At 40.9% G+C, this 72,089-nt stretch overlaps 2 protein-coding genes across 2 annotated transcripts; both read left to right on the top strand.

Annotated features, from left to right (window-relative positions):
- Nucleotides 1-23,261: 23,261 nt before the first annotated feature.
- On the top strand, nt 23,262-28,517 carry LOC110739505 (ADP,ATP carrier protein-like). The gene is made up of 4 exons (XM_021919953.1): nt 23,262-23,413; nt 25,207-25,703; nt 27,391-27,765; nt 27,921-28,517. Exons 2-4 carry the CDS (start codon nt 25,221-25,223, stop codon nt 28,215-28,217), a joined length of 1,155 nt encoding a protein of 384 aa, XP_021775645.1. The 5' UTR covers nt 23,262-23,413; nt 25,207-25,220; the 3' UTR covers nt 28,218-28,517.
- A 1,673-nt stretch (nt 28,518-30,190) lies between these two features.
- LOC110739504 (leucine-rich repeat extensin-like protein 4) lies at nt 30,191-31,556 on the top strand. The gene has a single exon (XM_021919952.1). It carries the CDS (start codon nt 30,234-30,236, stop codon nt 31,377-31,379), a length of 1,146 nt encoding a protein of 381 aa, XP_021775644.1. The 5' UTR covers nt 30,191-30,233; the 3' UTR covers nt 31,380-31,556.
- The last annotated feature ends 40,533 nt before the right edge of the window (nt 31,557-72,089 follow it).

The raw sequence follows: 72,089 nt of genomic DNA, 5'->3' as shown, positions 1-72,089 counted from the left end.
TTTGCAAGCAAAAAAAAGAATAAAAAAACCCCAGATTATTTGAACCCAAAACTCCCCAGTAATATTGAGCAAATTTGAGCCAAAATCGAGCAAATCTGAGCAAAAATTGAGCCAATCTAAGCCAAAATCGAGCACATCCGAGCAGGTGGTGGTGCGTGTGGGTGGTGGTGTTTGGTGGATGGATTTTTTTTAATATTCGACCATGGAGTTCTAGTTTTTTAGGTAAGAATTTAGATCTAATTTTATGTTTTTTCAAATTACATGTTCTATATGAATTTCTGAATGGGATATATGTTTTTATGTTTTTAGATCTGGTTTTATGTTTTTAGATCTATTTTTATGTTATTTCAAATTTCCTGTTCTATTTGCATGAGTAATTTTTTTGAGCTATTTTTTACTATTCCAGATGCGAGGTGGCATCGGTTACGGTGGTGGGCTGGTGGCGTTGGTTGTGGTGGTGGGCTGGTGGCGTCGATTGCGGTGGTGGCAGAATAGGGTGGTGGTGACTTTAGTTGTATTTTTTTTTGGTGTTGAATTATAATGTAGTATTACAACTAATTATTAATGGAAATATATATTTTTATACACATGTTTTATTTTTGTGTATCAATTTCTGTGAAAAAATAATTTTTTTTATTTTTATTTTTTAAAGCCGTAATGGGGAGCGGTTCAGGCATTAAACCGCTTCCTATTCCCTTCAAATGGGAAGCGGTTCAAACCGCTTCCCATTTAAAGTGGCAATGGGAAGCCCCCTAATCGCGAGCGGTTCAAAAACCGCTTCCCATTAGGGTTTTGAACCGCTTCCTATTTACTTTTTTCTACTAGTGATTAATCGTCCAACATTTAAATGACCTTGATTAGGGATAATTTTCGATTGAAATATTCAATGTTCACTTAACAGGTGTTTCTTTATCCAAGACATTGTCTTGATACCTTGTTTTGAATATTCTCAAAAATTGAATGGACTCATTATTTAATTCTAAACCACAATTAAATAGACATGGAGTGATGATAATTTGCAGAAAATTAAATTACTCCAAAAACCGAATGGTTCAACATTTAGTGTTTTACATTAAATCCTCAAAATTTAATTAAAACACATGAACAGGGAAATCAAAACCAATCTCCAACGTGCCTGATTCCCATTGCCTCAACGTGCTAGTTGTGTTTCACTCGAGGCAAAGGTTTAGTTAGTGGATCGGCTACATTGTTGTCTGTTCCAATACAAATTCTGATTTCTCCCTCGGACTTCCATTCCCTTATCATGTGAAATCGCCTCTTGACATGTTTGACCTTATGATGTTCCCTAGCTCCATTGTTATCATAATAGAGGTCTATCGGACCCTTGATTGAGGGTACAACATCAAGTTCACCAATGAACTTACGAATCCAAACTGCTTCCTTAGCTGCTTCTGAAGTTGCCAAGTATTCGGCTTCAGTTGTAGAATCTGCAGTTGTACTTTGCTTAGCACTCTTCCAACTAAACACTGCTCCATTTAGACATAATATGTACCCTGACTGCGACTTGAAGTTGTTTCGGGGTTTTTTGAGGTGTTCTGCGGGAGAGTTACGATTCCAAGACTGAGCTACCGATGCTTGTACCTGCAAGATCACGAAGACTCCGGTTGGTATGAGCTTCACCTCCGACGATCAATTTAGTATACGTACAGGAGGAAAGAATACGGAATAGGTAAAGTATTTCTCGCTGATTGGGAGAATTCCACAATTAATATTGCTCGGTAATAGTGTTTGTATTTATGAATGCCCCATAAATGAGGGTTGTCCCACTATTTATAGTGGAACAGATAAATTACTCATGGAAGACTCCAAGGACACGTGTCAACAGGGGATTGGAGCCCTGTTGACCAATGGCGATATGCCACGTGTCACCAGCCCATTGGGCCACGTGTCTAGGGTATTTTTACCCTAAACATTTGCCCCTCACGGGTGCTGACGTGGCTGTGCCACGTGGCACCTGTGAAGAGGTTTTTTTTTTTTTTTTGAATCTCTTGGATTTTGGCTGCTTGGGTAAAAAGGCGAGAGAAGCAGAAGGTGAAGATTCAGGACTCTTCGCCTTCTGAGGAGGAGCCTATAAATAGCCAAGTCGCTTCCCCGAGCCCTCATTTACAAACTTTGAAAATTTTCTGATTTTCGAGAGCAGCCGGTATTGAGAATATTTATGAGATAGTTTCTGCGTGAGCATCCGGTTTATAACCGTTTAGGGGGTTTGATAGCAAGCCAAATTTGCATGTGTACTTCAAACAACACAGCCGGCTCAAGAGACGCCTGTGTCTTCGCAAGCAAACCCAAGAAATTCTCAGCGACCAAGCGGTTTTCTCCTTCTTTCTTTTAGGTACCGCCTCTATTCTTTCAAGCTCTTCCATGTTTTTACGCTTGAGTCTTTTGTTTATTTTCTCGTTTATTTGTCCCATAGTTAGATGGACCCTTTATACCCCCATCCGGAACATAATAATGAGACCAGCCGGTCTAATAGTACGGCTGAGTCTAGAACTGGAAACACCGACTATAGACTCTGGGATTTGCCTTGTTTGTCTCCCAATCCGACCGTCTCCGTGTCTGTGCAGGACACAATGGCCAGAACCAGGAAGACGGCTGTGGACCCCAATTACGGAGGCGGTGGCTCTGACGAGTTGCCGCCTGATGAGAGGGCCCCTAATGAGGCGGTCGTGGGATCTCCCGGAGGTACTCCTAGTACGCTTAGTGATGGCATTCTAGGCTCTGATCAGGGTGGCGGTGAGGAAGCCACCTCCGTAGAGCGAAAAAACTCATCCTAGGAGGCCTCCTCCTCCGCTTCCGGCTTTGCACTCGACCCTGTGGAGAGTAGCTCTAGGTTTCTAACACCGTCCGTCGATAGTGAGGAGAAGGAGAGACCCTCTTGGCAAACTAAGGGTGATCCTTTGATGATCACCGTCTCTGCCAAAGATAGGGCCATGATGCGGAGTAACTTGGCAGATTTCGTCCTCAAACGGCCCCTTGGGGCGGGATATAAATTGGCGATCCCGCCTGAGAAAGGGACAATTGCATGGGAGGATGACCAGCGCAACGCAAACGGCTGGTTTAGCTGCTACGAGGCGGCATTCTTGGCAGGGCTCCGCTTCCCTCTTCATGACACGATAAAGGCCATACTAAGGGGGTATGGCCTGACATCTGGCAACTCACCCCCAACTCTTGGATGAATATTCTTGGGTACATCGCCGCCTGCGAAATGCAGGATCTGAACCTCGGCTGGGAGATGTTTGCCCATATGCATTACTTGAGTAGGAGCCCAGGCGGCTGGAGAGCCTGGTATACCCTGACCACTTACTCCCAGTACCTCATGACGCTCGACAAACCGTCTAAGTGGTTGGACTGGAAGAGCCGTTTCTACCTGGTCAAGGCTCCAACCAACGAGGAAAACAGAGAGTTCCGAACATACAGCCGGAAACCTGAACTTTTGGGGCAGAAATGACGGATGCCCCCAGTGCCGGAGTGGGATAGGGAAGCAATACTGGACTCCCACTTTTTCGAGCTCGTCCCTTCCACTCTCTCAATCGGAGAGGTAATAAGGGTGCCCCGAAACTGGGTGACTAAACATGAGTTTCTAAGGGACGAGGCCTTTTTGTCCGCCTGCAGGCTTAGCAGCATGTTCGAAAAACGTAGGTTAAAAGCCTCATCCGGCTTATTTACGCCGGATGACAATTTTCTTTTGATTACAATGCCTGTTTGCTATTGTCCTGACCTTGACCGGACGTATTTGATTTGTGTTTTGCAGAAGAAGCAAAGAACATGTTGCCAACAGGGAAAATGCCTGCTAGGAGGGCTTCAGACATCCGTAAGGAGAATCTGGAGAAAAACTTGCTGCTCAGGCGGCTAAGAAGGTTAGACCGTCTGACTTATCTTTGATTCGTTTGCATTACTCCCGTTTTGCTCGTTTTTTCCGCCTGACCGTTTGTTACTTCGTTTCAGGATGGGAGCAAAACTCCTCGCTCCCTACAGAAGCAGATTCGGCCGAGGCCGACTGTAGTGGAGCTTGCATCTAAGGTGCAGAAGTCCACATTCGCCGCCCGACCCTTTACCGGCGGTAAATCAATAAAGACCCCAGGCGAGTCTACTGCTGAAGTGGCCTCAAGAGAGGTCACACCAATAAGGACCTCAACCGATCCTTCTACTGACGGAGGCCAGAGAGGTCTCCAACAACAAGGTACAAATCCCTTCAACCTCGCGCTGCTTGACCTGCCCATGCGGGTTAAGTCTTATTCTCAGTCTCAGCCGGGAGATTCTCCAATCAGTCGGCAATCAATAGGCGGAGCATATGCAGCTTTCTCACCGTCTGTTTCTGGTGCAGATAATTCCCCCCGCTGGCCGGATGCAGCTCAGTATGCCCAAGCCATGCTGAAAGCCGTCCCCCGGGACAAGAAGGAGGCGATCCCTGGGATCAACACCTTCAACGCCGACCGTGTAATGGTCGAGCTAGCTGATGTAAGCTTGAAGTACCCACCCAACATTTTATTTGATGTATGCATATCCGATTTTTCTACTGACGCCGATTGTATTGTTGCAGGCACTACTGCGCGTGGAAGGGCTCAAAAAGGCCTACATACGCAAACAGGAGGAGGTAAGGAGAGCCAAACGTTCTGCGGATGACGCACATAACGTTGCTGAATATTCAATGATTGTGCATGACTTAGAAACTAAATCTATAATCATGCGACAAGCGGACCAGGTCAAGACCCTGCAGAAGGCCCTCAATGAGTCCAAGGTCAAATTGGACAATCTCAAGGTGGCGCTGGACAATGCCGAGAAGGAGCTCAAGGAACATGAGGAGCCCCTCAAACGGCTGGATCAGGCGGAGAAGGCCGGCACCCGCCTGCAACAAGAGAATGACCGCCTGATCAAAGAAGCGGCTGCTGCAAAGGTCAACTTCCAGGCCACCCTTGAAGTAGAATAGAGCCGGCTCATTGAGGAGAATGAGCAAGATTGCGAGAATAGAATGAAGAGGGCGTTCTCCATTATCCATCCGGATACAGACTACAACGTCTAGGAGCTCGCCTACAAATATGCAGATATTGCCATTCTGGCTGAAGAGGAGGGTCAGCCGGGGCCTGAACCCTATGAGAAGTGGGTTGAGGCGGAGTTCAAAAGGATGGAGGAGGAAGCGACTGCTAACGAGGGGGCTATTCAAGATGAAGTTGCTCCTTGCTCCGTCCCCATCGTTGACCCGTCACACCCAGAAGGGACTCAGGCTTCGAGTGACCGGGTAACCGTGCAGATAGAATATCAACGACCTCCCGGACTGCGCGCCGTGCATTATCTTGTAATCGCGCCAGATGAGTCGGCTTATTCCGCCATTGTATTTTATTTCGAATATTAATATGTATATATATTTTCTCACCGGCTGTGCCGATTTTGTTGAATGATTCCTCCTTATTTGCACTTCTTTAAATTTTGCTTAGAAATTTCTTCAAGTACTATTGTCGTGTGGAACAGAGATGGGGTGGGGTTAGGAATATTACCCCCCGGATAGGTGACTGGTAGAGCTGCACTCAGCCAGGCGGCTATCGGTATGCCCCCGGTTAGGGACCGTTAATATTTAAACACGTACAACCCGGGTGAAAACACGGTTTTTAAGTACCGTGTAGATTTTGTTTTGCTTGGTTGCCAGCTGCATTTTTTCGTTAGGTGCCCAAAGCGTAGGGCCTTGCTAACATTGATAGCGAACTGTATGTGGTGCTTTTGCGTAAAATTGGGTTAGCATTAACATATTTATCCTGCGCCTGCCTCTTCAGAAGGGGCAGACAACGGTCTAGATGTACTGGGAGTACCGACTGCCTTTTTCGGGGCTAGCTTTTGTTGGTACTGCTTTTCAAAGAGTAAGCCGGCTATACTTTTGGGAGTGCTAGTCAGCTATTCTTTGATGCAATGGATCATTCAGGCGGAAATAACCGACTTGATTTCCACTTATTATATCCGCCTGAGTTTTGACCACTAGAACAATTTACCACCCAGAAGGGAGATGCTCTCTTCAGTGAATTCACCCGTATGGGCGTCACCGGATGTGCTTTTGTGATAAATGTGCCGCTTGGGTAATGCACAAGACATGGCACATGAAAATTAAATGACAAAAGGCGCTTGTGTTAAGCACAAGACATGGCATAGGTATACAGAAATGTAATGAACCAAACATTTTCCATTAATCATACGGTAATTACAAGAGATTTACAATTCTTAGAAGTAGTACTTTTTCAAGTTGTCTACATTCCAAGTTCTAGGCAACTTCCTACCGTCTGGGGTTTCCAGGCGGTATGTGCCATTTCTAACTTCTTCAAAAATCCGGTAGGGGCCCTCCCAGTTTGGGGTTAGCTTGCCCTGCTCGTTTGTCCTAGCGGTCGCCTCTATTTTGCGGAGTACAAAGTCCCCTACTTTCAAGGGCCGCTTGTGTACCCGTTTGTTATAGGCTCTAGTCATTCTCAGACGGTAGACCTCGTGTCGTAAGGCGGCGTTGCCCCTTCGCTTTGGAAGAGCATCTAGGGCAAGACGCACGGCCTCCCAATTGGCCTCCTCATCATACAACATGATACGGAGAGTTGGTTCATAGTGCTCGATAGGAAGAACAGCCTCAGTGCCGTATGTCATAAGGAACGGGGTTTCACCGGTTGCCCTTTTCTCAGTTGTTCTGACAGCCCAAAGAACATGAGGCAACTCCTCTGCCCATAGACCACCAGCCCTTTCAACTTTCCTCTTAATGTCGTCTGAGATAATCTTAATGAAGGCCTCAACTTGTCCGTTTGCCTAGGGCCTGCCTACAGACGCAAAGCAATGGGAGATACCTTGATCCCCCAACCAGTCCTTGAGCACAGGCGTTTCAAATTGAGGACCATTGTCGAAGACCATAGACATAGGGACCCCAAACCGGGTGATAATGTTTCTCCAAATGAAGGAGATCACATCCTTGGTCTTTATGCCTTTGACTGCCTCTGCTTCAACCCATTTGGTGAAGTAGTCTACGGCTACCAAGATGTAGGGCCGACCGCCTGAAGCAGGCGTGTAAGGTCCCAAGATATCCATCCCCCATTTTGCAAACGGAACCGGACTGTGTATAGCTGTAAGGTCTGTTGCCGGACGATGTATCAACCGGTCAAACCATTGGCACTTATCACACCTTTTTACCAGATCCATGGCGTCTGCCTGAAGAGTGGGCCAAAAATATCCTTGCCGCCTGGTTCTTTTAGCTAGGGATCTGCTGCCTATATCCGAGGCACAAAAACCCGCGTGCAGATCTTCCAAGACTTCCTTTCCCCTTTCTGGGGTCACACACTTCAGAAACGGTTGTAAGTATCCCTTCCGGAGAAGTTCTCCTTGGTGCATAACAAAGCTCAAAGCTCGCTTCTTGAGCGCAGCTGCTTCTGAAGGGACATCCGGCAAAGAGCCGTCTGTCAGATAAGCCCGGATGGGGTCCATTCAGGTGGCACTTCAGTCCAAAATTCCAATGGAATCAAGCTCTATGCTTCTTTTTTCCATGACTTCCCAAAAGACTGTCCTTGGCGCATCGCAGGAGGCGGATGAGGCCAATTTGGAGAGCGCATCCGCCTGATTGTTTTTAGACCGTGGCACTTGACTCAAATGGAATTCATCAAGTGACGCAGCCTCTTCCCTGACCGCCTGCAGATATTTGATCATAGCCGGATGGGTGGCTTCATAGTCACCATGGTATTGGCTAACGATCAATTGAGAGTTTGAGCAGGCATCAACTTTCCTTGCTCCAGCTGCCTTACACATACGCATGCCGGCTAGCAGGGCTTCATATTCTGCCTCGTTATTTGAGGCTTGAAACTTAAACCGTAGTGCATATTCAAACTTATCCCCTTCTGGAGAATGGCAAATAACACCTGCACCACAGCCGTTTGCTGTAGAACTACCGTCTACAAACAGCTTCCAAACTTGATCAGGATTTTCCGGTTGCACCAGCCTAGTCATCTCAACAATGAAGTCGACAGACGCCTGACCTTTCACTGCCCGCCTTGGTTCGAAAGTTATCTCCAGGCTTTGCATTTCAACAGCCCATTTGATCATTCTATTAGATGACTCTATGGTGGTCATTGGGCGCTTGAGTGGCTGATCAATGTATACAGTTACCGGATGAGCCAGGAATTAGGGCTTCAACCGCTTGACTGCTTTGTAAAGGGCCAACCGAAAATTTTCAATCATAGGGGTACCGGATCTCCGCATTTCTAAGGACATGACTGATGAAATACACCGGGAGTTGATTTCCGTCTCTCTCAGCAAGGAGAACAGCACTAAGGGAGTGATCTGAGACGGCTAGGTACATGTAGAGAGCCTCCTGGGGCAGGGGGCTCACTAACCTTGGTAAAGAATGCAGATGCAGCTTGAGCTTCTGAAATGCCGCCTCAGCCTCTTCTCCCCAATCAAACCTTGACCTCTTCCTAATTGCTTGGAAGAAATAAAGGCATTTGTCACCAGACCGGCTGAGGAATCTCCCCAATGTCGCCAGGCAACCGGTGAGTTTCTGGACTTCTCTTACAGTGCGGGGTGACTGCATGTCAATAATCGCCTGTACCTTTTCCGGATTAGCCTCAATCCCCCTTTGGTCAATCAGATATCCGAGGAACTTCCCAGACTCAACACCAAAGACACACTTCTTAGGGTTAAGCATGACCTTGTGCCGCCTGAGTGTGGTGAACGTTTCTCGGAGGTTAGCTAGGTGATCCGTCTGTAGCTTGGATTTGACTATCATGTCATCGATATACCCCTCTACATTCCTGCCTATCTGATTACGGAAAACTGCGTTTATCAATCGCTAAAATGTAGCAGGCGCATTCTTCAACCCAAACGACATCACTGTATAACAGAATAACCCCTGATCAGTGACGAATGCCGTCTTTTCTTGATCTTTTTTCCAGAAGGGGTATCTGATGGAAGCCTGAGTAGGCGTCCATGAAGCTCATCAAAGCATGACCGGCTATAGAGTCGACCAGGCTGTCGATCTGTGGGAGCGGGTAACTGTCTTTTGGACATGCTCTGTTCAGATTCGTGTAGTCTACACATATCCGCCAGGTTCCATTTGGCTTTTTAACCAGGACAACGTTTGCTACCCAATCCGGGTAGTAGCATTGCCGAATGAACCCAGCATCTAACAACTTCTTGACCTCGTCGGCTGCCGCCTGAGATCTAAGATCTTTCCTCGCCATGATTTCTCTTTTTCTGCCTAATCGACTTCTTTTTTGGATCCACGGCAAGTTTGTGGACAGCTAGATCCTGGATTACGCCTGGCATCTCTTCCACTTCGAAGGCAAAAATGTCTTTGAATTCCGTTAGCAGTTGGAGCAAATCTGCCCCCAACACTTTAAAAGCAACCGTCCCAACCTTGACGGTTCTGTCGGGTCGGTTGTCGTCTAGGACGACATCAACGCTCTCACCTGCCGGTTGGGGTCGAAAGTCATCTGACCTTTCTCCGGCAAGTGATTGCTATTGTTTTTATTTTTTGGCGGGTGCCAGTTGGTCCGCCTTTCTTTTCTTACCGGCTGCCCTCAGAGCCGGGACTGCTAGATCGCAGTTATCAACATCTATGGGCTCACCTTGACCGGCTGTACCCATAGTTGGCTTGACATCAGAGAGATAGCACTCCCTAGCCGTCTTCTGGTCCCCGTTTAAGGAGCCGACTACACCATCATCCTTCTCAAATTTGACCAGCATGAGAGACGGGATGATGACAGCTTTGGACTCGTTGAGGGTCGGACGGCCAAATATCATGTTGTAGGCAGTTAGTTCCTCCACAACTAAGAACTTGACGAGCATCTGGCGTCCTTGCCCTTTTTACCAAACCGGATAGGAAGGTCAATGCTTCCTACCGGATGCACTACTCCTCCCCCAAAACCGACTCAAGGGTGAGGCTCCTGTTGCATGCTGGTGGGCTTGTACTTGAGCTTTTCCAAGCACTGATAGCTGATTAGGTCAGACGAGCTCCCGGTATCTATTAAGATCCGGCCAACCTTCTGGTTGGCAACCTTGCATTCGATGACGATGGGGTCATCGTGAGGCCGTGTGACCTTTCCCCGATCCCTTTTAGAAATAAGGACCTCAGGAAAGGTGTCTTTCAACGCCTGACCCTCATCCACTGAATTGACCACCTTCCTGATGTTGTCTTTTGTACCCCGGATGGTTAGGCCTCCATCGGCAAAACCGCCTGCTATTGTGAAAAAAGTCTCTTCATCCGTTTCGGAGTTAGCAGGGCAGGGTTTTGCCGCCTGCCCGTTGTTTGTTTTGGGGTTGCCTTTGGGCTTTGGCGGGTAGGAATTTAGAGCTCCCTCGTCAGCTAGACGATCTAACAGCCGCCTGAGGCTGTAGCAGCCATTAGTGTCATGGCCAACATCCTAATGGTATTGGCAGTACTTGCTCTTATCCCGGCTGCTGGCGTGACTTTTCATAGCGGCCGGTTTCTGGAGGGGACAACCGGTCCTTGATTTCCATGAGAATGGAGGAGCAGTCCTTCGTGAACTCGTACTTCGGGACGTACGGTTTAGATTTTCTTCTTGCCTTCTGAGCCGGCTGACCCGACCATTCTGCCGCCCAAATTCCCTTTCTCTTGTCTTCCTTTTTTGCCGGCTACTGTGGCCGGCTATCTTTTCTGTCGGATTTTTTGAAATCTGACGGTTTCTTTACAGCACAAAGCTCCGTCGCCTGTATATAGGCTTCTGCTTCCATTAATGCCTCTTGGAGGGTGGCTACCCTTTTTCGAACGAGGTCGAACTTGAAGGTCGACCTATCCTTCAGACCCTTGAAGAAGTCTGTGTAAGCAACTTCGTCAGACAGTCCTTGAATCTGAATTCTCATCAGATTGAACCGCCTGACATAGGACCGGAGTCCTTCCTTCCGCCCTGCTGTATTGCCCCAAGATCAAGGCTGGTCTTTTTGGCAGGGATGTTCATTGAGAAGTTTGACGTAAATAGGTACGCAAGAGCTCTGAAGTTGTTTATGCATCCGGCTGGTAGATTACCAAACCACCGCTAGGCAATGCCCTTCAGGGTCGCCGGGAAGCATCAACACCAGGCGGCGTCATCCAACCCTTGTAGATATATGAGGTTGGAGTATGCCATTAGGTGGTCTTCCGGGTTGGAGGTACCATCATAGGCACCTACCAACACATTCTTGATCTTGGGCGGTTGTGCCGCCTAGGTTATATCTGGCGAGAACGCCGTAGGCTGTTCTCTCAAATTAAGCAGACGCAGCTGCCAATCCGTGGGTTGGAACGGCTGCTGCCCATGACCCCCGAAGAGGCCTGGTGCAGAAAAAGGGGATCCACCCGATACATATGGCGGACCATATTGTCCAGGCTGGATCACTTTGGGACTAGATCGCGCGGAGGGTTCGTGAGACTGACCCGCTTGGTCTGTTTCCGAGTGTCTGACGGAGGCACTGCAGAGGCTGTCAGGGAAGGTCGACGTTGAGGCTGACGCAGACAGCTGCTGATTTCTCTTCTCCTAGTGAAACGTCCGGGCATCAGAGAAGGTTTTTTTGGATCCATCCGGCTGTAAGTGCCGGATGGCTTTTCTGTGCTCCATTTGAGGGAAGCGGAGCCTATTTAAGTCGATCTGGGGCCCCTCCCCCAACTTGGGCTTGGGATGAGGAGTGGGCACACGATCCTTCATAGCCTTCTTCCCAGAGGATGAAGGCTTCTTGGCCGGCTGACCCTTCAGGGGGGTGGCTGACCGGATGAGATTCTTTATCTCGCCTTTGAAACTATTCATGAAAGTTATGAGTTCGTTTCTCGTGACGGGAGCAGATCCCGCTGCTAGGGCATCCCCAATCGGCATACCGGTTGTGTTGTTGGGAGCAGCTTGGTTCTCACCTCGTTCCTTCATTTCTTTGGAACGGGTGCGTTTTGTTCTAAATGACCCGTTTGGGGCCACATATCAATTTCATAGTCGTCACCACTTTCATGGTCCGTGTAGACCTCAGACTCGGCCAAGGGCCGTTTGTCCAGATTCGATGGTACGGTATCAGAAGTCATATTGGAAGTACGCTCCCCACAGACGGCGCCAATGTTTCGGGGTTTTTTGAGGTGTCCTGCGGGAGAGTTACGATTCCAAGACTGAGCTGCCGATGCATGTACCTGCAAGATCACGAAGACTCCGGTTGTTAGGAGCTTCGCCTCCGACGATCAAGTTAGTATACGTACAGGAGGAAAGAACACGGAATAGGTAAAGTTCTTCTCACTGATTGGGAGAATTCCGCAATTAATATTGCTCAGTAATAGTGTTTGTATTTATGAATGCCCCAGAAATGAGGGATGTCCCACTATTTATAGTGGGATAGATAAATTACTCATGGAAGACTCCAAGGACACGTGTCAACAGGGGATAGGTGCCCTGTTGACCAATGTCGATATGCCACGTGTCACCAGCCCATTGGGCCACGTGTCTAGGGTATTTTTACCCTAAACAGAAGTCATCTCTATCAGTTTAGAAGCTTGCGTCGGTGTAACCTTCAACAACCAAATCATTACTCCCACCATAGACAAGATATTTATCCGAGTTCCTTTTCAGGTACGTTAGGATATTCTTGGCCGCAGTCCAATGCGCCTCTCCTAGGTCTGATTGGTATCGGCTCATAGCACTCAAGGCATACGATACATCCGGCCTAGTACATATCATGGCATACGTGATCGATCTAATAAGCGAAGCATATGGAATCTGATTCATCCTCTCTCGCTCATCAAGTGTCTGTGGACACTGCTTCTTGCTGAGAGTTATACCATGTCACATGGGTAGGTGCCCTCTCTTGGCCTCCTCCATGTTGAATCGTGCCAGTACCTTATCAATATAAGTACTTTGGCTCAATCCAATCATCCTTTTAGATCTATCCTGATAGATCTTGATGCCCAATATGTACTATGCCTCTCCCAAATCCTTCATTGAAAAGCACTTTCCAAGCTAAGCTTTTACGGACTCTAACATTGGAATGTTGTTTTCAATGAGCAATATGTTGTCGACATATAAGACGAGGAATGCAATGTCACTCCCAATGACCTTCTTGTAAACACAAGACTCATCTGGATTCTTGATAAAACCAAACTTACTAATGGCTTCATCGAATCGCAGATTCCAACTTCTGCTTGCCTAATTTAATCCATAAATGGACTTCTTACGCTTGCATAACTTCCCAGCATTACTTGGATCAACAAAACCTTCCGGCTGTGTCATGTACTCAGTTTCTTCCAAAATCCCATTAAGGAAGGCGGTTTTGATATCCATTGCCATATTTCGTAATCATAATATGCGACAATTGCTAGGATAATCCGGACGGACTTAAGCATGGTGACTGGCAAAAAGGTTTCATCATAATCAACGCTGTGAATTTGCCTATAACCTTTTGCCACCAATATAGCTTTGTATACATATACATTTCCATCTTTGTCGGTTTTCAACTTGAAAATCCATTTGCAACCGATAAGTGTGTAACCTTCGAGCAAATCAACCAAAACCCAAACTTGATTTTCAAACATGAAGTCCATTTCAGATTTCATGGCCTCTTGCCATTTTGCAGAGTCGGGGCTCGTCATAGCTTGTTTGTACGTCGCTGGCTCTTCTCCATCCACAATTAGGATGTCTTGATCTTCGGTTAAGATAACACCGAGGTATCTGTCTTGTTGAGATCTTGGCCGTTGCGACCTACGCAGGGTAATAGGTTGAGCATTTGCATTGGTCGGTTTGACTTTGCACATTGTCGGTTTGACTCTGACCAATGTCAACAGCTGCTTCTAAAGCACTTTGATTGTCAGTTTTGTCAGGTTGACTTTGTTGCTTGTCTTCTCAAAATTCATCAAGTTCGATTTTTCTCCCACTTGTCATTTTGGAAAGGTGCTCCTTCTCCAAAAAGGCACCATCACGAGCAACAAACACTTTGTTCTCGGATTTGGTGTAGAAGTATTACCCCTTAGTTTCTTTTGGGTATCCCACAAAGAAACACTTGTCTGATTTTGGGTGAAGTTTGTTAGAAATTAATTTCTTGACATATGCTTCACAACCCCAAATCTTAAGAAAAGATAACCGTGGAGGTTTCTTCGTCCCGACAGCTTTTGACGGAGCTCGATTCAGTGTTAGTGCCATGGTTAGAAGTGTATTTCCCCAGAAAGAGATAGGAAGATCGCTAAGACCCATCATTGATCGGACCATGTCTAACAAGGTTCGATTCCTCCTCTCGGACACTCCGTTCCATTGTGGAGTTCCGGGGAAGTGTCAACTCTGAAGGAATACCATTTTCTTTTAGATGATCGTCGAATTCAAGGGTCAAATACTCGCCACCTTGATCTGATTAAAGCGCTTTGATTTTCTTGCCTAGCTGATTTTCCACTTCACTCTGAAACTCTTTGAATTTCTCAAAATATTCAGATTTGTGCGACATAAGGTAGACATATCCATATCGACTATAGTCGTCCTTGAAAGTGATAAAATAGCGATAACCATTCCTTACGGGTGTACTCATTGGTCCACAGACATCCGTGTGTATAAGACCCAATAAGTCACTATCTCCCAACTTGGAGAATGCCTGCTTTATCATTTTGCCTAATAAACATCCTTTACAATTTTCAAACGACTCCAACTCGAATGAGTCAAGAATACCTTCTTGTAGAAGTTTCTTGATGCGTTTGATGTTAATGTGGCCAAGACGGCAATGCCATAAGTAGGTTTGATTCGACTCAATGGTCTTAGCTCTTTTGGTGGTATCATTAACATTTCTCTAGTCACATATAAAATGTGTAATCTCATAGAACATATAAGCAAGACATTCAAAAATAACCATTGTTATAGTCTTGTGATCAAATAATTGGCGTCCAACGCCATAAATCAAAATATGTTCAAAAGTAAGCATGATAAACAAGAATTAGTTCATTACAAGCCAAAGACAAATAATGTGCCTACAAGCACGACGGAAAGACCATCTTTATCGTCCACTTGTAGTTGCACATCCACTAGTGAAGCCCTCTCACTTGGTCCCTGAAAATGGGAGCATAAAGTGAGTTATACATGGTATCCAATACCTATGAATAGCTTTGTACACAAGTGTTAATGAAGATACCTGTGGTAGATGAAACATTCCTCTCCTCCCTATCCCTTTGGAAGATCTTGCATGCCCTCTTATAGTGGCCTTGCCCACCACAATAGAAGCATCGCATCTTCGTTTTGTTCTTGAACTCCTTCTTCTTTACTCTCAGGGGCCTTTTGGTTGCTCTATCGGAGTTGGCTTGGCGAAGTAGCTGCACTACAAACCTCTTAAAGAATGTGACTCCTTTCCTGCAGCTATATGCATCCTAAGTGCATCATAGCCCGAGTGGAGTGAGGCAAGCAAGATATGACCCGCCATCTCATCCTCCAATGGGATTTCGAGAAACTCCATGTGCTTGAAGAGCATAGTCATTCTAAGAACATGAGGTTGGAGGGGCATACCGAGTCTCAATTTGGTATTGTAGACCCTTGAACAAAGCCGGTACCTCTCCTTAGCAAGGCAACCCTCTTCCAGTGGTTTTATCTTCATATTTGAGAGTGACCTAGTCACATCAAATACAAGTCCATCATAGTTGCCATTGAGGCTCTTGGTGACTCTCACATTGACAATGTCCTCAAGTTCTTTGAGGAACATGTTTGAAAAAAAGGAGGAGAACTTTTCCTTCCATTCTTCTGGGATGGAATTAGCCATTAGTCGTGAGACTTTCGTACAACTGGAAGACCATGCATCATGAGCTTCATCACTCATGATTCCCTTAGAGAAGAAGCTTGGAATGGGAGTATCAAGAATATACTCCATGGAACAATTCCGAAGAGTTTTCCGGAGTTCCTTGAAGTTGACCAACTTTAGGCTAAAAGCCAACTTGTCGGGGAGTTCCGGGTACATAAAGTTGTTGTTCTTATTAGTTGTAGACGTGATTCTACAATTGAAAGAATTTGCAATGAAAAACCATTCATAAAATCAATAAGTTTGAAATTTAAAGCATACACGCAAATTTTCAATCTTATTGAGCGTTTTATCCACGCATTAATATCTTTCCCTCTTAGGCGAGAATAAAACGATTCCAAGATCCTAAAAATCAAAAAGTGATTAAGCATACTTTAGCTTGTCTTAACACTTAATATTTTAAGGTAAGAAATCCAATTGCTAATAGCTCTAAGCTACTCTTGGTTCGATAAAACGTCGCATCTAATGATTTCTTGACGTTTTATCTCCATTGCCACGACATCTAAGGACTCCTTACTGATATCGTTGAGCTTAACCAAATCAACTTGTATACCTAGTATACCTTACGTTCCTAGGGAGATAGTGATGCCTTGCTTTGGCATAGCCCATCACTATTCACATTAGTTCAGAAAGTGTTATCTTGGAATGACAAATTTGGCTCAAGTTTATAGGGACCTAGGGTTTCTATGTTGGTTGATTTAAGTTAACTTAATTAATCATCGCAATATTCGAAATCCTAAACATGCATCTAACATATCATTCATATATATAAGCATAATAATATATAGAAAACAAAAGTAAAAGATGCATTTAGCAACTAGCATGACCCCTTGAGTCTTCAAGTCTTCAAAGGTCTTCATTGCGTCCTCTTGGCTTGTCTTCTTAGAAACGTCGTCTTCGAGACATCTCCAACATTATGCAAAAACTAGTAAGACTAGGACTAATCTAAATATTAAGGTACACAAATACGCAACGGTACGCAGACCGTATTTAGATTTACAAAAATACGTAACGGATCGCAGTCCGTATTTACTATCCTAATCGGGACCCACTAGTTGCCATTTTCACAAAACATGTGATAGAATAGACATTCCATTCATCCTTTCACTATATGTGAATGACCCATTCATTTTACAACGTAAACAAGTAACAATGCATAACACACACAAACTAGTAACTAACTTAGGTGGTTAATCCAATTAACTCGCCTAATTAAAACTAGTCAAAGTTGTTAATTGATTATGTGATTAAAACGCAATAAAATTAGCTCAAGTAATTAACGAAACTCCCACTAAATTCCGCATCCAACTTAATTAAAATTAATCCAATTAATTTAATTAAGCCGGTTTACCCAAATTTTGCCAAATTATTTTGCAAGTGCCTAGCCTCGTTATAATAAAATAATCAAATAAATTACATGGAAAAATCGCAAAAATAAACAATGCTAAGTGCTGAGCCACAAGCCAAAATTGGCTAGGCATCAAGCATGATATGCAAGGCCGCTCGCACGCACATGGCCTGCGCACTACTGCTGTGTGCCCGCTCGGGCTTTGCGGCATGGTGTGTGTGCCCACACCCCAGCCTGCTAGCCCTCCGCACTAAAGCTCGTACACACAAGCACCATAAGCCGCACATCGATGCATTGGCAGCCCCGCACACCTCGGTAGCCACATGTGGGCTGCGCAAGCAGCCCGGCTGGCCGAGTATTGTGCTAGGGGCTCGTGCCTCGATTTGCGTGCTTGTGCCTCGGGATTTTATCCCGATTTTGTGTGACATAAATAATTAATTCTAAATTAATTTTTGAATCAATATTGAGCTAAATGAAAATAAAACAAGTCCAACTTAATTAAATTCAATTTTAGTGCACAAACCAAAATTAATTTCAAGAACCATTCTTTAAATTATTTTTGGCTCAACTTGATGCTACAAAATTGAGGGCTATTCTCACAATTAATTTAATCAAACATAAATTAATAATGAGATTTGACAAAATAAAAGAAGTTGGAAAAATAACCACAATCATCCAATGAAAAATTTCCAACACTAACTTGTGTAAACTTGAAAAATTACGTCTTCCAATATGAAGATTAATCAAATTTCAATCACAAGTTTTGAACTTTTAAGACTTTAATCAACTCAAAAAATGACTAAATCAAAAAATTAGTTCAACATGGAATTTAGAAAGCTAAGCTCCAACCAATAAACTATTAAAGATTGGATCTTTAACATTTTAGGGGCCTCAAAATTACAAATTCACCATAAACATTCGCACTCGAAGCAATTAATTTGCAAAAATGTGAAATTGCAAGTTTTATGTGAAAAATGAACTCACCAGATTAAGCACCAAATATGACTTCATAAACATGTTTAATAAGGGTTATTATTGCAGTAGATTAATGGTGTAACCATACACATAATCTAACATTAATATTCCGTAATTAATAGGTTTAAAGATTTAAATTTTTTTGTTAAAAACGAAAAACCCCTCGAAAAAATGATTCTGGGTGGATTTTGGCATCTAGACAGTCCTCAATAAGGGTCAAAACTAATTTAGAACATCGATTCCACCCAAAATTCACTACTTTTGGGTCGAAATCTGGAGTCTTGAGCCAAAATTAGTATAAATACGAGATTAAAACTAATTAAAACGAGCTTCTAATATAATTAAAAAGCAAAACCAGAAATTTAAATCCATTTAAATCACCTTAATTAATTATTAGTTTCAATAATTAAATGAGCGCGGCTTCGATACCGCTGTTGGGTTTTGTAGTGTCCAACACTACGCGGAATGAAACCCTCCCAAAATCCACACACATTAAAGTAACTAAACATTCATATTAATTAACAATCACATAATTAATTAACAAAGAGAGAGATAAAGACGATCATACCCTTGATGCGTGCTTTGCTCTTTCTAAGAGCTCGTACTTGAAAGCGTAAAGCTTCGCAGATGCGTAAGCCTCCGACAGTTCTCACCCTCGAGACCCGACCCGAACGGCCCCTACCTCGAAGCTTAGTAGGGGCTACACCAAAAGAACTTAGAGTATTAGAACTAAGTGTAGGGTTTCGTAGTGACCCGACACTACGCGGAGGGAAACCCACCAAGACCCACCCCTTAATTAAAGCAATTAAACAAGCATAATAAACTTAATCAAACAAGATTAAGGACAAGAATTATACCTTTGACGCGTGCTTCGCTCCCAAAGAGCTCTTACTTCAAAATCCCGAAAAGACGAGATCTCCGACGGATCGTACCCTCGACCCGACCCGAGCGTCCTAAGTCTTGAAGGTTAGTCAAGACCCGGACAAAATAACTATGAGTTTTATGAATCAAAGGTGTACTCTTTTCTTAGAGTTGCCTTTTTAATTCCACTCAAGGTTGTTTCAAATCCCAATACCAAGCTTGGTATTTATAGGGAAATGATCCCTTGATTTTTCATCCTCCACCAATGTGGGAGAATGTATTTTGCTAATTAATTTATTTCTAAAATAAATTATTAAACAAAACTAATCACAATGCAACAAGTGTCAAATAGAGAGAGAAGGTTAGGTGAGGACCATGAACCTTGGGGGGGGGGACCATTGCCTTGATCCCCAAGGCATGCTCTAAGCCAATTGGTCCCCACTCCCTCAAACCGCCACATACAAGGGGCATGCTGGGCTGCTGCCAGCTAGCACGCCAGCTAGCATGGTGCTGCCCAGCAGCCTCGCATGCTTGGTGCTAAGCTATGCTAGGCGCTGGTGCTGGCCAGTGCTAGGCGCTGCTGCTGATGGCAGCCTAGCACTACCTATCGCACCACGCACACTCTCTCTCTCATCGCATCGCTAGCATAGCCAGCATGCGTGCTGCTAGCGAGCCACGCATGCTGGCCGCACTGACCCTCGCCTCATGCGCACACGCCTCCTGCCCACACGCACTGGCTGGTCGCATATGTGCAAGCCTTGCACCTTGCATTACGCACCAGCCATGCGCCATGCACTACGCACACGCACATGCATGCGTGGTGCTGCTGCTAGCACCCTAGCTAGCCATTGCACGCACACGCAGTAGCCCACACGCATCAGTGCGCCTAAGGTGCGAGGCTGCTTGTGCGAGGCCTACCATCAAGATGGCGCGCAGCCTCTCGCATGTGCTGCGATGCTTGGTGCTGCCATGCGAAGGCTAGCACACAAGCATACGCGCATGGCGCGCCACTGCCATGCAGCCAACCATGCCAGCACTTGGTGCTTGCAATGGTGCTGCCAAGCCAGGCACGCACGCACGCAACACCTAGTGCTTGACATGGTGCGCCTGGTGCGGCCATTGCCCGCGATAGGCGCCATATGCACCCAGGCACCACGCTAGCATGCTTGCTAGCTGCTATCGGCTTCCTGGTGCTTGTGTGGCTTGCGATAGCTGCCATGCGCACCTAGGCACCCATGCTAGCATGTTGCTAGCTTGCGATGGGCTGCTAGGGCGCGCCTAGGCTGCGATGGTGCCTAGCACACCATGGTGCGCCTAGCACACACATGGTGCACCTAGGCATGCTATGAGCTAGCTTAGCCTAGCTACGGCTATGCTCATACTTGTTGCTTGTGATTTTGCGACGCTCGGTATCGACGCCCTAGGCTCGATATCCGACGTCTGCATTCGTAAAACTCTGTCGACTCATTAAATCCTTTCGGATTAATTCGACGTCTCGGATCAGAGATTCGATTGGGTTCGACCCGAAGGGTTCAGTTATGATCAAGTTGTAATATCAATTGTACCTCGATATTAATGATCGGAAGCGGCCTCCACCTAAGCATTCCGATCACTTGACCTTACTGAAGAATTAGCTCTGTAATAATTCTGAACCCTCTATCGGAATAATAAACTTGTTGGAAGGACACCATTCCTTTCACTAAGGTATTCTCTTCTCAGAGATCCCTTAAAATTCATAACTCAAGTGTCCCTTCCCAATGCCAAATGATTGGTATTTATAGGGAAGGGAGCCCTTGAATTCCAATCTCCCATCACTGTGGGAGAGTTGGTAAAATGCATTTATTCAATTTTGTTTAAATCAAAAATCAAATCAGAATGCAAATGAATCAACAAACAACAAGTGTCAAGTGGAGAGCAAGGGGTTAGGTGAGGACTACAAGGGGGGGGGGGGAGGGGACCACCCTCCCCTTGCTCCCCAAGCAACCCTACACAAACCGCCCTCACACGCACCAGCCAACCAACGCAAGCCAGCTGGCACAAGGCCTTGCGCACCAAGGCACACCCAGCTGGTGGCCTGGTGCTTGGCTGTGTTGCTAGCATGGTTGTGTGTGCGAGCTACCTAGCAAGCACGCTACGCATGCATGCAGGCTGCTGCCAGGCAGGCTGGGCGCACATGCCGCAAATACAGCTTGCTAGCTGCTGGTGCTGTGCTGCTATCGCTAGCAATCGGTAGCTAGCTGCTGCTTCAATTCTTGTGCTAGGCGCAGACCAGCACGGAAGCACACACAACCCCCAGTACACGCACGCATAGCGTGCTACTGCTGCTGGTGCGATGCTTGTGCTAGACGCAACCCAGTATGCTCCTGCCTCGCGTGTAAGGCTCCGCTAGCATGTGCTGCTGGCCCTTGCTTGCGATGCTGCAGGCTGGTTGCTGCTATGCCTAACATGTGCGGTTGGCCCCTGGCAGGCCTTGCCTTGCACGCATGGCTGGCTCGACTAGCATGCTCGGCCATGCTAGGCATGTTGAGCTTGCGGTCGAGCCTTGCCTTGCGGCAATGGCTCTAGACATGCTAGCCATCCTAGTCCTTGATTGGCTAGTCTATTTCGAGGCTAGGATTTTCTCGTGCGATGACTTGTTGTTTGCTTGATTCCTCGTCTCGTCGATTCCTAAATTCGACTTGACTTACGACGCTCGGTTTTCGACGCTCTAAGCTCGGAATCTGACGTCTATGTTCGTAATACTTTAATGACTCATCTAATCCTTCGGATTAATTTGTCGTTTCGGTTCGGTTACTCGATTCGGTGTGACCCGAAGGGTTCAGTCAAGATTAAGCTGTCATATTGATTATACATTAATATTACTAATCGGAAGCGGCCTCTAGCTAGGCATTCCGATCACTTGACCGCACTGAATAATTAGCTTTCTAATAATTTCGAACCCTCTATCGGAATACAACACTTGTTCGAAGGACACCATTCCTTTCAGGTTTGGTGTATGGATGTTCCTCCGAAACTTAGGCACTTCATTTGGAAAGCATGTAAAGGTCATCTTGCGGTGAAAGAAAGGCTCCACTTTCGTCACATTGTGAGTGATACTATATGCCGAGTTTGTGGTGGGGGGAGCGAGACCATTAGTCATTGTCTTTTTTACTGTACTTATGCGAAGATGATATGGAGGCACTGTAATTTGTATGAGAAAGTTGTTGCAGATCCTGTTAGCTCTTTCTACGAGCGATGGAAGGAATTATTGTTGAATTTTTGTGCTACTGAGGTGCACCTAATTGCTGCTCTTTTGTGGGCTGCTTGGCGTTGTAGAAATATTTATATTTTTGAAGTTAAGCAGTCGTATGCAGAGATCATTGCAACGGGGTTTGTATGGTAAGCTCGTGGAGAAATACAAGGGCTACACTAAGAAGGTTACTAGTTCTCGTATCTTTGCTGCCTAGGCTTCGAGGACGTCATGGACTCGCCCACCGTATGACTACATCAAAGTAAATGTTGATGCACATGTTCTCGATGTGGGCATGGATAGGTTGGGGGTTGCTGCTTGTAACCATGAAAGGGTGTTGCTGTTTGCTGCTGTGCGAAGAGTGCACTCACAAGCCTTGGCATAACTGAAGCAATGGCTATTCGGTGTGGTGTTCAGGTTGCTTTAAGGCTTGGTTACAAGCGTGTGTGGATCGAAAGCGATGCTCTTAATGTCGTGAATGCAGTCTGGGGTACATGGAAGAGTGCTAGTCCTTTTTTCTTGATTATTGGGGATGTGTAGAATGATAGCTTAAGTTTTGATTGGTTTAAAGTTGCTCATGTTAGACGGGGCTTGTAATACCGTGTCCCACTCGATCGCTCGTCGGGGAGTAGCGTGGAACGTGTTTGTATTGATTCTTTCCCTCAAGGTATTCTAGCCTTGGCGGATATTGATTTGCTATAATAAAATGCTCGCCTACCTTTTTTTTTTCTTATAAAAACGAAAAAAAAGAACCCAAAAACTAAATTTGTGACATAAGACCAAATTGAAAGAGATTTATGAACATAACTGGCAATGTTGCGCATCACGTGTGTTAACCGCCCTAGTTAAGTCAAAATAGAAATATCATAAGCTAAGAGTTGAGTCAAGCTTTTTAAAAATTTCACACTAGCGTGTATGAAATGACAATAGTACCTTGGTCCCTGGTATATACTTGTATCTTGTATGTTGATCCCGCATACCAGGTACAGTATATATCGAGAATGACTACTTCGTAGTTCGTACAACGTATTTTATTTTATTTTTTCTTTTTCTTTTTACGCTACAGTGTAACACTACTAAAGTCTATAACTCTCCTCAAAATATACGTAGTAACGGTTGTCATTACTCTATTTACGCGTGTCATAAATCTACCTCCTACATTTTCATATTTTAGGACCTTCTAATTTTTACGCTGCACATTTCTCTCTCCTCCACCTTCTAGATTTCTCTCCTCCATTGAAGAAGCTTCAAAGGTTAGGTTTTTTTTTCCTCCCTCATTGTTAAATCATCAAGTATCAATTTCTGAATTTAGTCTTTATTGCTAATTTTTTTTTTGTCAATTATATTCCATTAAGCGCCCTTTTAAGGTAAATTCTTGAATTTTTGGCAATAATTTCTGAAATTATGCAAAATTATAATAATAGATTATGTTTCTCAAATTTCGTTATGTGCAATTTACGTTGATATTCTTAATCGAGAAGAATTTAATCTGATTTTTGTAGCTTAATGTGATAATTCCTTCAAATTTTGTTGCTAATGTATTGTAGGTTGTTGCTTATAATCATTTATTATAGGATCGAACAATGAAAATAGATCGTACTTTCATTTGTCACGTAAATTTCTTAACAACAGAATTAGATAGATTTAGGAGATGATCCTATTAATTTTCTGTCTTTTAATTTTTTGTTTTGTTTTGTTTTTGTTTTTGTTTTTGGTTTTTTAATTTATTTTATTTTATTTATTTTATTATTATTGTTATTATTATTATGTGTAGTATGATTGTTTGTACGATGTTAATATAATTTCACATATTTATATCCGTTTCGTTTTTTCATTTATTTAATCGCATACTTTTCCTTAGAATAATTTTTTCATTGTTATATCTGACTTATTATTTTAGTGCATTTTGCAATATGTTATACTGTATATTATTATTTTACTTTTATAAATTTTGGGTTTGTTTTTATAATTTCAGACTATAATCAAAATTGATTTACAAGATTCTAATATAATAAGAACTTGAATAATTTTTGATATTATATGAAAATTAAATAAAATACTCCGTCAATTATCAAATCCAACATCTATCAACTAATGGGTCATTGGCCTTCCCTTATTTCTTGTATTATTCGTAACATACTCTGTATTTCCATTGTCTTTCTTTTTATCCATATTCGCTATAACATATGATTGACTTTTTGTATTGCTAGAAAACTAAGTTCAGCATTTGTTCTTTGTTTATGTATCAATGCACTTTGCTTACTATGAATTATTTACGTTTACATAATGCAAGTATGCAACCCTCTATTTATTATCTACAAGTACATCATTGATTGTTACTTTTTGAAAAAATAAAAAAGGAAACTTTCATTATTAGTTTGTTTCTCTACCTTATAGTGTTAATATTATAGATAGTATACTGTAATGATATTGTTAAAATGTGAATTATTTCATATATGAAAGTTATTTGGTTGCAGTTTATTTGTTCTGTTGTTTTACAGAGTATGATTCACTTCGTTATTATGTTTATCATTGACTGTTACTTTATACTCTATCCAATTCTTTTTGGTCTTCCAACTTTGATTTTTTATTTTTTTTATTGTCTCACAAAAAGATTCCAAATGTTAGGTAAAAAAATATATATAAAAGAAAAAATGCATGTTTCGTGTTCATTATTATTCTGTTTGTTTATTTGTTTGTTTCAGGGCATAGTTATATTTGTGTAATTTTAGGTCTATAATGATGTCATTTTTTAGTGTATGTCGTCCTTTATGCTGCTGTAGACTGGTTTTTTGAGAATGACTATACATATTAGTATAAATGAAGATTATAGGATAAGTTGTTACCCATCAACCATACTCCGATTTATTCATTTTCCAAATAGCCATAGCATTTGTCTAAGTTGATTACCTGTGCTGGTAACGCCTTCAGCTATATTCTCTGAGTTGTTCCCCAAAAGTAAACATAGCGGTTTTACTAAATTATCATTCTGTTGACTGCTTAAAGTGTTTTTCATTGTGGTTAATTCCATGTTGTTCCTTTGCAGGTTGTAAGTCAAACATGGCGGATGGGTTAGGGTATCCGTCAGAATATAAGAAGATACAAGGGAAGTCTAACTTCATCTCTCAATTTGCACCCAGTTTGCAAGCTAGGAACTGTGGAGCTCACAATTTCAGCAGTCCCTATGTAAATGGATGCTTACAGAATCCTGTGTTGTACTCATACCAGGGTACTGGCCTGACAAATGTATCTCCACTATCCTCTCCGATTTTTGTGCCTGCAGTGGCTGAGAAAGCAGAGAAAAACTTCGTGGTTGATTTTCTTATGGGAGGGGTTTCTGCAGCTGTTTCTAAGACTGCAGCTGCACCCATTGAACGAATTAAGCTCTTAGTTCAGAATCAAGATGAAATGCTTAAAACTGGCCGATTATCTGAACCATACAAGGGCATATCTGATTGTTTTGCAAGAACCATTAAAGATGAAGGCATGATTTCGCTTTGGAGAGGAAACACAGCTAATGTTATCAGATACTTTCCTACCCAGGTCAGTAGCTTTCTTTTTTCTTTTGGCTTGTGCCATGAAGCAGAAGATATTTCTTCTTTGACTTATCTAGCCCCTTGTATCTTGTTGATGAATGTCATGAATCCATATCATGAGTAGTAGTAAAGTAGTTTGTTTAATTCTATTGTCTTCATGTCTTGTATCTGGGGCTAGAGAAGACCAAGCGCTTAGAATTAAGAGAGAGTGAGAAACATAGGGGGTGTTTGGTGAATGGATTTTAGCTAGTTTTTTCATTGACTTTTGAATTTTTAAAGTGGTCAAGCAGCTAAAAAAATAGTGTTTGATTCTTATTTTTGCCAAAAGCTCAGGCAAAAATGAAAAGCTAGCTTTACTAGCTTTTTGGGCTTGGCTTTTCGCTTGTAATCCTCAATTTCAGTGGTGTAGAACCTTTGAGCCCATTCCAAATATGGGTGTGCTGCGTGACAAGGCTCGAAGCTTTGTGAGCTCATATTCCAGTGGCTTGAGCTTATCAAGCGAATCAAGCCTAATGTAAAAATCTGAGGTCCAATCTCAAATGGCTTTAGTAACATTTTGGTCAAGTCTGCGTGACATCAAGGCTCATTACGAGTCCAAAAGTCGCCTGCTAACTCTAAATGATAATGACCTAATTGAGTGTTTCTTTTTTATTTCATTCTTTCCATCATTTCCTCACTTAATCATCGATTGGATCAAATACATTCAACCAACTCTACCCTGACCAAACTGTAATTATGGCTATCTTGCTTCTTTGTTTGTTATACAGCAGCAACAAATCAAACTATGTATATTTCGTAGGAGCTGGCACACAAGAAATTCATAGTGCTTCATACATTATGTTACCCTCAAAAATTAATTTCCTTTCTTTAGTACTGTAAAGGCCACAACATCAGGAGCTAAAAGCCTAAAAACAAACTGTCCTTTTCGCATATTTTGCTTAATAACCTACTAGTCATTAACATTAAATATAGCATCCAACTACAATTCAGGAAATCACAATGGTGGATATTTACTTCAGTAAGACCGCAAATTAGCTATTTGACGAACCCAAATAGATCATGTGATGGTGTAAGGAAGGGAAAAAAGGTGAGAATTTTAATTATATTTAATGGGGTTTTTGGTGTATTTTATTATACTGTATTTAAATAGGAGCTGGACCAAATTAAAGTGGGAGAAATAATATAAAAATAGTGGTTTTAGACACTATGCTCTTTGTAAAAGTATTGCAAGTACTTTAAGACAGCCTAGTATGAAAAGAAGTGCGAGTAATGTCCTTAAAGGTTATTTTTCATAGCTACAACCAATATCAAATTTATCAAACATCTTTGTAAATTAACAGTAGTCCAATACTACATAAAAGCAGCTGATATAAATATATGGTCAAACCAAGGAGTAAAACAACCTACAACAAATAGCTAATTGCCAAACAAGGCCATAGTAGATAAATGAGTTAGATCAAAGAGTGATGTTTAATTTCATGGCTTTGCTAAGTACACAAGTCTCTTAACTCTTCTTTTCCTAGAAAGAGATAACAGGGTGTTTGAGAATGAAAGACATACATTAGATGTTAAAAATTCCATTGTGGAGTCAAGTATAATGGGTTTGCTATATACATTACTCTTTTAATTCTTCTTTGCCTTTTTGTTTCTCATTATATTTTGTGCTACTGGTGATTGATGTGTTTGTCCAACAGGCTCTGAACTTTGCTTTCAAGGATTACTTTAAGAGGATGTTTAATTTCAAGAAAGACAAGGATGGATACTGGAAATGGTTTGCTGGAAACTTGGCATCTGGTGGCTTAGCTGGTGCTACATCACTTTTCTTTGTGTATTCTTTGGATTATGCTAGGACTCGGCTGGCTAATGATGCTAAGATTGCGAAGAAAGGCGGTGGTGATAGGCAATTCAATGGTATGATTGATGTTTATAAGAAAACACTCAAAACAGATGGTATAGCTGGGCTATACCGTGGTTTCACTATCTCGTGTGTTGGAATCATTGTATACCGTGGATTATACTTTGGAATGTATGATTCACTTAAACCTGTGGTGTTGGTTGATGGACTACAGGTAATATGCCTGTTCTTGACAAGTTATTTCTGCATGCTGTCAGTTTTTTATGCTTCACAAATGCTTCTGCATGTGTACGATTTTGTTTTAGGGATAGCTCAAAGCTCAATACTCTTCCAGTTGTTAATTAATACTGGTAATGATGATCCTTGCAGGATAGCTTTGTTGCCAGTTTCTTGCTTGGTTGGGGTATCACAATCGGTGCTGGCTTAGCTTCCTACCCTATAGACACTGTGCGTAGAAGAATGATGATGACCTCTGGAGAAGCAGTTAAATACAAGAGTTCTATTGATGCATTTCAACAGATCATGAAGAAGGAAGGCACAAAATCTCTCTTCAAGGGGGCTGGTGCCAACATTTTGCGTGCTGTTGCAGGTGCTGGTGTGCTTGCTGGTTATGACAAGCTACAGTTGGTTCTCCTAGGCAAGAAATATGGTTCTGGTGGCGGCTAAGTTCCTATGATGACGATCAATATTAAAAGAACACCGGTGTCTTCTGGTCATTATTTAAGCGTATAATATTAGAATAATTTTGATAGAACCAACATATCTATTTATGCTTCCTCGTACTAGTGATTGTTTATCTTCACAAGACTGTCTTTCTGAATTTTGAAGTGTTGTTATTTATGCTCAAGTTCAGGTTTGCATTTTACTCTTGCATGGCTTGTGCCATGAATATGAAATAATTGAACAATGTATTTTGTTGAAATTGTTAAATTTGGAGAGTTGCTGCCATTGCCGTTTTTAGTACTATTTATCTATCTTGTTTGCTAATTAAGTCGAGCTGTTCATCATAGGTTTCTTCTTTTTTGCCCCACTCCATTGTCTTGTAGGTAATTTCTTCATTCATGAATGGTTGGCAATCACAAGCTGCTTCTGATATTCAGCTAACAGCAATTGGAGAAAACTGGTGACGGATGGATTGACAAGTTATAGGTGGTGGTAGGATTTTATTGTAAACTAGATTAGTACTTGACTACTCGTGCAATATTGCATATGGAGTATAAAATAATTGATTCACAAAAGGAGGGTTTTTGAAAAGAGAAACTTTATTTATACGTTTTTGGTTAATCAATGTTTGTTCACATTTTTATTAATTTATTTTTAATTGAGAACTATTTTTCCAATCTTGAATTTGGAATGACAAAAAAGAGGAAAGAGAAAAGATGACATGAGCAATTTTGGTGAATTTTTTTTAAATAACATGTGCATAAAGGTGATGTAAGCGGTTCTTACTATAGTTATAGTTATAGATATTCATAAGAGTATTTTCTATATAACCTTTGTTTTTCCTTAAGATTGCGTTTTTATTATGGATTCATGCGTGAATTCACTGGTGGTTATGATCATCTTACAGATTCAAAACCTCAATTGCTATTCCTCAATCAGTAATTACACAAGATGACCACAATGGAACGATAGCTTAGATCAACAAGCACAAGAGCCTTCAATCTCTCATCCTATTACGTTGGAATTGTCAATGAATGAGAGTGAATATTTTAGGCTAATTCACATCCCACTTTAATTAGAAATGGAATAGTATCTTAATAATCAACATGCTGACCAGTGACCACGCCCTACTTGGGCTGTCTTGTGATGTATAATGTCCTGCTTCCGAGTTTTGCTCATTCGTTTATTGGTTTGATCCATGCTTAAGAGTAACCTTATGGAATTAGTTTCGTTAAGTTACAAGTCATCTAATTGATAGTGGTTCGCAAACAAAAATATCGATCATTTAACTCAACTGATTTATCGTGAATCTGTAAAAGATCATGGTAAGCTAACTAGCTAAGGCATCTTGGTTGAACTACATTTTTTCAGCATTATAAAAATTTATCCAGTTTCTAGGTAGTGGCTCCTCTGAAATCTACGATGAGATTGGAAACATTTGATAAATTTTAGTACGAACTTGGAAGCCTGTAGCTTGACTTATCTGTGGTAATAATAAATTATCTTTGAACCTAACAGGCTTCTGGTGGTTCTTGGAAGAAAATTCGCTCATTCGCAAGACTTTCAAAGTATCCCTTTCCTTAAATATGAAGTTATGTCATACTTTTTCATATTAGTGCTGGGAGGACATGCAGTCTTTCTCCAATTCCACTACTTAGAGCACCAAAAGCAACACTGGAAGGAGGAAAATCGTTGTCGATAACTTATCTTCCTGTCTGATTTTCAAGCTTGGTAGTTCTGAATGTACAGACTACAGACCACTTTTGTTCAAACGACACACTTATGGTTACGAACCATATCCCAACAACAATATCCTTTACAAATGTTAATCTTCAACTACCATGGAAAACAACTGATACTGTACTCACTGATATCACTGAATGAATAGGCCGTCTTTTGGATTGTCATAGGATGATTATACAGAAGACCGAAAAGACTATGATTGATTGAAAATGAAGTTTTAAAAACCTTACAAAAGGACTGCAAGGTCATAAAGTATTTTCCACAGCATACACCAAAATGGGTTCACAAAGATCAAAAACTTCTTTTCTTCTTCATGTATTATATCTGTTTTCGCTGTTACACAAACTCGAAACAAAACACAACACTCACCATTCCCACCCTCATCACAATCACAAGAACTCACAGTCTTCTGCTGCTAATCCCAAGCTCAACCAGGCGTACATTGCTCTCCAAGCTTGGAAAAAGGTCATCTACTCTGACCCAACAAACTACACTTCCAACTGGGTAGGACCTTCTGTGTGCAGCTACAGAGGAATATACTGTGGACCTGCAATCGACGACAACACCACCACTGTTGTCTCGGGTATTGACCTTAATCATCTGGACTTAGCTGGGTTCCTTCCAGATGAAATCGGCCTTCTTGCTGACATCGCTCTCCTCCATATAAACAGCAACCGCTTTTGTGGGATCCTTCCACTAACTCTGTCCAACCTTACCCTTTTGTATGAACTTGATCTTAGTAACAACCGCTTTGTGGGGCCATTTCCATCTGTAGTACTCTCCCTGCCCTCCCTCAAATACCTTGATCTTCGATACAACGAGTTTGAAGGATCAGTTCCTTCTGAACTGTTCAATAATAAGTCCCTTGATGCAATCTTTGTCAATAACAACCGCTTCACTAGTGTAATCCCGTCTAACTTAGGTATGTCCACAGCCTCTGTGGTTGTTTTTGCAAATAACAAATTTGGTGGGTGCTTGCCTCCAAGCATAGCAAACTTCGCAAACTCCATCGAAGAACTTTTACTGATCAACACGAGTTTAACAGGGTGTTTGCCAGAGGAAGTTGGATACCTGTATAAGTTGCGGGTATTAGACGTGAGTTACAATCAATTAGTAGGTCGGATACCCTATAGTATAGCAGGATTAGCTCACTTGGAGCAGCTAAATTTTGCTCATAATATGATGAGTGGAGAAGTGTCTGATGGAATATGTGTATTGCCAAACTTAACAAATTTTACACTTTCTTACAACTTCTTCTGCGAGGAGCAAGGACTTTGTGGGAACTTGACATCAATGGGGGTCGTGTTCGATGATCGTCGTAATTGCTTGCCGGGGAAGAAGCTACAAAGGAGTAAGAAGGTATGTGATGCAATATTGGAGCACCCGGTTGAGTGTGAGGAGTATCATTGTGATAACTCTTAGTTTGTTTGGTGTATAATTTGTCATACTAGGAGGGATGAATGATTGCATGTTTTATTACAGTGTATTAAATTACTAGATTTGAATACTGTGCGTTGCACGTATTAGGTGTAATCATAATGGTATCTTGTAGCTAGTATATAAAATTTGATATTATAATGGTTTCTAAATTCTCAAAAACGTAATAAAGCTATTTTGTTTTTATTTTTAAACTCAAAAATTAAAGTTATAACAATCACCCCGTGATCATCGTTGGTGGTTTCAAAGTCAGCTAACCACCAAGCCACATCGAAAAAAATGGGATATGCACACATAATATTTATAACCTCATACTATTGACTTAAAACTGAGAGAAAATGGACCCTCTCTATCTGCGGACCCTGGGCAAGTGCCTTGGCTACCCTAGATCAGCTACAGGCCTGACCCTCACCTTCATTAGACTCATGAGAAAATCGCTAGGGTTAAAGGATACTAAGGAGTTGGGAATGTACTTGGGATGTCCTATGGAACTTGATGGACGCACCACCTCCAAACTCAGGGCCCTTATACAAAAAATTGATGAGAAAATTCTTTCTTGGAAGTTTTGTAAACTCTTCCCGGATGGAAATGTCATCCTCATAAACTCTACTCTAGTTGCTCATATATCTATCCTGTCTATTTACCTATGCCCGACTAATATCATGTGCCAAATAACCACCTCCTTCAATTCCTGTGGCAGTCAGGTAAAGATAGAAAACCAATTTATTGGCGGAAGAAAGAGCTTATGTACAGCCATAAGCAGCAGGGCGGATTGGGAATGAATAAGGAACTTGCATAATCTAGACATATACTATTAGCTAAACAAGCCTACCACCTTTATAAGAGATTAGACTTCTTAGATAGTAGTGCAAACCTTGTGCAATTGGGCTATCAACAACATAACCCACGTAAGGCAAGCTGAAGTGCTAAGAGCTTGATTAAAAGCATCAATTTCATCAAGCCAGACATCAGAAGTACGATTGGGGATGGGAGCTGATCTATCACTAATACTTAGGATATTTAAGTAGGAAAGGAAGTAATAAAGCTCAAAGCTACTGAACGTGGAGAGCAACACCAATAACCTCCTTAGAAAGTCAATGACCTGATGTTGCCTGCCAAGATTTGGAATGTAAATTTAATCTAGAAGGCTTTTGAATGAGGAGATGTTGAAAACATTATTTTCATCCCTATTCCAGCCAACACCTTAAGGGATGGATTTGAATAGTACAACACGAAGGATGGAAACATTTCCATTAAATCAACATAGTGGTTCCTGCAACAACAATGGGAGCATGGAGGGACCGCTATACATACCTTGTGGAGCAGGCTCTAGAAGCCAAACCTCCTGCCTAAATGGAAGTTGTTTTGCTGGAGGCTAATCCTTAATGTGATAGTTACTGCGGATAACTTTGAAAAGCGGGGAATCCATATGAATACTTTATGTGCCCTTTGTAGCCGAGAGCATGAATCTCTAAATCAATTTTTTTTCGAAATTTCCCATTGGAGGGGGGGGGGGGGAGGTTGTCTCAGGCTCTAGCAACTAAAGGCGAGAAAATCTCTAGCAGGGGTAGAATTGTAACTTCGTGTTTAGTAAGGGTAAAAACGTAATTGCGATGAGTTGGCTGCCATGAGAATCTTTTTTATGGATTCACGTGAGGGGAAACACCGTAATCCGTTTTTCAACTTCCTTTCTCTCTCATTAACTTCTTTTTTCATCTTCCTAAAAAGAATTTAAAATACAGAACTTCCCTCTCTCTGTACTCACTCTCTAACACTCTATTTCGCGTTGTTCTTCTCGCTTCGCTTCTTTGTCGGCATTCTTGTTCGTTCGTTGGTGGTTGTTTTTGTTCTTGGCATCATTAATTAATACAGGTACAGGTAAGAAATTTGGAAACCCTAGAATTTTGAAAATGTGTAGTGTGTGTTTGTTTATGTGGCGAAATTTGAAAATTTTGAATGCATGTACTTAAATTATTGTTAATTTGCCTTATTCTGTAGATTGTGTAAATGATGTCTTTGTTTGGAGTTATTTCTGCGAATACAAGAAAGATTAAGCGTAATTATGTCCAATTTTCCCATAATGGAATTTATGTTTGTTATGACAATTTTGAAACAAAGCTGTGTAATTGATGTGCGGAATACCATGAAATTTGTTTTTACTATTAGGGTGTTGATGGATTTTGGGCGTGTCCTATATTTTGTAATTCAGGTTTTATGTTGAAGTAAGTAATTGATGTATGGAAAACCATGAAATTTATTTTTACTAAGGGTTTTGATGGATTTGGGAATCTGAAAGTTTAATTTATGTGAAAGTTCAATTGATATGAATAGCAGATTTATTGGTTCAAAGTCGAATGTTGTTGGTATTTGAAACCTTAAATTCTTGTACAAAATTTCATGTTCAACCAAAAAATAAAAATTTGAGTGGAACTAAACCTATGATATTATTTCAAAGTGTTTATGTGCGGATCCATTTTGGCTAGGGGAAATTCAAATGATGTGAAAGTTCAATTTATGTGAAATTCATATGTGTTAGTTCAAAGTGGACTTATGTTGGTATTTGAGACCTTGTACAAAATATCATATTTACAAAACTAACAAACTAAGAATTTGAGTGGAACTAAACCTGTTATTATTATTGGTGCTAATAAATACTGTTTATCATGCAGAGGGACAAATGGGACGAAAAAGGGGTGGTACTTCTAGTCCAGCTATTGGTAGTAGGTCAAAGTTGGGGGTGAGTAACTATATGTTTTGTGTTTTTGTTTACAATTGGGGGATTAACCTGTATACTTACTTTCTATGTTTTCTATTGCATCTTACAATGAAGGAAATTACACAGGACCCTCCAGGGGTGGAAGAAGGTGTAATTGTTGGTGATAAAAGCCAGAAAGTGGTTGTTGGTAAAAGAAAAGGGCCGACAGAGAAGAACATACCTGAGAAAAGCAGTAAAAGAGGAAAGGAGAAGGGGTTGAACCTTATCAAGTGACCTTCATGAATGAGTTGCTTGCTTTTGGCATTGGGGGGGTTGAACAATTTGAAGATTCAGATGGGAGTAATGAATCAGCGCAAGCAAGTGAAGATGAAGGTGGAAGTGATGAGCAGGGTAGTGATGAGGATGAAGAATTGCAGCATTTGGAGCGGAAAATCAGTAAGGGCAAGGTTGAAGCAAGCAAGTTGAAGAAGAAAATGGCGAAAGCGAGGGAAGCTAAATTGATAAATGCTGCTAGGGCGAGGGTGTTGGATCCGCAGCAGGCGGTAATAGTTTGAAATAGTGTATGAAGCTTTGTTTTTTGCATTTCATTAATTTATTTTTGTAGTATGAGAGTTTGTTGGTTTGTGTATGTAGGCGGTTGATAATCGTCCACTTAGAGTTATTGTGACAGAGAAGTAGAGGGTAGTAGATACCCAATCACATTTTTGTTCCAAGGTGTGTTTTGTCGACATTCATTCATTGATATGTGTTATGATATTGGGAAATTAATGTGTTGGTATCACAATTTGTGTTTACTGTTGTATTGGCTAATATGTCATGTATTGAATAGCCTTTAAATTTCATATGCCACGTGGATGCATTTAGCAAGGTTATTGATGGACAGGATCCATCAAGGAAGATGGTAGTTCAAGAAATGGGGTTTGGTTCACTTTTGAACCTGAAGTTGAATCGATTAGGCAGGAAGTTCTGCTATTGGTTGCATACTTGGGTGGATCCTATGAGTAGTGTGATGCGATTTTGTGATGGCATGGAGTTGCCTCTAAGTCCCATGTAGTGGAACTGTGTGCTACGAATTCCGTACACACGCGAGCCTGTGCCGCTAACTTGTGAAAAGTTGGACTTAAACATGAACAAAAGAGTTTAGTTGATTGGCAAGTGGTTTGGAGTTGTGGATGCACAGGGAAGGACACACATCTAAGTTGGGCGGGCCATAGATGCGATTCAGTTAGGGTTGGAAAAAAAGGGGTTATCAAGAAAGCCCTTAGTTGATGATGATGATATGTTGTATTTTAGGACTGCATTTCTTGTCGCTTAGTTGGGTTAAGTATTATGTCCGTCAACCGATGGCGGTAATTTGTCGATCTCGTTGGTGCCAGTTGTTGCGGTAGCTCATGATGCGGAGCTGTACAATTGGGTGGAGTTTAGCCATGATTGGCTGATGACATATTAGACAATTTCAGCATAAGTTTGAGAAGTATGGCTTTGTTGCTGGTTGTGGTGGGTGTACTCTGTTTTTACTGTTGTTTTATGTGAACCATTTGAGTTTGACTCCAAATTCATGGGGTGAGATGCAGAGGATTGATGTATGGACGCAGGAGAGAGTGAGCGGTGTTATTGAAAAAGACAGGAGGCTGTCTGGTGACTATGGGAAGTTGAAGGTAAGATAAGGCTTGTCATTGGTTTGTATTTATTTATGGTATTGTTGGTTGTGTATTGATATTCATGTGTACAGTGTAATGATGTTGCGTACGGTGAGAGGCATCCTTGCCTTGCAAGGGATAGAAAATTGCTGCAGGAGCTGGTTGGATGCTCAATGGAGGATCTGATTGTTAGAAAGGTATGCGATGTTAGTTGTAGTTGATGTTGATAGATATTTCAGTTTTGCATGTATTTTGATCCCGGTTGAGCCTGTGTAGTTAGTAAAAGCCTTGACTCCTCGGTTGGAATCAATCGAGCGGTGCCTGAAGACATTGTCCAGAAATAAAAGGGTGAAGGGTGACAGTAGTGAAAGACAGCTACGAACGCCTTTGATGGATTTGAGTGCAGTTGCAAAGGCTGTAGTGACAAAGGGGGTTGTGTGAAGAAGGGGGTTGATGATGCAGCTCGGAAGAAAAGCGTGCATTGGGTTGACCTAGATTCGGGTAATAGGATCGTGCTAGGTGATCCTATGATGATGGATTATGAGAATCTATCCTCCATATATGAGGTGCTTCAGAGCATACAACGTGAAGAGGTGGCTGCTGATGGTGATGCTTGGTTGGGTGGAGAAAATGCACGAGGAGAAAATGCAAGGAGAGAATGCAATGGGGGAGAAGAATTCAGTAGATGGTGATGGAGAAAAGGTAGGAGAGAATGCAGAGAGAAATGTTTTGGGAGAGAAGAATTCTAGAGATGGTGATGGAAAAAAGGTAGGAGAGGTGGGGGATAAAGAAGGTGAACCTGTGCAGGGTAAACAAAAAAAAAAGGACAATAGTCTTTTCGGGGGGAAAGGTACTCCAAGGAAGGGGGGGAGGTGAAGGACTCGTAGTGCCAGCAAACGACCGCGGAGTGAGGTCATCATGTCACCAAAGCCTAGGAATTATGGCGTTGTGGAGCGAAAAGTAAACACGTTGATCAAGAGTGGGAAAGTTAGAGCTGATGGTATAAGTGTGTAAGTGTTAGGATAGTTGTCGGAAATTAAAGGTTAAATTACATCTAGCTGTGTGTATTAATGTAATGTATTCATCATTGTATTTAGGGGAGTTTCACTGATCTTGTGCGACGGGATGAATGCAACAGTTAGGGATTGCCATGGTGTTCAAAATATGCGAGAACGGGTGAGCACCCAATACGTGAGGACAACAACTAAGCTGTATACCAAACAATGGGCTGCTATATACTCGGGTTATCGCAGGAGAATTATGATAGATGTTACGTTCTCGGTAATATTGTTGATATATCTGTGTAATATTGCAACTACTGTAAAAAGGCAATAATTTAGCAGAAGTTGTTTATTATTTGTGTAGGAACGTTTAATTGATGAGGTAGAGGAGCCTGAGATTGTAGCCAAGAAGCATGGCCAAAGTTTTGAAGGCTTAGCTATCGGCGACATTAGAGTGGTGAGTGCTATGTCTAGATGTGTTTGAATATGATTTTGTGCTGTCATTATTGGATTGAACTATGAATAAGGTTTTATGTGTACTGGTGGTAAGTTTTTGTACCTGTTCTGCAAAAGGAGCATTGGTGGTGTCTGGCTCTGGATTTATGGAATGAGTGCTTATGGTACATTGATACCATGTTCCCTGATCCTATAAAGCGACACATAGATGTCCTTGAAAAGCTTGTAAATATAAGTTGATTGGTTACAAGTTGTTATTGCACAGCCGTGTTTATATTATTAAAAAAGTTTGTGTATTCAAAGGCGCCGAAAATTAATGCTATTCTGCGGAGTTGTGACAGCACATGGGAAGATGGAAAACTTTTGGACTGGAAAACTGATGGTGTCAAACTTTTGGAACCGTTTGACAAGTAAGAACAACCCTTAATTGGTATGTGTTATTTTTTTGAATGGTTGTGCTGCTGTGTTTTCTGTGCAGTGAAAGCTGTGGTGTGCTGATGCTGTTGTGTATTAAGGAATGCGCGTACCGGTTCACTCATCGCTTTGGTGTGGTATGATCTAAATCTGGGTGGACATTTGTTTTGTTGTCTTATTTGTCAATTGATATGACCATTTGGATTCATATGTCATGGTTTTTTCTTATGATAGAGGAAGCTGGATATTGCCCGAGATTGTCTGTTGTATGATGATCTTCACAATGGTGAAAATCATTTAAGAACCACATTTTCGGCGTTGCCTGGGGCGAGGCGGACTCGGTGTGACTGGGGGTGATGAATGATTCTGATTTCCTATGTTGTTTCTTTTATTGAATTTATTTAAGCTGTTGGGGATTCATAAATGTTGTTGTTCATAATGTTGGGGATTCATTTTGGAGATAGCTTCATTTTGGAGATGTTTGATAACTCTGTTGAAATGCTGTAGAATTTAGTATTTTGTACAGGAAATTCGTGGATTATGGTATCTACTCCCTCCGTTTTTAAAGACTTGCTCCACTTTCCATTTCCGACCATTTTTAAATACTTGCTCCATTTCCTTATTTGAAAAACTTGTATAATATTTAATTCATTTCTCTCACCTAGTGGACCCACCATAAATCATATTTTATCAATTTCATATTCCTTCTCCTCCAATTCTCTCAACTACTTTTGCTTTTTATAATTTTTTATTCTTCTACCTACCTTACTACCTCCATATGTTATTACTTTCTCCAATTTCTCCTAAAACTCCACGCATGGAGAAATGGAGCAAGTATTTAAAAACGGAGGGAGTATATGGTAAATGTTGGTATATATATTCTGAATGGTAATTGTTGGTTTATATTAGTGGAATGTCAGTATGATATTTATTTTTCATGCTTGTTCGGCTCTAAAAGAATGATTTTTATTTTATTCTTCCATTATCATAATTTAATTGAAAACAATAAGCTATTAATCCATTGATGAGAACAATACGACACATAGGATCAGAGGCAAAATGAGTTAATAAGTATACTTCATTAATTCAATTTTGGTTTGAAAAGTTCACAAAGTTTGGTTTGAGGACATGACAACTTTAGATATGTTATGTTGGTGTAAATGTGATAAATGCTTGTATCATGAAAAAGGAATTTCGTAAACTGAACTGATTTGCAATATATACACACATTTTCTTGTTGAGTTCATGTCTTGTTATATGTGCAACATATTGTTGGTATATTTACGTCTTACTTTAGTATTATATATCACAACAATGTTATTTAGTGCAAATTGCACTAATGTTAGTATTGTTTTCCGGAAATGTCGAGTGAAGGCATTTATGAGAAATTGAATCCATACACTTAGACCTTTATGTAAAGACATTTAAGAGAAAGTACCACCATTGAGCTCCGAGCTGAAATAAAGCTATGAAGTTTGAAAAGATATGTGAAGGTAGTTGGTATTTCATTTATATGACATGACTACTTTAAATGGTAAACAAAATTTTGCCTTAAATTTATCCATGTTTTAAAAGGGGAGTTGCTCCTTCATAACAAACAAACAAAATTTAGCCTAAAAGCAAAAACCCTTTTTTTTACACTTGGCTACCAACCATGGATACTACACCCCCAACTGACTATTACGGTGGTCGTAGTCCCTCATCTGGCTTTGTTTATCGCAAGCCTAAAAATGACCAAAACCTGAACAACCAACACGTCGCCAAACTTACGAGGAGAAAGGTAAGGCAAAAGAAGTGGAGGAGTACTCAGCTAAGACTAAGGTGCAGGATGATGCAGCCACAAAGGATGATTCAGGCACGGAGGATGACCAAGAGTTTGGAGATGCGATGGAATTTTTAAAGGACGGGGAACAAAGGGATGTGAAGGACACTATTGGTGCTATTGCTGTGTAGAAACGAGCGGAAGAGATGATTATTCCGCATTTGATTACAACATTTGCACGGAGCGGAGAGGAAAGCATCCAAGGGATTCAATTCCATCCCGAATACCCTTTTCTGAAACCGCTTAAACTTTCTAAGCCGCGTAAGTTTAGGAAAGAAGAGTATTGTTTCCTATTTTACCTCTTGATTCCTACAAAATGGCTTTTAGCTTCAATCTATGGAAACTAAGAAAAACACTTAAGAAGTGCATGGCTAAACCACATTTTTACCGTCACTTGATACGGTTCTTTACGTTGTTTAAGTCATTAGATGATTGGTACAAAGATGCTATGAGCAAGATATTGTATGGAGTGATTCACAACACAGGTTTTTGGGGCCTATTAGTGTTGGGAAGAAAGTTTTTTGGATCAATTTATGTGGAGGAAAAATATGAAATTACGTTTGAGTGGATGAACTTTTCTAAGGAGGACATGTTCGTGCACTTAGGAGAAGATGAAGATGCATTTTTAATTTTTAAAAATGAGATGATTGATTACATTGGGTTTAATGAAATGGAGTGCATGGACTTGTTGTTGGCTGACCCAAGTTTCGAAGATTTTCCACCCGAGCACAATCGAAAGCTTAATGATGCAATGGTGCAGCTTGTACACAATAGGATAGCAAAGTCGCAAAGACTTCAGTGCTTCACAGTTCGGAAGAAGAATCAAGCGATAACGACGATTATGAGTGGGTCAATCATATGGATTAGAAGTCAGCCACCTATGATTTAGTAAGTTGTGTGCGAATTTAAGTATGATTGATGATGTTATGGATTAGCACGTATTACAAGTATGAATTAGTAATTTCAGTTCAAAATTTAAGTTGCAAGTATTAGAAGTATAAATTAGTAATTTCAGTTCAAAATTATTTATGAATTAGTAAGTTATGTTATGATGTCATCATTTTATGTATGAATTTAGTAATGAATGAATGTATTTTACTCGTTATTATTTAGTTGCTTTTGTATTCTATGGGATCCAACTTCTTCGTACCAACAGTCATACACTTACTACCAACAGAAGTTTCGACAAGTAAATAAGTTTATTTTTTTTTTTAAGGAAACAAGTTTAGAAGTACAGAAATTAAATAGAAGAGGGAGAAAGTACTGGTCCAATATAAAGGAGTATGGTTTAAAATTCCAACCACCACCTTCTTCAATTAATGTGATACGACTGCTTTAGAAGGCTGGTTTAAATCTATTAAATGTTGGTTTTATAATTTATATAATAGATATTACCTTTTCTTCAATCCACTTTTTATAATTAGTATTTCCTCACATATTTGAAGATCAATATATTTGGTGGCTAATGCTATGTGGAAAAAGTAGCTTTGAAGCAATTTCTTGATTGACCACAAATTGGATTAGTTGGTGGTAAGCTTGTTGAATATTTTTAATTCACACATAATAGTTTTTGTTACTTCTATATTTAGAAATGCAATAACCTTGCATAATGTTATTTAGATTTATGATTGGTGTTTATGTTTAAATTGTAATATTGTTTTTGTTTTTGTTATGACTATAACACAATTCTTTTGCCATGTAATTAGTTGGTTAGGAGATTCGATGAATAATATTGAAAAAATGTTTGGACACCAATATGCTACAATTACAACAAGTGGTATATTTGGTCCAGTTCATGGCATAGATTTTCATCCCAAGTACCCATTTTTTACACCATTAAAGCTTTGCAAACCAAGGTACTTACATCCTCAAGCTTTGGACAGATTGGCTGATAAGGGGGTGTTGAAGTCTTACATCCTCAAGTCCAAGGTGACCCTGAAGGCGGACCCCAGGTAGCTGTGAAAAAAGCAAGAAAAACCTACTAGTAGTTCTTAAACAGAGCAAGACATGATCTGCACCATAGCAGGCGGCTTTGCGAGTGGGGGCCCAACTATCAGAGGCAACAAGGACCATGTCAGGCAATTGGATGTCAGTTTGGTCGATGAGGGCAAGGCGTTTACTGACACTTTTCCTGAGGTCATCATCTCTGAGAAGGACAGGGGCGAAGTTTGCTGACCTCATAATGACTCCATTGTCATTGAATGCAAGGTTGCCAACCAAAGGGTTGGTCGTATTCTCAGTGATACCGGTAGCTCATCTAACACCATCAGTTGGAAATGTTTGTCCAAGCTAAAGTATAAGCCAGGCAGCATGCACAAAGTCACTAACCCAGTTAGTCAAATTGATCTACCCATCTGGCTGGGAGATAAGGGAGAGGGGCGTCACATGGTCGTCCGGTTCTTGGTCGTAGACAAGATGACCGCCTATAATATCATTTTGGGCCTTCCAACTCTGAACGAATCCAAGGCCGTCATCATCCTATCCCTCATGCTGCTGAAATATGAAAGAGATGATGGTTCTGTTGGCTCCCTAAATGAAGACCAGAAGACGGCTTGAGTGTAATCCCCCATGATTTTGTGTTTATTATAATTCTATTTTATTATTTATAATTAAACATTATTATTACAGACATAATTATTTTATAAATATTTCGATATAAAATATTTCGAAAATAATAAACTAGTTTTGAATTATTTAGTCATTACTAGCTATTGACAATAATCATTTTACCATACAAACTAAGAGCCTAGCCTAATTTACCTCAAAGCCCAACCTTACATTTTATTAATTTTTTTTTTAGTATATATTTGGGCCTAAACAAGTTATCCTAATTATATTTCGATTAGGAAACCCTCAAACCCACTTTCTATTATTTATAGCCACCTAAAACCTTTCCCTTATTTTCCCCTCCAATCTCACGTAAACTTCACTCCCTCACAAACTCCATCACTGCTTTCCTCCCCTTCTTGCTTTTCACGATTGAGCAAAACGGAAAAAAATAAAATAATTGCTGCCATACCTGTTGCCGCTGCTCACCCACCGCCGCCCACGCTGTAGTCGTTGACCACCGTAGCACCACCCGCACACCACCATACAGACCAGTTCGCCCCCCTTCTATCTCCTTTCTTTATTTATCTTTTGTTTTGTAAATGGATTTTTAGGTTTTTAACATACGAACCTACTACATAATGATTGTTTCAAGTAGAGATGTCTATGAGGTTGTTTTATAATCTTAAACTAAAATTTTTAGATTATATTCCTTACAATAAAGTTGTTGGAATTTTATGTTATAAGCTATATTTTCATGATTTTAACATATAGACTTATAGTTGAACTATTAATTTATTAACTTTGACTATTGTGAATAATTTAAAGGCATTATTTCATTGCTTTAAGGGGTTTTACAGTAGTTTGGTATTGCTGTAAATTATATTGCTTGGGTATTGATTGAATTATTGTTGTTTGGTTTAGGAGAGGACTTCGTAGAGGGTGATTTCTAGTTCCTAAAGTGGCCAACCAACTCGTTTACTCAAGGTACGTACAAGGATACAAAAAACCTTGACTTCAAGAGCATGTTTAAGGACTTGGAAAATTTAGAATCATGTCAGGAAACTTGTGGATTGGTTAAAATTGTATGGTAGTAAGTTTGATTGGTGATTAATGTGATGATTGGTTTTGATTCATGTATGAGAAATGCATATTGATTTATCTTGTAAGTATTATTTATGCAATAACTTGCAAGATGAGCTAAGAGGCAAAGGTACATAAATATGTGGGATGAATTATCTTTTTACTCATTCATGTTTATGAAATGGAATGAGTAAAGAGAGAATTAAAGTCTTATAAGACGAATTTGAGGATTTGAGATGCCTTTTGCATTAAGGTGTTTATACACCGAGATAGTTAAGGAATTCAATAATAAATTTTGTTGTCACTAAAAAATCAAGAATTGAATTGGAAATGTGAATTGTTTGAATGATTAATGTTTGATTGCTTGCATTGTTTTGCATTTGAGTCATCACCAAGTTTAAACTTGTAAATCACGTAAAGTGTAAGATGGATGAGCAATAAAACTCTAGATTTGTGCACATGTATAGTAATGACAAACAGGGGTTGGGATACATGGGGTATTAGTCGTGCACTTTTGTAGAGGCCGTCTAATCTATGAGTCTCTTGTTTTTAAATACTTTTTAAAACTATAAGGAGTTAGATGAGATCTTATACTAACTATTGCCACTGAGTCGCGCCCGTCTGTCATTAGATGTTTATTGATGTTTCTGAAAAGAGGCATGGGGTTTTTCTTTTATTGATGTTCCGAATTAGAGCATGGAGAGACAACCTTGTCTATTTCTTAATTCAATGAAAAAAAAATGATATGAAATAATCAGTGCTAATTAGAGAAGTCTTAGTAATGTTAACAGTTGAGTCATGTGCTTGAGTCAATAATTAAATTGTTGCGTGTTGATTTTAATTAGTAGGATATTAGGAATTCTTTGTTATACTTCGTAGCTTGTATGTACTCAGCGTTGCTGATTGCGTGCTTTTGTGCGTCTTTTCTTGGTCATGGCCTTCACCTTTCAATGACCTTGTAATGATCCAATTTTTACACTTGTAATATTGGGGAGCAGATTAATCACAGGTGTTTACATAGTCTGGACTTGCATCAAGGTGGTGGGATTTTGAGTGGAGTGTTGGTTATTGTTCACAGTTTATTTCATTTTATAAGTTTGAATAAATTTAAACTCTGATTTGATTTATTTACTACTTTTGTTGGGTTTTGAATAAGGGCCTTAATGGTTCCAACTTGTAAGACTTAATTTGGTTTTTTTCATTGGTTTTGAAACTTATTTATAACTGAGTTGGATCTTCCGCTACTAAATTCTGAATTAGCCTTAACGTTTGAACACATGGCGGTAGCACGTCAGTAATTATCTTGGATTTTATTAAAGGTATTTACAGATTTAAAGAGAGAATTATTGGGGTGTTACAAAGTGGTATATGGGAGCTTAGGTTAGGTTTAATTACCACTTAAGCCAATTAGTATGTCTTAGGCGCCTAACTAATTGATTAAGGATTTTGAATTTAAAAGTTGAATTTTTTTTTAAAAAATTTACTGTGTTTGAAATAATTGTTTTAAATGTTTATAAAATAACTCTGAAGTAGAGTTATTTATTTGGTGAGACTTGGGTAGAATTAGAAAGGGCATGCTTGCATACTAAATACCTTGCATTTATTTATTTATTTATTTATTTTTCAAGTTGCTTACTTAATAAGTTGTATGATTGTGTTCTAATTGAATTTCTTTATGATGTGCTTGTGCCAATTCTTTAAATGCTTGTTATGTTAGGATCGCGTAGAGAGATGGACAAAAATCCAGTGAAGGTGACTAAACATAATCAGAAAATGGAAAGCGACGACAGTAACTCTTGGGATGAGTTGACTTTACATCCAATTCAAAATAATGAAAGTGAGAAAAAAATACCAGGACTGGTACGAATATAGAACAACTAAGAAAAAGGACAAAAAGAAGACCTTTTGGAGAATCCTTAACCACATGACAAAGAGGACGTAGAGCCGCCAAAACCACAAGTTGGGAAGAGGGTTACTAGAAATCCTAACCCATTCTACAAGGTTGTTATTGAAGATTCTGAAGATGAGAATGACTCTAACTTTGACATTATTACTTATGAAGAGGAGCTGGACAAGAACTCAAATGTCGTCCTTTGAAGTTTATGCTTACTAGCATAGAAATAGTATTAGTAGTTCCCTATTCGTCAATAGTGATTATTAGGATTTTTATGGAATAAGTTATTCATTTTAATTTAGTGGCTGAGAGCTACAAACCATCGTTTGGGATTAGTACTTTCATTAGAATTATAATAAGAATTGTTATTTTATTTATTAGGATTCCGTTTCTGATTATATTTTTTTGAGTCAAGATCAATATAAGTTTTAGTGGCTACTTATAATTTTGAGTCAAACTCCTTGTTTATGCTTAATTTGAGTAGGAGTAGCGCGGGATGGGAATTATTTTCTTAACTTTATTTAATCCTGCGTATCCATTGTGCTTTTATTCGTTCGAATTTGCTTAGGGCAAGGGGGTGCGAAGACTAAAGTACCCTTTTGAACCAATTTATGTGATTAAATGTGGTATTGTGATTGAATGAATATATACGAATGGTATTCGAATTTTGTTTAAACTGGAGTGCATGTCTACTTCCTTTTCAGGCGTAGAACTAGAATGGAACACAATGCTGCCTTAGCTGAAGCCATCTGTATGTTGGCTGAGAACCTGAATCAGAATCAGGGAGACCAACCCGATCCCCAAGTTGAGATGTTCAAGAAGTTAGCTCAAGTTAGGCCACCAGTTTTCAAGGGAGGTGCCAATACTACTTTATTAGAAAACTGGATTACAGAGTTCGATAAGCTATATGTGGCACTGAATTGTCCTAAGGGTATGAGAGTTGACCAAGCTGCTATGTACCTTAAGGATGAGGCTGACATGTGGTGGAGAGATAATGCTGAAGCTGTTAGAGCCAAACCAAATTTTGGGTGGGAAGTGTTTAAGACTGCATTGAGAGATAAGTTTTACCCACCATTTCTGAAGAAGTAGAAGGCTCAAGTGTTTATAAACTTAGAGATGGGCCAAATGTTAATTTCAGAGTACTAGAATAAGTTTATGACCGTTGCTAGGTTTGCTCCTGAGATTGTCCTGACCGAAGAACTGAAAGCTCAGAGGCTTTAACATGGATTTACCAAACAGTTACAGAAAGACCTAGCTGGGAAATTTTTTAAGACCCTAGATAAGGTATATGAGAGAGCTGCACACATGTACCATCTGAACTCTAGGGACGTGGGTACGTAAGAGTGCTAAGGCTGGGGTGAAAAGAAAAGACTTTGGGAATTCTAAAAACCAAGGTAACTTTAAGAGGTTTAGGAATGGGAACTCATCTGAGAAGGGTAACTAGAATATTAGCAATTCTTCTAATGCTAACAATAGGGAGAAGAAGTTCCATTGCAAGAGGTGTAGGAGGAACCACCCTGGGAGAGATTGTGATGGGAATTTAGTGACTTGTCGGTTCTGTAATAAGAAGGGGCATAGTTGAACCAACAGGGAAATGGTGGGAATGGTGGGAATACCTAATAGACGCTTAATAATTTCCATAATCAGGAAGGTAATGGCAATGGTCAGAATGGGAAGTTTGGGAATGGTAACAGCAATGGCAACAGATCTGACAATAGCAACAACAACTCAGGCAACGACAACAATGGTTACCAAGGAAGAAGCAACACTCCCGGGCGCTTGTCTGTAATGAGCAAGGGAGAGGCTGAATGGTCCTCAGATGTAGTTACTAGTACCTTTTCTATTCATTCGGTCTCTGTCGAAACCCTTACTCTTTCATTTCTACTTCTGTTGTGCACAAACTAAACATAACTGAGTCGAGTCATGTCGATGTAGGCGGATTGCGGATGTTCCCATTGTGAATGAGTTTTTAGATGTCTTTTCGGAAGAGATATCAGGAATGCCACCTAAAAGGGAAGTTGAGTTTACCATTTGGAGCTTCACCTATTTCTAAAGCACCTTATAAAATGGCACTAGCTGAGATGAGTGAGCTGAAGGTCCAATTGTAAGAGGTACTAGATAAGGGGTTCATTAGGCCTGGTGCATCACCTTGGGGAGAATCAGTCTTGTTTATGAGAAAGACGGATGGAAGTTTGAGGCTATGCATTGACTACAGAGAGTTGAATAATGTGATTGTGATGAAGAATAAGTACCCTCTACCTAGTATAGATGACTTGTTTTGACTAGTTGAAAGAGGAAAGTGTGTTTTCAATGATTGATTTGAGGTCAGGGTATCATCAGTTGAAGGTTGCAGACAAAGGCATTCCAAAAACAACCTTTAGAACTCGTTATGGGCACTACAAGTTTACATTCATGCCTTTTGGGTTAACCAATGCACCTGCCATATTCATGGACCCGATGAACCGAGCGTTTCATGAGTACTTAGATAAGTTCGTGGTTGTGTTCATTGATGACATATAGGTGTATTCGAGGAATGAGGAAGAACATGCTCAGCATTTGAGAACAATTTTGGAAACTCTTAGAAGTAACAAGCTGTATGACAAGTTTTCAAAGTGTGAGTTCTGGTTGGAAAAGGTTTCATTTCTTGGGCATTACATTTCTAAGGAGGGTGTATTAGTGGATCCTGCGAAGATCAAGGCGGTTAGTGAATGGCCTACTCCTAAGAATGTGACGGATGTTCGTAGTTTCTTGGGATTAGCTGGGTATTATAGAAGTTTGTTAAAGACTTTTCGAAGATAGCCAGACCCATGACTACTCTAATGAAGAAGCAGCCTAAGTTTGAGTGGAATAAGAGCTGTGAATAGCTTTTCAAACCCTCAAAGAGCGGTTGACCACCACACTAGTGCTAGTGTTACCCGATGGGAGAGACGGATTCGAGGTGTACAGTGATGCCTCGAAGCATGGCTTGGGGTGTGTACTACAACAGAATGGGAGGGTGATAGCGTATGCATCGAGACAGTTGAAGCCACATGAGGTTAACTATCCTACTCACGACTTAGAGCTTGCAACTGTTGTGTTCACTTTGAAGGTTTGGAGACATTACCTCTACGGTGTCACCTTTAAGATCATTACAGATCATAAGAGTCTGAAATACATCTTTACCCAGCAACACTTGAACATGCGACAACGTAGATGGTTAGAGTTCCTCATAGACTACAACATCCATATTTAGTATCATGAGGGAATGGAGAATGTTGTTGGAGATGTCCTTAGTAGGAAGTCGAGTCATAATGTCAATGCTTTGGTTGTGGCCAATGAATTGTGTGAAGATATGAGGAGATTGAACCTTGAGGTCGTTAATCAAGGGGAGTTAGAAGTATTACTGAGTGCCTTGATAATTCAACCATCCATATTTGAGGAGATTAAAGAAAAACAAGTGGAGGATGAGTCATTTCAGAAGATTAGGGATCGAGTGGCTAGTGGAGCCGAGACCAAATTCAAGATTTTTAAAGATTGGAGTCTAAGATACAAGGAGAGATGGTGTATACTGCAGAAGTGTGAGGATATAAAAAGAAGAATCATGGAGGAGTGCCATAACACACCTTATTCAGTTCACTTTTGGGAAGATAAGTTGTATAAGGATTTGAAGGAGTTGTATTGGTGGCCGAATATGAAGAGTGAAGTAGCTGAGTTTGTGTCTAAGTGCTTGACGTGCCAGAAGGTAAAGATAGATCACAAGAGACCCATGGGAAAAGCGCAGCCATTGGAGGTACCCAGATGGAGATGAGATTCTATGTCCATGCACTTTGTGACAGGGTTACCAAAGACTCGGAATGGGAATGACACGAATTTGGTGATTGTGGATAGACTTACTAAGTCAGCGATGTTCATTCCAATCAAGGAGACCTGGAAGAAGAAGCAGTTGTTAAGTACTTATGTTAAGAATGTGGTTCGTTTGCATGGAGTTCCCAAGGACATAGTGTAAGATATAGATTCGAGGTTTCTGTCTAAGTTTTGGAAAATAGTGTAAGAAAACCTTGGGACTGCCCTAAAGATGAACACAACCTTTCACCCTGCAACAGATGGCCAGACTGAGAGAACAAACCAAACCATGGAGGATATGTTGCGAGCTTGTGCCCTAGATTTCCAAGGGAATTGGGAGGATCACTTACCTTTGATTGAATTCTCCTACAATAACAGTTATCATGCGAGTATCAAGATGGCACCTTTCGAAGCAATGTATGGAAGGAAGTGCAGAAGCCCTGTGTGCTGGAATGATTACAGTGAATGTGGTACCTTGTGAACGGATTACATTGAGGATATGGGGAGTAAGGTGAGATTGATTCAGTCACGAATTAAGGCAGGACAGGATAGGCAAAAGAGCTACGCTGACCTGAAGAGAAGAGATGATGAGTTTAATGTTTGGGACAAAGTCTTTCTAAAGGTTTCACCAACAAAGGGCGTGATGCGATTTGGCAAGAAAAAGGAAAACTTAGTGCTAAGTATGTGGGGCCGTATGAGATTCTACAACGTGACGAAAAAGTGGCTTATAAATTGGCTTTGCCAGTGGAGTTCAAGAAAATGCATGATGTGTTCCACATTTCCCAATTGAGGAAGTACGTGCCTAGTGAAACCCATGTGTTGCAACTAGAGACGATTCAACTAGATGAGTCTCTGACTTATGAAGAAAGACCGGGCAAAATCCTAGATCACAAGGTGCAAAGTACTAGAACACAGATGTGAAGATAGTGAAGGTCCTTTGGTCTAACCAAGAGTATGAAGAGGCTACTTGGGAGGCCGAGGAAGAGATGGGAAAGAAATATCCCGAATTATTTGATGAGGTGAGTTATGAGGGCGTAACCCTTTTCTTTTAAGAGGGGTAGAATGCGATGTAAATTTCGCGCTTTTTACATCATTTATATTATTTATTACTTAAGTTTGCATGATTTTGCTTATTATCGAACGATATTGTTGTGTTGCATGCTATTAAAGTATGTAAACTTTGGCCAAGTACGAGTTTATTGAGTAAAAGTTCAGTTTGTTGAGTATACATGTTGAGAAGCAAGCAATTTACAACAATACAAAACATAAAAGTTTGAATGTTTTTGAGAAATTATAGATTTTGGGTTAAGTTTTGGGGACGAAATTTCTTTTAAGAGGGGTAGATTGTAATCCCCATGATTTTGTGTTTATTATAATTATATTTTATATTTATTATTAAACTTTATTATTAAAGACATAATTATTTTATAAAGATTTCGAAAATAATAAATTAGTTTTGAATTATTTAGTCATTACTAGCTATTTGCAATAATCATTTTACCATACAAACTAAGAGCCTAGCTAAATTTACCTCAAAGCCCAACCTTACATCTTATTTTTTTAAATTTGGTATATATTTGGGCCTAAATAAGTTATCCTAATTATATTTGGATTAAGAAACCCTCAAACCCACTTCCTATTATTTATACCCACCTAAAATTTTTCCCCTTATTTCCCCCTCCAATCTCACGTAAACTTCACTCCCTCACAAACTCCATCACTGCTTTCTTCCCCTTCTTGCTTTTCACGATCGAGCAAAACATAAAAAAAATCACTGTCGTACCTGCTGCTGCTGCTGCTCAGCCACCGCCGCCCACGCTGCTGTCGCCGACCACCGCATCACCACCCGCACACCACCATACAGACCAGTTCGCCCCCTTCTCTCTCCTTTCTTTATTTCTCTTTTGTTTTGTTAAATTGATTCAAGTTTCAACCTTTGATAAATTTTTGTTTCTAATTGTTATTATTATGGTTTGATTGTGTATATGAATTACAAAAGACTACAAATTCATGAATTATAATATGTTTGATTTATGGAAATTTTTTTTCAGCTTTGGTTTAATTAAGAATTAAGGGTTTAAATCTTTATTTTTCATTATTTTAGGGTTTATAACGTATTGATTAGGTTATCTAATTATATTATGTGTAAATTATGTTTAAATTCAATTATCTTGATTATAAATTAATTTTTAGATTTGGATTATGTTTATTTTAGGGTTTAAGTTGTGAAATTTGAAGGTTTGATTAAGTTTTTATGAAACTAATTGAATTGTAATTATATATTTCAAGTTTAAATTGTTGTATTCATACATTCTATTATTAAATTCAATTTCCAGATTTTTAGTTTTGGTTTTAAAGGTTTTAATTCATGATTTCACGATGGATTTTTAGGTTTTTAACATACTAACATACTACATAATGATTATTTCAAGTAGAGATCTCTATGAGGTTGTTTTATAATCTTAAACTTAATTTAAGATTATATTCCTTTAAAGTTGCTGGAATTTCAGGTTAAAAGCTATATATTTATGATTTTAACATATAAACTTAAGGTTGAACTATTAAATTATTAACTTTGAATATTGTGAATAATTCAAAGGCATTATTTCAATGGTTTGGGGGGTTTTAAAGTAGTTTGGTATTGCTGTAAATTATATTGCTTGAGTATTTATTGAATTATTGTTGTTTGATTTAGGAAAGGACTTCGTAGATGGCGATTTCTAGTTCCTAAAATGGTCAATCAACTCGTTTACTCAAGATACGTACAAGGATACGAAAAACCTTGACTTTAGGAGCATGTTTAAGGACTTGGAAAATTTAGAATCATGTTAGGAAACTTGTGGATTGGTTGAAATTGTATGGTAGTAAGTTTGATTGGTGATTAATGTGATGATTGGTTTTGATTCATGTATGAGAAATGCGTATTGATTTATTTTGTAAGCATTATTTATGCATTAACTTGCAAGATGAGCTAAGAGGCAAATGTACGTAAATATATGGAATGAATAATCTTATTACTCGTTCATGTTTATGTAATGGAATGAGTAAAGGGAGAATTACAGTCTTATAAGACGAGTTTCAGGATTTGAGGTGTCTTATGCACTTAAGGTGTTTATAAACCGAGGTAGTTAAGGAATTCAATAATAAAATTTGGTGTCACTAATAAATTAAGAATTGAATTGGAAATTTGAATTGCTTGAATGATTAATATTTGATTAGTTGCATTGTTTAGCATTTGAGCCATCACCAAGTTTAAACTTATAAATCACGTAAAGTGCAAGATGGATGAGCAATAAAACTCTGGAACTATGAACATCTAGAGTAATGACAAACAAGGGTTAGGGTACACGGGGTATTAGTCGTGCACTTTTGTAGAGGCCGTCTGATCTACGAGTCTCTTGTTTTCAAATACTTTTTAAAACTATAAGGAGTTAGAAGAGATCTCATACTAGCTATGGCCACGGAGTCGCGCCCGTCTGCCATTGGATGTTTATTGATGTTTCCGAAATGAGGCATGGGGTTTTTCATTTTATTGATGTTCCGAATTGGGGCATGGGTAGCGAACCTTGTTTATTGCTTAATTCAATGAAAAAAATGACATGAAATAATCAGTACTAACTAGAGAAGTTTTAGTAATGTTATAGTTGAGTAATGTGCTTCAGTCAATAATTAAATTGTTGTGTGTTGATTTTAATTAGTAGGATATTAGGAATTCTTTGTTATACTTCGTAGCTTGTATGTACTCAGCATTGCTGATTGCGTGCTTTTGTGCGTCTTTTCTTGGTCATGGCCTTCACCTTTCAATGACCTTGTAATGATCCAATTTTTACACTTGTAATATTGGGGAGCAGATTAATCACAGGTGTTTACATAGTCTGGACTTGCATCAAGGTGGTGGGATTTTGAGTGGAGTGTTGGTTATTGTTCACAATTTATTTCATTTTATAAGTGTGAATTTATTTAAACTCTGATTTGATTTATTTGCTACTTTTGTTGGGTTTTGAATAACGGCCTTAATGGTTCCAACTTGTAAGACTTAATTTGGTTTTGTTCATTTTTTTTGAAACTTATTTATAACAAAGTTGGTTTTTCAGCTGCTAAATTCTAAATTAGCCATAACGTTTGAACACGTGGCGGTAGCACGTCAGTAATTCTCTTGGATTCTACTAAAGGTATTTACAGGATTAAAGAGAGAATTATTGGGGTGTTATATCGAGAGTGCTATCTCTCATACGTCAAGCCCACGGTTGTTGACAGGGACGTGGAGCCAATAGACCTTGACGATGTAAAGGAAGTAGAGCTAGCCCCACCAACAGTCGGCAAGAAGAGAAAGGCCGACCAGCTGGTGACTGTGAAGAAAGAGAAGTAATAGCAATCCTTGACTGGTGACGGTCAGTTCACCTCCGTCCCCAGCCCGCTAGTGAACATATATATATCGTTCTAGATGACAAACGTCCGGAGCGTAATGTAAAGGTTGGGACGATTCCTGCTGCAAAGTTGGGGGTAGACTTACACAATCTGGTGAAGGAATTTAAGGACATTTTTGCCTTTGAAGTGGAAGAGATGCCGGGCATCATCCCAGATTTTGCTGTCCACAAGCTTGCCGTGGATCCAAAAAAGAAGCTTGTTAGGCAAAAGAAAACAAATCACGGCGAGGAGAGAAGTCAGGCGGCAGCCATTGAAGTACAGAAGTTGTTAGACGCTGGGTTCATTTGGCAATGTCACTTCCCAGATTGGGATGCAAATGTTACCTCCCAGATTGGGATGTCGAATGGTACCTGCCGCATGTGTGTTGGTTACACTAACCTGAACAAGGCTTGTTCGAAGGACAATTATACGCTTCCAAAAATCTATAGTATGGTTGACTCTAGCCCCGGACATGCTTTGATGAGTTTCATGGACGCCTATTCAGGCTTTTATCAAATACCCTTGTGGTAGAAAGATTAAGAGAAGACGACATTCATCACTGATCAGGGGTTGTTCTGTTATACTATGATGCCGTTTGGCTTGAATAACGCGCCTGCTACTTTCCAACGAATGATTAATACAGTCTTCATTAATCAAATCGGAAGAAATGTAGAGGCGAACATTGATGGCATGATAGTCAAATCCAAGCTACAGACGGATCAGCTTGTAGACCTCCGAGAAACCTTCACCATACTCTGGCGGCACAAGGTCATGCTCAATCCCAAGAAGTGTGTATTTGGTGTTGAGTCCTGGAAGTTTCTCGGATTTTTTATTAATCAAAGGGGGATAGAGGCCAACTTAGAGAAGATACAGGTGGTCATTGATATGAAGTCACCCTGCACTGTAAGAGAAGTTCAGAAGTTAACCGGTTGTCTGGCTGCATTGGGGAGATTCCTCAGCCAGTCAAGTGAAAAGTGCCTCTATTTCTTTCAAGCGATCAGGAAGAAGAAAATGCTTGAATGGGGTGATGATGCTGAGGCGGCCTTTCAAAAGTTGAAAGAACATTTACACTCTTTGCCAAGGCTTGTTATCCCTTTTCCAAGGAGACGCTTTACATGTACTTAGCTGTCTCAGATCATGCCCTTAGTGCTTTTCTCCTTGCTGAGAGAGACGGCGTCCAGCTCCTGGTCTATTTCATTAGCTATGTTCTTCGAAATGTTGAAGTCCGATACCCAACGATTGAGAAATTTGGCCTTGATCTATTCATGGCGGTCAATAAGTTGAAACCATATTCCTTGGCATATCTAGCGGTAGCCTATATAGACCAACCTCTCAAGCGACCAATGAAAACCTTGGAGTCATCCGGTAAGATGGTCAAATGGGCCATAGAAATGAAAAGTCTTGAAATCACTTTCGAACCTAGGAAGGCAGTGAAGAGTCAGGCGTTCGACGACTTGATTGTTGAAATGACAAGGCCAGTTGAATCGGAAAATCTTGATCAGGTTTGGAAGGTGTATGTAGACGGGAGCTCTACTATGAACGGCTGTGGTGCAGGGATAATATGCAAGTCTCTTGAGGGGGACAAATATGAATATGCACTGCGGTTCAAGTTCCAGGCCTCAAACAATGAGGCTGAATATGAGGCCCTGCTAGCCGGTATACGGATGTGTAAGGCGGCGGGGGCAAGGAAGATTGACGCCTACTCTGATTCACAACTAGTTGTTAGCCAATACCATGGTGACTGTGAGGTCACCCATCCGACTATGATTAAATACTTGCAGGCGGTTAGAACAAAGGCTTGGACACTTGACGAATTTCACCTAAGTCAGGTGCCCAGGTCAGAAAATAACCAGGCAGATGCTCTTTCAAAATTGGCATCATCCGCCTTCAGTGATACACCTCGGTCAGTCTTTTGGGAAGTAATGGAAAAACGAGTATTTAAGAGGATCCCATTGGAGTACTTGATCGGAGTATAACCTGGATGGACGACATTCGGGCCTATCTGCTAGATGACACTCTGCTGGATACATATCCCGAAATGGTTGCAATGAAAAAGCGTACGACCAATTTTGAGATCCGAAAAGGAGAAATCTTCAAAAAGGGCCTTTTGCAGCCTCTATTGAAGTATATCACCCCCGAGAAGGGTCATGAGATTCATGGAAGACTTCTACATGGGCTATTGCGCTTCACACATGGACAATATAACTCTAGCAAAAAGAACCAGGCGGACTCTTGAGGCAGACGCCATGGAAATGGTGAAGAAGTGTGATAAGTGTCAAAGATTTGGAAAGCTCATACACCGTTTGGTCACTGTTCTGATGGCCATTCATAGCCCAGTACCATTCGTCAAATGGGGCATGGATATCTTGGGTCTATATACAATTGCGCCAGGAGCATAGCAGTATATTCTAGATGCTGTTGACTACTTTACCAAATGGGTGGAGGCAGAGGCGGTCAAAGGTATTAAGACAAATGATGTCATCTCCTTCATCTAGAAGAACATCATCACCCGGTTTGGGGTACCTATGTCAATGGTCTTTGACAATGACGCTCAATTTGAGATGCCTAGCCTCAAGAATTGGCTGGGAGACCAAGGAATCTCACACTACTTTGCCTCAATCGGCCGACCCCAGGCAAACGGCCAGGTTGAAGCCTTTAACAAGATAATCTCAGACGGCATTAAGAAGAAAATTGAAAGAGCGTCGTCTATGGGTAGAAGAGTTAACTCATGTCCTATAGGCCATCTAAACAACTGCAAAAAGGGCAACCGGCGAAACCTCATTCCTAATGGTATACGGTGCTGAAGCCGTTTTACCTATTGAGCTTTATGAGCCGACTCTTTGATTCATGTTGAATGATGAAGAGTCAAACTTAGAGGCCTTGTGGCTTGCATTGGACTCACTTCCTGAACGTCGGGGCAATTCCACCTTACGCCATGAGATCTATCGTCTGAGAATGACTAGCGCCTACAACAAACGAGTACACAGACGACCCTTGAAAGTGGGGGACTTTGTGTTGCGGAAAATAGAGGCAACTGGTAGGGCCAATGAGCAGGGCAAGTTGACTCTTAATAGGGAAGGTCCCTACCTAATCAATGAAGAATTAAAAGGTGGCACTTACTGCCTGGAAACTCCAGACCATAGGCAGCTAGCAAGAACTAGGAATGTAGATAACTTGAAGAAGTACTACTTCTAAGACTTTTAAAATTTTTGGAAATAAAAAGCTTATAAATGAAAAGTTGCTTTTTATTTTAAATATATTTATTTTTGCTTTATTAGATATGTCACCCTTTGGGAACACCGCCTATGGTGAAAGGAATGGAGTCCTTCCAACAAGTGTATTATTCTGATAGAGGGTTCAGAATTATTGGATAACTAATTCTTCAGTAACGTCAAGTGATCGGAATGCCTAGGTGGAGGCCGCTTCTAATCAGTAATATTAATGTACAATTAATATAACAGCTTAATCTGGCTGAACCCTTTGGGTCGAACCTAATAGAACAACCGATCCAAGATGACGAATCAATCCGAAGGATTTGATGAGTCGTCAGGGTTTTACGAACAAAGACGTCGGATATCGAGCTTAGAGCGTTGAGACCGAGCGTCGCAAGTCGAGTTGAATTTAGAATTCGACGAGACGCGAAATCAATCAAGTTACAAGTTCGAGCCTAGCCGTAGCCTCGCATTGGCCTAGCCATGTGAGTGCTAGGCTAGACGAGACCCATCGCAATGCTAACCGCAAGCCTAGCATGCTAGGCGTGCTAGGACAATGCGGGCTGGCAAGCCATCGTATATCGCAGCCACGCACCATCGTATAGCAGCATGCTAGGCGTGCTACGCTATGCGTGGTTCTTGGGGCCAAGCCATCGCAGCCACGCACCATCGCATAGCAGCATGCTAGGCCTACTACGCTATGCGTGATGCTAGGCGCTGGCAGCCTCGCTAGCACAGCATCGCACAGCCCAATGCGCCAGCCAGCAATGAGCTGGGCTATGCGTGTGTGTGCGTGTTCCTAGCATAGCAGCGCCTAACACAACACACCAAGTAGTAGTGATGCATTGTGTGCTGGCTGGCTGCGCATGCATGCGGGCTGTGTGCGTGAGTGTGCTGGCTGCCTGGCCAGGCTGCCTAGCCTTGGTGCTAGGTGCCATCTGGGAGCCTTAGTAGCCAAGGCAGGCTGCCAGCCAGCCACATGGAGGGAGTGCCGGTTTGCTAAGTGGGGACCAAGGTTGTGGGCTTTGCCTTGGGGAGCACGGCTAAGGTCCCCCTGCTTGGAAATGGTCCTCACCAAATCTCTCATCCTCCTTGTGCCACTTGTAACTTATTAATTGAGTTGCAATTTTATTTTTGTTTTAATTGAAATAAAATGGGAAAATTGCAAAGCTCCCACATTGATTGAGAGTGGGAATTCAAGGTTCATTTCCCTATAAATACCAAGGTTTTGGGATTTGGGAAGAACACTTGAGTGGAACTAAAAAGGCATCTCCTTAGATAACGTGAGAAAACCTTAAGTTCGTAAAACTCTATTTTTTATTGGTCGGGTCCCGACTAACCTTCGGGACTTGGATCGTTCGAGTCGGGTTCGTGGGTACGAGCCGTTGGAGACCTTCGCATTTGCGGGTTTCAAGTAAGAGCTCAGGAATCGAGCGAAGCATGCGCCAAGGGTAAGAATGTCTTTTGTTCTCTCTCTTAATTGTTGTTTAATTAGTGATTGCATGCTTAGTCACTTTAATTAGTGTGCGGGTCTTGGGTGGGTTTCCCTTCCGCATAAAGTCGGACTCTACGAAACCCAACAGCGGTGTCGGAGCTGCGCTCACTTTAATTATTGTGACTAATAATTAATTAAGGTGATTTAAAATGGATATAAATTTCTGGTTGTGTTTTCTAATTGGATTAGAAGCTCGTTTTAATTATTTTTTAATCTCGTATTTTTTTAATTTTGGCTGACGAACCCAGATTTCGACTCTAAAATAGTGATTTTTGGGTGGAATAGATGTTCTAAATCGTTTCTGGTCCTTTTGGGGTTGTCTAGAAGCCAAAATCCACTCAGAAATATGTTTTTCGAGGGGTTTTTCGTTTTTGACGAAATTTTTTAAATCTTTTAACTTTGAGTAATTATTGCATGTTGAAGGTAGCGTAAATGTATGGTTGCATCCCTAATCTACTGCAATTATACACCTCATTAAGAACGTTTATGAAGTCATAATTGGTGCTTAATTTGGTGTGTTCAATTTTCACATAAACTTGCATTTTTCACATTATTGCAAATAAATTGCTTTAAGTGTGAATGTTTATGGTGAACTTGCAATTTTAAAGCCCCTAAAGTTTCAAAGATTCAATCTTTAATTTTTTATTTGGTTGGGAATTTGATTGCTAAATTCCATGTTGAACTAATTTTTGGACTTAATCATTTTTTGTGTTTATTAAAGTCCTTAAAGTTCAAAACTTGTGATTGAATTTTGATCAATATTATTGGAAAATGTAATTTTTCAAAATTACACAAGTTATTGTTGGGAAATTTTTCATTGGATGAAAGGGTTTATTTTTCCAACTCTCTATTTTGTCAAAACTCATTATTAATTTGCATTTTGGTTAAATTAATTATGGGTGTAGCCCTTTAATTTTAAAGCATCAAGAAAGACCTAAATTGTTTCAAAGTAATTTTGGATGATTTAGGCTTGTGTATCATTAAAATTAAATTTAAATAAGTTGGACTTGTTTTATTTTCATTTTTCCCTAATTGATTCTTAAATAAAGTTAGAATTGATTTTATGTCACACGTACAACGGGATTAAAATCCCGAGAAAAAGGCACGTAAATCGAGGCAACAACACCCAAGCACCACCAAGGCTAGCCGGGCTGCCCACGCAGGCCAGATGTGGCTGCCTTAGGTGCGCACAAGTGTGCTGTGCCTTGAGGTCCTGCTGTTGTGTGGCGTGGGCTGTTGTGCGCTAATGGTGGATGCGTGGCCATGGCTGCTGGAGGATGCTTGTGCGTGCTGCTGGGCAGCGAGGCAGCAAGCCCCAGCCAGCCACTCGCTGCGTTGGATGTGGAATTTAGTTGGAGCTTCGTTAATTGCATGAAATAATTGCGTCTTAATCACATAAAATTTTAAACAAATTTGACTAGTTTTAATTTGGCGCGTTAATTGGATTAACCACCTAAGTTAGTTACTAGTTCGCGCGCGTTATGCATTGTTACTTGCTTTTTGTTGTAAAATGCATGGGCCATTCACATGTCGTGAATGGATGAATGATAGATATATTGTTTCACAGGTTTTGTGAAAATGGCAACTAGTGGGGCTCGATTAGGATAGTAAATACGGACTGCGATCCGTTATTTTTGTAAATCTAAATACGGTCTGCGTACCGTTGCGTATTTTTGTACCTTAATATTTAGATTAATCCTAGTCGTATTAGTAGCTAGTAATTTCATTTTGGCGACGATGTCTCAAGACGGCGTTTCTATGAAGACGAGCCAAGATGAAGACTCTTGAAGATTTGAAGATTTCAAGGGGTCATGCTAGTTGCCAAATGCATCTTATTTCATGTTTGCTATATATAATTGTTCTTATATATATGTGAATGATATGTTAGGTGCATGTTTAGGATTTGAAATGTTACGATGATTAATTGAGTTCACTTAAATCAACAAACATAGAAACCCTAGGTCCCTAAAATATTGAGCTAAAATATGCCATTCCAAGAACAACACTTACTGAATTAATGCACGTATGTGATGGGCTACGCCAAAGCGAGGCATCACTACTTCCCTAGGAGCGTAAGGTATACTGGGTATACAAGTTGTCTTGGTTAAGCTCAACGATATCGGTAAGGAGTCCTTAGATGTCGTGGCAATGGAGATAAAATGTCAAGGAAGCATTAGATGCGACGTTTTATCGAACCAAGAGTAGCTTGGAGCTATTAGAAATTGGATTACTTACCCTAAAATATTAAGTGTTAAGACAAGCCAAAGCATACTTAATCACTTTTTAATTTTTGGGATCTTAGAATCATTTTATTCTCGCCTAAAAGGGACTAATGTTAATGCATGGATAAAATGCTTAATAAGATTGAAAATTTGCATGAACGCTTTAAATTTCAAACTTATTTGTTTATGAATGGTTTTTCATTTCAAATTCTTTCAATTGTAGAAACATGTCTGCAAGTAACTCAAACAACCAGTTTTCATTACGCTCAATTCTCAACAAGGAGAAGTTGAGTAGGCCAAATTTTCTTGATTGGCAAAGGAATTTGTGTATAGTTCTCATGCAATAGCAAAAGGAATACGTCCTTTATGAGGAAATGCCCGACACTCCCAATGAGGAGGTCACCCAGGCTGCCCTTAACCAATGGCAAAGTGCCATTTGGGATGTCAAATGCATCATGTTGGCCACTATGTCTCCGGACCTTCAAAAGACTTTCTTTGAAAAGGAGACGGCTTTTGAGATCATTTATGTGCTTCAGAATATGTTTCAAGAGCAGGCCCGAACTAAAAGGTTCGAAACCCATAGGCAGATCCTTGAGAGCAAGCTCAAGAAAGGAGAGCCAGTAGGTCCGCAGGTTCTTAAAATGATTGGATTGTTTGAGAACATGGAAAGGCTTGATGCTAGGTATTCAACCGAGATGGCAATTGACATCATTCTCCACTCGTTGCATAAAGGCTATGATCAGTTCAAGATGAACTATAATATGCATAGCATTGAGAAAACTCTCACCGAGCTTCATGGTATGTTGAAGCAGGCCGAGAAAACCCTGAAAGATGAGGGAAAGCATGACATGCTCATGGTGAGAAAGGGCAAGCCATTTAACCGCTCGGGTAAAGAGAGAAGCTTTAAAGGGAAAAAGAAGAAGAATTTTCCGCCTAAATCAAGTGTTGCGAAGAGTGGCAAGGAGAAGAAGGTAGCCTCTTCTAAATCCGATTCCGAATGTTTCTATTGCAAGAAGAAGGGACATTGGAAGCGGGATTGCCTCAAATTCAAGGAAGATAAGAAGAACGGCACCCTTGCTTCTTTATCAGGTATTTTTGATATAGACTTAAACTTCGCTAGCAATACATCATGGGTATTAGATACCGAATGTGGCTCACACCTTTGTTCCAATGCTCAGGGACTAAGGATAAATAGGAGGCTAGAGAAGGGAGAGGTCGAGCTTTGGGTCGGCAATAGAACAAGGATGTCTGCCGTATCCGTTGGAACTCTCATTTTGTCTTTTCCCTCTGGGCTTGTTTTATAACTTGACAATTGCTATCATGTTCCTAGAGTTATCAAAAAACTTTATTTCAATTCCGGCGTCGGACGCCAAAGGTTTTGAATTTCGAATTACGAACAATAGTTGTTCATTTTATTTCGATAATGTTTTATATGGTCAAGCATATTCAGAAAATGGTCTTTATGTGCTTTCTCTAGACAAACAAGTTTATAACATTAATGATACCGCCAAAAGGGCTAAGACCATCGAATCGAATCAAACCTACTTGTGGCATTGTCGTCTTGGCCACATTAACGTCAAATGCATCAAGAAACTTCTTCAAGAAGGTGTTCTTGAATCATTCGACTTGGAGTCGTTTGAGAATTGCGAAGGATGTTTATTAGGAAAGATGATAAAGCAGCCATTCTCCAAGTTGGGAGAAAGGGCAAGTGACTTATATTGGGTCTAATACATACGGATGTATATGGACCAATGAGTACACCCGTAAGGCAAGGTTATCGATATTTTATTACCTGCACGGACGACTATTGTAGATATGATGATGTATACCTTATGTCGAATAAATCTGAATCCTTTGAGAAATTCAAAGAATTTCAGAGTGAAGTTGAAAATCAACTTGGCAAGAAAATAACAACACTTCGATCGGATCGAGGTGGCGAGTATTTGAGCCATGAATTCGACAATCACTTGAAAGAAAATGGTATTATCTTAGAGTTGACACCTCCCAGAACTCCACAATGGAACGGAGTATCCGAATGGAGGAATCGAACCTTTTTAGACGTGGTTCGATCAACGATGGGTATTAGTGAACTTCCTATCTCTTTCTAGGGACACGCACTTCTAACTGCGGCACTAACACTGAACCGTGCTCCGTCAAAAGTTGTCGAAAAGACTCCATATGAATTATGGACGAAGAAACCTCCAAGGCTGTCTTTTCTTTGTGGGCTACCTAAAAGAAACCAAGGGGTATTACTTCTACAATAAAATTGAGAACAAAGTGTTTGTTGCTCATGATGGTGTCTTTTTGGAGAAGGAACACCTTACTAAAATGACAAGTGGGAGGAAAATTGAACTCAACGAAATTCGAGAGGTAGAGCAACAAAGTTAACATGACAAAACTGACAATCAAAGTGCTTTAGAAGCAGCTATTGACATTGGTCAGAGTCAAGTCGATAACGCAAATGCTCAACTTATTACCCTGTGTAGGTCGCAACGACCAAGATCTCAACCAGACAGATACCTTGGTATTGTCTTAACCAAAGATCAAGACATCTTAGTTATGGATGGAGATGAGCCAGCGACATACAAACAAGCTATGACAAGCCCCGACTCTGCTAAATGGCAAGAGGCCATGAAATCCGAGATGGACTCCATGTCTGAAAATCAAGTCTGGGACTTGGTTAATTTTCCCAAAGGTTATACACCTATTGGTTGCAAATGGATTTTCAAATTGAAAACAGACAAAGATGGAAATGTATCTATATACAAAGCTAGACTGGTGGAAAATGGTTAAAGGCAAATTCACGGAGTTTGGATTCATAAGCTCATTGGTGAACTTGGTGTTGTAACCTTAATCAAGGGTCCAATAGACCTCTATTGTGATAACAATGGAGCTATTGCTCAGGCCAGGGAGCCAAGGGAACATCAGAAGGTCCAACATGTCAAGAAATGATTTCACATGATAAGGGAATGGAAATCCGAAGGTGAAATCAGAATTTGTCAGATTGGAACGGACGACAATGTAACCAATCCTCCAACTAAACCTTTGTCTCAATTGAAGCACAACAAGCACGTTGAGGCAATGGGAATTAAGCACATTGGAGATTGGCTTTGATTTCCCTATATAGATGTTTTAATTAAACTCGATGTCTTAACGTAAAACATTATGTTGAACCATTCAGTTTAGGAGCAATTAAGTTTTCTGCAAATTTGTTATTACTCCATATCTATTTAATTATGGTTTAGAATTAAATAATGAGTCCATTTGATTTTGAGAATAATCAAAACAGGGCATCACGACCATGTCTTTGATAAAGAAACACCTGTTAAGTGAACATTGAATATTTTAATAAAAAATTATCCCTAATCGAGGTCATTTAAACTATGGACGAGATGACCACTTGAGATTAGTGTGTAGTATGATTTATAGCACCGTTTCTTGTGCTACGAGGACATGATAATCATAAATCATTTGCACAGGTACTAGTTTGGAACTATACCAGATAGACCTATGAGAATACTTTAAGAGATATCAAATCGTCATAAGTATATTTCTCATTTTAGCTATCGGAACCTTTTTCCTCGACTATGAGTATTGTAAGTTCTCTTGTTTGAGTACTAGTCGTTTAATGTTGTCAAACGTTTGCCGTAAATGGGGATTATAACGGTAGCCCTTAGGCGACTAGGTCCTCTTAGTAAGGGAAGCTTACAATACAAGACTGGGAATGTCCCCCTATTAACAATAGAGAATATGTCTTTGTTGTTTACAAGGCCTCTCGATGAGCAAGACTGTGAAAATGCATGGCCGTGCGTAGATGGATTTTAAAAATCATCTGTTTATTGACAGTCGAACTCGGGAATCGAGAAACACTTCCGGACGTAATAAGGATGATGAAGAATCTTACCTAATAGTTCATGAAGAGACATTAAGCGACATAAGAAAAGGGCTATACACAATTTGTACACTTTTCCGGTAGGAAAAGTGGGAGATTGAAAGAAATGGTGTCCTTCCAACAACTGTATTATTCCTATAGAGGGTTCAGAATTATTGGATAGCTAATTCTTCAGTAAGGTCAAGTGATCGGAATGCCTAGGTGGAGGCCGCTTCCGATCAGTAATATTAGTGTACAATTAATAATATAGCATAATCTTGACTGAACCCTTCGGGTCGAACCCAAACGAACAACCGATCCGAGACGACGAATTAATCCAAAGGATTTGATGAGTCGTCAGAGTTTTACGAACAAAGACGTCGGATATCGAGCTTAGAGCGTTGAGACAGAGAGTCGCAAGTCGAGTCGAATTTAGAATTTGACGAGACGCGAAATTAATCAAGTCAAAAGTTCGAGCCTCGCCGTAGCCTCGCATTGGCCTAGCCATGTGAGTGCTAGGCTAGACGAGACCCATCGCAATGCTAGCCGCAAGCCTAGCATCCTTGGCGTGCTAGGACAATGCGGGCTGGCAAGCCATCGCACATCGCAGCCACGCACCATTGTTTAGCTGCATGCTAGGCGTGCTACGCTATGCATGGTGCTAAGTGCCTAGCCATCGCAGCCACGCACCATCGCATAGCAGCATAGTAGGCGTGCTACGTTATGTGTGATGCTAGGCGCTGGCAGCCTCGTTAGCACAACATTGCACAGCCCAATGCGCCAGCAGCAACGAGCTAGGCTGTGCGTGTGCGTCGCTAGCAGAATCTCACAGTACCATGCGCTAGCCAGCAACGTGCTGGGCTGTGCGTGTGTGTGCGTGTGCCTAGCATAGCAGCGCCCAACAAAACGTGCTGGGATGGCCTGGTGCTGGCTGGCTGCCTACGCATGCATGCGTGCTGTGTGCGTGAGTTTGCTGGCTGGCTGGCTAAGCTGCCCAGCCTTGGTGCTAGGCGCCAGCTGGCAGCCTTGGCAGCCAAGGCAGGCTGCTAGCCAGCAATATGGAGGGAGTGCTGGTTTGCTAAGTGGGGACCAAGGTTGTGGGCTTTGCCTTTAGGAGCAAGGCTATGGTCCCCCCCACCCCTTGGAAATGGTCCTCACCAAATCTCTCATCCTCCTTGCGCCACTTGTAACTTATTGATTGAGTTGCAAATTTATTTTTGTTTTAATTAAAATAAAATGGGAAAATTGCAAAGCTCCCACATTGATTGAGAGTGGGAATTCATGGTTCATTTCCCTATAAATACCAAGGTTTTGGGATTTGGGAAGAACAGTTGAGTGGAACTAAAAAGGCATCTCCTTAGAAAAAGTGAGAAAACCTTAAGTTCGTAAAACTCTTGTTTTTATTGGTCGGGTCCCGACTAACCTTTGGACTTGGATCGTTCGGGTCGGGTTAGTGGGTACGAGTCGTCGGAGACCTTCGCATTTGTGAGGTTCAAGTAAGAGCTCGGGATTTGAGCGAAGCACGCGCCAAGGGTAAGAATGTCTTTTGTTCTCTCTCTTAATTTTTGTTTAATTAGTGATTGCATGCTTAGTCGCTTTAATTAGTGTGCGGGTCTTGGGTGGGTTTCCCTTCCATGTAGAGTTGGACTCTACGAAACCTAACATGTGTAATGTGAAAGCGCAAAAATCTAAACCAACCGTCTACTCTTAAAAGAGTAAGACATCCAGCGACGCCCATCCGGGTGATTTCGTTTCAGAGAGCATTTTCCATTTGTGTGTTTCATTGCTCTATAAACCCAAACGCAAACAGTCCGATTGATTACCTTAATAAGGGTTAGCTCATAGCCATTTGACCTGAATAATCTAAAATGGAACCTAAACGGCGTAATAAACCGCATGTCTTATCGACAATAGCCAGTACCCGGCCGTCATTTCAACTTAGATTAAAAATTTTACAATAATTGTACAAATTAACAGTCATCCCAATGGGGCAAAAGGACGCTTGAAGTGCATTATTTTCATGGAAAATCTAGTTAAACTTGATAGATGACCCGTCGGGTGGAGAAAGTATTCTTTGCCCTATGGACAGTATTACCGAAAACCGTCTGGGTATCCAAGTTCATACCGCCTGAACCTTGGACAGCTTTGTACTTGGCTTAGGGCAATCAGGGTAGTGATTGATTGACCAAGGCACTCGTCATACTCTTTAAAGTATCAAGAGTTCCTAGGTCAATCAATCTACTTTTTAAAACTAACCACACACCCGCCCAGGAGCAAGAGGCCAGCCGGTTTGTTAGTTGTCGTATGTGATTAACATGTTAGGCAAAAATCAAAGCATATACATCAAAAATTCAAAGAATTGCAAAATTGAAAAATTAAACTCAAATTGAAACAAAACCTACTCAGTCGGCTATTTCATTAATAAAACCCCTAAAGCCAGGGAAGATATTGTCATGCCAGATCCACGTCCGTGCAAATCAAAGATTGTTTAAAATTACAACACGTATACTCGGCACACAGGCCGGAAAAGAAGACGGCTCAAGGCCAAAAAAGAAAGAAATAAAGCTTAATTTTGCTGAGGCGGGCCCACCGACGAGTCTTCCCAAGCGGAGGCAGAGTAGAGTTCACCTGACCCCGCATTTTTCGCCTCCTGCTCTTTCTCTACCTCCTCAGGCTCCTCGTCTTCCGATGATTCCTCCTTGTGCGTCCATACATCAAACGGCTCCGGCTCTGGCTTATTAATATCTCAAGGAAAAGGCACCCTATTCGGTTCTCGGATGAAGGAGGTCCCATGCCATCTTCATGCGATCTTCGCAAGCTTTTTCATTCTCCTCTATGAGGCGGCTCTACTTAGCCTCCAAATCCGCTTGATGAATAGTCCTTGTCTGAGCCAGCTCATTCTTCAGACGGTCAACGTCTGCCCGGAGAGTGGTGTTCTCCTTGTTAGCACCTTCGAAGGCATTGAGGTCCGACTGGGCATTTTTGAGTGCCGCCTCAAAGTCGGAGGCTTTCTTGTTCGCCTCATCCAGCGCAGACGTCAGCTGCCTGAGTAACTCAGCTTGTGTCTCAAGATCATTTATTGTACATTTATATGGGCAACATCAACAGACTCAGCCGCCCGGACTTTAGCAGCCATTACCTCTTCCTGTTTGCGGGCATACGACTTCTTTAGCCCGTTAACTCTCAGCATGGCCTATATTATACAAACGGCATGTTAGACACCTAGTTGGTATTTTACTAAGTAGAATATCTAAGGGTTTGAGTTAAGTTAAGATACCTCTGACAACAAGGCAAGGATGCGTTTAACATTGAACGTATGCACCCCACGGATGGCCTCCTTGTCCTCCTTGGATATGGACCTCAATATGGTCTTGGAGAATTGCTGCACATCCGGCCATCAGGGGGATAGATCTGCAACATAAAGTAGATTTGGTGAGTAAGCAGCATAGGCGCCACCAATAGACTGTCGGCTTCCTGAAGAACCTTCTGACTGCTATTGATAGCGTGACTTAACCCGCATGGGCTAAGGAAGATCAAAGGAAGTATCTAAAGGGTCATTTGTACCTTGGTGTAATGGCTGAAGGCTTAGATTGCCTACAACTGCTGCAGAACCACTTGTAGATTTGGGTGGCTCGCCACCCTTCAACGCCTCAGTGGGGCTTCGCTTACCAAGGTTTATCCCAAGACCAAAGTTTTTTATGCTCTTCTCCCTGACGGTCAGATGGCCTTTCCCAAGAGGAAGATCAGGAATCGTCTAGGATGAAACCTTCCTGGACTTGGATGAACTTTTGGTCTCGTCCTCAGACTTCAGTTTGATTAGCTTCGTAAATGATTTAGGAGGCCCCCTGTCTCCATCCTTGATGAAGAAAACAAATTATCAGACACAGTCGGCACATATATGTGTGAAAGAATAATGATCATGACAGACGGGATATACCTGATCCTTCTGAAAGCCGCCTGCTGGGCCTGTTTTTTCTCAGCATTGTTCTTCCTTATTTGGGCAGCTGAGCGGGCAGGCGTCTTGTGTTCTAGAAGCGTGGCTTTGGCGTCCTCTGCAATAAAAATCGTCGGTTAGATCACCATACAACAAGAAAACTATAAGCAATAAAGGCAGCATTAAAATGTCGAATGGTTATAACATACGTTTGTTAAACATGGTACTGAGACCATAGGCGGACAAGAAGCACTCATCCCTCAGCCACTCATGATTTGGTACCTAATTTTTAAGCACAATGATTTGTTCGCTAGTTAATAGGGGCACGGTGGTTACCCCAAAGAAATTCGGCTCTATTATTTTGGCCCAGTCTTTGTCTAGGATGTGGGGCATAGCACACTTCTTGCCTATCAGCTCCGGCTTCTTATTGTAACGACGATACACATGAGTTTCTCACTATTTGGGGAAGAAACAAGATAGAACTTGTTCCTCCTATCAGACCACTTAGACGGTTTGTCTAAGGTCATAAGGTATTCCTTGTAAGTGGTCAGTGTGTACCACGCCCGCCAGCCGCCTAGGTTACGGCTCAAATAATGCATCTTGGCAAAAGCCTCCCAGTCGAGATAGAGGTTCTACATCTCGCAGGCGGCGATTTAGCCCAAAATGTTAACCCAGGAGTTTGGGGTCAACTGCCACATGCCTAAGCCATATCCTCGTAGAATGGCCTTTATTGCGTCATGGAGGGGGAAGCGAAGGCCGGCTAAGAATGCCGCCTCATAACAGCCCAATTTATCAGCACTCGGATGGCATAGTTTCCCCCAAGGGGATGTTTCTTAATGAAATTTTCAAGGCCCGCCTACATGTTTGCCATATCCCTGGCTGAAACATGAATTTAAAACGAGTCCTTATTATTCCAGAGGCGGTGCTCCTCCTCCTCACTATCCACCACCGGCACTAAGTGAAAGGAATGGTGTCCTTCCAACAAGTGTATTATTTCGATAGAGGGTTCAGAATTATTAGAAAGCTAATTCTTCAGTGAGGTCAAGTGATCGGAATGCTTAGGTGGAGGCCGCTTCCGATCAGTAATATTAATGTACGATTAATATTATAGCTTAATCTTGAGACGACGAATCAACCCGAAGCATTAGATGAGTCATCGGAGTATTACGAACAAAGACGTCGGATATCGAGCTTAGAGCGTTGAAACCGAGCGTCGCAAGTCGAGTCGAATTTAAAATTCATCGAGACGTGAAATCAAACAAGCAAAGAGTTTGAGCCTAGCCGTAGCCTCGCATTGGCCTAGCCATGTGAGTGCTAGGCTAGGCAAGGTCCCAAGCAATGCGTGCCTAGCATCCTCAAGCACACGCACATTGCATGGTACAAGCATCGCAAGATGAGTGCCATGCGTATGTGGTGTGGTTGTATTTGCATGGCTAGGCGTGCTAGCATAGCAGCCTTAGCCATCGCATCTTTCTAGGCCAAGCGCCCACAAGCGTTGCAAGGCCAGGCCTTGCTGTCGCAAGCATCGCAGGCATGGTGCCTTGCGTGCTTGCTAGCATGCTAGGCGCCCAGCCCATTGCTACCTAGCACCAAACAACAGCATCACATAGCATCGTGTTAGGCATGTTGGGCTATGTGTGGTGCTAGGCAGTGGCACGCCTAAGCAGCCAGCCACTCGCTAGCACGCAGCATCACAAGGCCGGGCCTTGCTAGCAATGCGTGAAGTGCATGCGAATGCGGGGCTGTGCGTATTGCGAGTTTAATAGTGCCTTGCACTAGCAGCCTTGCTAGGCAGCGCCCAGCACATGTTGTGCAACCGTAGCAGCCCGCATGGCGTGCGTGGCTTGCTGGCCGTGCACATGTGAGTGCTGGCTGGCTTGCTAGCACAACCAAGGCGCTAGGCGCTAGCAAGGCTGCCTTGGCAGCCAAGGCTGGCTGGCAGCCAGCTGTCCCAGGCCAGCTCACGGTCAAGTGGTGAGGACCGAATTTGAGGGTTGCATTGGGGAGCAAGGTGGGTTGGTCCCCTCCCTTGGTGGTCCTCACCTTCTCCCTTCTCCTCCCATTGCCACTTATAACTTGTTGATTGATTTAGCATTTCTATTTTGTTTTTGATTAAAATAAAATAGTCAAATCTCCCACATTGATTGAGAATGGGAAATCAAGGTTCATATCCCTATATATACCCAAGTTTTGGGATTTATGAAGAACACTTGAGTGGAACTAAAAAGGCATCTCCTTAGAAAAGTGAGAAAACCTTAAGTTCGTAATACTCTAGTTTTTATTGTTCAAGTCTCGACTAACCTTCGAGACTAAGACCACTCGGGTCGGGTTCGTGGGTATGAGCCGTTGGAGATCGTCGCGCTTGCGAGGTTTAGCTTCTCACGTAAGAGCCCGGTTTCGAGTGGGGCACGCGTCAAGGGTAAGAACGTCTTTTCTCTTTCTCTTGTTTATTGTTTATTGCATGCTTAGTTGCCTTAATTAGTGGGCGGGTCTTGGGCGGGTTTCTTTTTCGCGTAGAGTCGGACTCTACGAAACCCTACATCGGTATCGGAGTCGCGCTTATTTTAATTATTGTAACTAATAATTAATTGAGGTTATTTAAAATGGATTTAAAATATTGGTTTTGCCTTCTAATTAGATTAGAAGCTCGTTTTAATTAGTTTTAATCTTGTATTTTACTAGTTTTGGCTGACAACCTAGATTTCGACTCAAAAATAGTGATTTTTGGGTGGAATCGATGTTCTAAATCGTTTTTGATTCTTTAAGGGTTGTCTAGAAGCCAAAATCCACCCAGAATCATGTTTTTCGAGGGGTTTTTCGTGTTTTGAAATAAAATTTTAAGTCTTTTAACCTTGATTAATTATTGCATGTTGAAGGTAGATTAAATGTATGGTTGCATCCCTAATCTACTACAATTATAAACCTTATTAAGCATGTTTATGAAGTCATAATTGGTGCATAATTTGGTGTGTTTATTTTTCACATAAACCTGAATTTTTCACATTGTTGCAAATAAATTGCTTTAAGTGTGAATGTTTATGGTGAACTTGTAATTTTTGAAGTCCCTAATATTTCAAAAATCAAATTTTTAATGGTTTATTTGGTTGGAACTTTGATTGCTAAATTCCATGTTGAACTTATTTTTGGATTTAATCATTTTTGAGTTGATTAAAGTCCTAAAAGTTCAAAACTTGTTATTGAAATTAAATTTATCTTCATGTTGGAAGATGTAATTATTCAATTTTACACAAGTTATTTTTGGAAATTTTTCATTCGATGAAAGGGTTTAATATTCCAACCCCTTTAATGTTGTCAAATCTCATTATTAATTTACATTTGATTAAATTAATTATGAGTGTAGCCCTTTAATTTTGTAGCATCAAGATAGACCTAAATTGATTTAAAGAATGGTTCTTGAATTATTTAGGCTTGTGCACCATTAAAATTGAATTTAATTATGTTGGATTTATTTTAATTTTCATTTTGCTCTAAATTGATTTTAAAAAAGATTTAGAATTAATTTTATGTCACACATATATAACGATTAAAATCTCGAAATAATAGCATGCAAATTGAGGTAAAATCACCCAAGCACCACCAAGGCTAGTCGGGCTGCTCACGCAGCCCACATGTGGCTGCCTTGGTGCACATGGAGGTGCTCCCACCTCGAAATGATGCGGCTGTGTGGCGGGATAGGAGTGCACAATGGTGCGTGCTTGATGCTTGTAGTGCGTGGCTGCTGGAGATGCCTGCAAGTGCTGCTGGGCGGCAAAGCAGCGAGCCCTGTCAGACCAACCACACACTACCAGCACATATGCAAGCATGCGAGGCTTGCTGCGATGCGTGCTGGTGCCAGCAGGCGTGGCGTGCCTTGCTAGGTAGTCTGCCTACGCCCAAGCACACCCCAGCCAAAACCTTGGTGCCTAGCAAGCCTAGTCCCATGGCTACGATGCTAGGCACTTGGTTTAGAGTAGGCTGATTTTACGATGCATGGGCTATATGTTTTGCGAAATTTTGCCGTTTTAATTATTTTAATTTTTTTTTTAATGAGGCTAGGCCTCGAGTCCTGTGGCACTTGCAAAATTAATTTTGACAAAATTTGGGTTAACCGGCTTAATTGAATGGATTATTAAGTTGGATGCGGAATTTAGTGGGAGCT

This window comes from Chenopodium quinoa, unplaced genomic scaffold (genome assembly GCF_001683475.1).
Source record: "Chenopodium quinoa cultivar QQ74 unplaced genomic scaffold, ASM168347v1, whole genome shotgun sequence".
NCBI lineage: Eukaryota > Viridiplantae > Streptophyta > Magnoliopsida > Caryophyllales > Amaranthaceae > Chenopodium > Chenopodium quinoa.
Note: the sequence above shows the minus strand (reverse complement) of the source record. Positions and strands in the feature narration are given on the sequence as shown.

Excerpts from the sequence above, each read along its gene's own strand:
- LOC110739504 (XM_021919952.1), top strand. The coding sequence starts at position 30,234 with ATGGGTTCACAAAGATCAAAAACTTCTTTTCTTCTTCATGTATTATAT.
- LOC110739505 (XM_021919953.1), top strand. The coding sequence starts at position 25,221 with ATGGCGGATGGGTTAGGGTATCCGTCAGAATATAAGAAGATACAAGGG. Across the intron at positions 25,704-27,390 it reads TCAGATACTTTCCTACCCAG|GCTCTGAACTTTGCTTTCAA; the intron begins GTCAGTAGCTTT and ends TTTGTCCAACAG. Across the intron at positions 27,766-27,920 it reads TGTTGGTTGATGGACTACAG|GATAGCTTTGTTGCCAGTTT; the intron begins GTAATATGCCTG and ends TGATCCTTGCAG.